The sequence below is a fragment of the Hibiscus syriacus genome, unplaced genomic scaffold (genome assembly GCF_006381635.1).
Source record: "Hibiscus syriacus cultivar Baekdansim isolate YM2019G1 unplaced genomic scaffold, ASM638163v2 tig00110057_pilon, whole genome shotgun sequence".
NCBI classification, from domain to species: domain Eukaryota; kingdom Viridiplantae; phylum Streptophyta; class Magnoliopsida; order Malvales; family Malvaceae; genus Hibiscus; species Hibiscus syriacus.
The window spans coordinates 1789370-1861458 of record NW_024062581.1 but is presented as its reverse complement, the minus strand read 5'-3'; the positions used below and the strand labels follow the sequence as shown (position 1 = coordinate 1861458).

At 34.8% G+C, this 72089-nt stretch overlaps 3 protein-coding genes across 7 annotated transcripts; 2 read left to right on the top strand and 1 right to left on the bottom strand.

The window, feature by feature from the left end:
• The first annotated feature begins 27859 nt into the window (after nucleotides 1-27859).
• LOC120214331 lies at nucleotides 27860-30349 on the top strand. The gene is made up of 2 exons (XM_039212254.1): nucleotides 27860-29515; nucleotides 29714-30349. The coding sequence occupies exons 1-2, from the start codon at nucleotides 28184-28186 to the stop codon at nucleotides 30032-30034; spliced, it is 1653 nt and encodes a 550-aa protein (XP_039068185.1). The 5' UTR covers nucleotides 27860-28183; the 3' UTR covers nucleotides 30035-30349.
• Nucleotides 29498-61695, bottom strand: LOC120214329 (mitogen-activated protein kinase kinase kinase YODA-like). Of its 5 annotated transcripts, XR_005524853.1 has the most exons (15): nucleotides 61599-61695; nucleotides 59879-60676; nucleotides 59046-59774; nucleotides 58671-58758; nucleotides 58450-58512; nucleotides 58156-58316; nucleotides 57978-58053; nucleotides 57630-57689; nucleotides 57435-57542; nucleotides 57074-57313; nucleotides 56872-56963; nucleotides 55440-56224; nucleotides 53024-53030; nucleotides 36779-36783; nucleotides 29498-29509 (listed from the first exon to the last, which is right to left on the bottom strand). XR_005524853.1 is itself a non-coding variant. In XM_039212253.1 (13 exons), exons 2-13 carry the CDS (start codon nucleotides 60421-60423, stop codon nucleotides 55687-55689), a joined length of 2562 nt encoding a protein of 853 aa, XP_039068184.1. In that variant the 5' UTR covers nucleotides 60424-60676; nucleotides 61599-61695; the 3' UTR covers nucleotides 55171-55686. The 5 variants fall into 5 exon arrangements, 3 of the variants coding, with proteins under 3 accessions (XP_039068182.1, XP_039068183.1, XP_039068184.1); XM_039212253.1 differs by lacking the exons at nucleotides 29498-29509; nucleotides 36779-36783; nucleotides 53024-53030 and having other exon boundaries at nucleotides 55171-55871; nucleotides 56010-56224; XR_005524854.1 differs by lacking the exons at nucleotides 29498-29509; nucleotides 36779-36783; nucleotides 53024-53030 and adding an exon at nucleotides 55175-55292 and having other exon boundaries at nucleotides 55497-56224.
• LOC120214333 (aquaporin PIP1-3-like) lies at nucleotides 49063-50490 on the top strand. The gene is made up of 4 exons (XM_039212255.1): nucleotides 49063-49464; nucleotides 49608-49906; nucleotides 50020-50160; nucleotides 50246-50490. Exons 1-4 carry the CDS (start codon nucleotides 49137-49139, stop codon nucleotides 50339-50341), a joined length of 864 nt encoding a protein of 287 aa, XP_039068186.1. The 5' UTR covers nucleotides 49063-49136; the 3' UTR covers nucleotides 50342-50490.
• Nucleotides 61696-72089: the final 10394 nt, after the last annotated feature.

The following is a 72089-nucleotide window of genomic DNA, read 5'->3' as shown; positions in this document are numbered from 1 at the left end:
AATGAGAAGAACTCATCTGAAGAAGAAGAAGAAGTTCATAATGAGATGAACTTGTTCAACCTTTTGCTCGACGCTATCACAGAAGGAGATAGATCAGCATCAAAATTTCCAGAAGTGTTCATAATGAGAAGAACTCATCTGAAGAGGAAGAAGAAGTTCATAATGAGAAGAACTTGTTCAACCTTTTGAATGATTCTATCACAGAAAGAGATAGATCAACATCAACATTTCCAGAAAGAGATCATAATGAGAAGAACTCATCTGAAGAGGAAGAGGAAGTTCATAATGAGAAGAACTTGTTCAACATTTCCTTAATTCATCACATATGAAGTTGAATCAACGACACTTCTTTTGAGGATCAACATTTCCAGAAGGAGTTCGTAATAAGAAGAGAAGAACTTATAGCTCAGAAGTTTGAACATTTCAAGCTAAAAATGGTGTTTAATGTCTTTGCTTCATTCCTATTTCATAACAACGAGCAAAGAGGGTCAACTGTAATCACCATTTTTACTTACCTATTCTAGCAGCTCCACGTTTCACCTTCAGCAGCTGCCAACTCCATCAACGACAACCGTCCAGCTGTTCGTCGCTCCACCACAACAGCATTCCAGCAGCTTCCAGTAAACCAGCTGTCCCTCCACGTTTTAGCAAGCAACCCAACTGTCCCTCCTACAACTCACCACCAAACAAACAACAACCATTATTTTTGTTTTAAACATGTAATATGGGTTATAAAAACCCAACAAAACAGGAGAATAACTTCTCTCCTCCTCTATCCCCGATCGAGCAGCAATAAATACAAAGGATTGGAAATAAAAACACAACCAAGGTTGATTTCATATTTTTTTTTTGTATTTTTCAGCTTTACATATTATTATATATATATATATATATTTAAATCAAACAGCATGTTAAATAAATAAATAAATAAATAATAAAAAAGAGAAAAGTTGGAAGCTTTGGGGTATTCTGCGTGTGAGATAAGGAGGAAGAATATGAGTTTTAAGTTTATAAAACTTTTGGGTAAACCATGCGTCAGGTCCCTAGGCTTTGAGAGTTTATTACTTTATTCACTTAAAATAGAGAAAATCACGAAATAATCCCTCTAATTTAGAAGCCTATTTACAGTTTAGTCACCGATTTTTTATTTATTTATTTTATTTCGATTTTTGCATGCTAATTTCTATATTATTTCATTTTAGTCATTAGTTAATTTTGTTATTATTTTATTTATGAATACGACTACATAATTTTAATTTTCTTTATTTTGGTCATTATTTAATTGCCATTTTATTTTATTATTGTCCTTTATTTTTCAATACTTTAAATATAATACTTTATTTATTTATGTTTTATTCACTAAATATTTACATGAAATACAATATAATAATTTCATATTTGATTAAATAATAATGTTTATTTATTTTTAAATATTAAGAAATGGCGGTCTTAAAATAACTAGACGTCCTATTCTAGTATTTTAAAAAATATAAATAAATATCTCATTTATATATATATATATATATATATATATATATACTTCATTTTTATTATTTTTAATAAAAATTATTATATTCTTCTTAATATTTCTTTATTTTTAATATCAAAGAAATTGGCTAACTTAAAGTAACTAGAAGTCATTTTCTGGTATTTTTAAATAAATAAATATCCTACTTTTATAAATTATATATATTTATTATTTTTATAAAAATGTTTTATTAATATTTATTTATTTTTTAATATTAAGAAAGTGGATGTCTTAAAGCAACTAGAAGTCCTTTTATGATATTTCTAAGTAAATAAATATCTTAATTATAAAAATATAAAAAATATATATTTATAAAAATTAATATATTTTCTTGGAATTATACTAATAAATTTGAAATCACAGGATTATGAATTAAATATGTTTTTGAATTCTTAAATTTTCAATAATAAAGACAATTTATAATTAATGGGTACCAATTTTGGGCGTTATAGGGGTGTTAATCCTTCCCTAAACGTAACCGACCACGAATCTTTTTTTTACTAAAAATTTTTGGTTATAGGCATATCAGTTTATCTTTTAAATTATGTTTCTTAAAATCTATTTTAAAAGATTGTTTTTAGGTATTTGACCTACCTAACCCAAAAAGGTCAATAGTGACTCCCAAAACATTTTTTAAAATCAAAATCATTTATTTATGCATTTTACTTTTCCCGCCAAGTAAAAATTTGTACCAGAGCAAAAACCGGTTACGACAGAAAGTGAATAAGATTGCAAAAAATTAGATGAAATGGATTTAAAGCAAATTTAAATTTGGAAATCAATTTGTAGAAATCAACCTTAGGCCTCTACTTTGACCCAATTTTCCATGATCATCGAATAAGATTTTTTCTTCAGGGTTTACATCAGTTACTTTGTCTAAAACGGAAAATCCTCATGACTCTACTTTGTATACCGAATACCCAAGAATAATCACTTGATTACGGCTTTAGAAGTTGATCTAAGCAACAACAATGTTGTAGACCAAAAAAGTTTTAAGTTCGTAAAAGATCGACTCATATGATGTTGTTTCATTAATAACTGATTTCGATCTTAATTCCCTCTTAGAATTTTTTTTTTGCTAAGTGTGTTCACAAGAAGTCGAATGTGCTTTCAATAAGTTGATCATTCTTTCCACATGTTTAATCGTAACAACATCCTAACCAACGTCAATCTTTGATTTAGAAATCGTTTTGACTTTTGAAATTACGAGCAAGAAATTAAGAGAGATTTCCAAAGTTATTCAAGTGCTTTTCAATTCTCACTTTGAAAATGAGTCATCACTTTAGCCATCGGCTTAAAACAAAATTAGCTAAGCATGACAAAAGTTATACATAGTAATTTTGAAATGAAAATTCTAAAGGTAAAACAAATTAAAAAAACTAGAAAGAGAATTTTATAAAAACAAAAAGAAATATCATAATGATCTAAAAGACAATGAAGAATTCGATGAATGGGGTGATGAATTAGGCTTACCCCAAGGGGGTATTTATAGCCTTCTACAACCCATAAAATAAGCTAAAAATACAAAGTATAATTGTTTGAATTTAAAATCTAAAAATAAAAAGATAAATCCTAAAAACTTGAATTTAAAAAACTTGAAATGCTCCAGACGTCCGTTCATCTTCTAGAATTGCTAATTGGATACTGCTAACTAAACCTTCTAGAAGCTACTGACAAATTGCCACGTTAGTCATTTCATGCCCAGATTTATGCCCACTGTTGCAGACTTGATTTTAGAACAAAAAATGCAATTTTCAAGCCTTTTAAGCACATTTTCTAGAAGTCGTCGTCCTTCACAAAAATCATATAAAAATGCCAAAACAAGCAATAATAATGAACAACCAAGGAGTGTTTAAGCATAAAATGTTGCACAAAATAAACACTAATCAAATTCCCCTTCACTTGTCCAATGCTTGTCCGCAGGCATTTCTCAATCATCATTACAAAATTTTAAGTTGCCATTCTCTAATTCACATCATATTCTAATTATCCCAATGAACAAAAATCAAGCAATTAATTGGAACTAGAAAATAATCAAGCAAGTGACAAAGCTAGGAAGTAAGTTAAAACAAAACAAGACATTCAAATAGCTCATTGATCACATGATACAAAACTTAATACCCTCACAACGGGTTAACTCATTTCGCTCAAAGTGTTTAAGGAGGAAAAAGGCTCAAGCCAAAACAAGTTAAATCATTACCATAATCTTGTAATGAAATCCAATCTTCTCTACTTAAAAATGAATATGATGCCAAAGTTAAGAGGTCTTTGAACATGGTTGTAACGTGGATAAGGTATGGGGTAGGAAAAAAGACCAAAAAGAAATGGTTTTACTGCCAAGACAAAGAGACCAAAAAATTCGAAACAATCCACAAATTAACATGAAGCACAGTGAATAATAGAACAAGGAAAAAGAGTAGATGAAACGCAATTGAAACAATCAATTTTTTCTTCTTCTTTTTTTCATTCGAACAAAGGGTTAGTTTTTTTCCAATCAGAATTTTCATGTAGTGATTTTTTTTGTTATTCAAACTATTGTCTTTGAGAATAATTTTTTTCTTTCTTTTTCATGGAACAAAAATGATCTCGAGTCTCAACAAGGGTATGAAAAAAAAAAGAATATGAAAGAAAAGGCTTCAGGTTTAATTCGATGAGGTGAAAATCAAAGAAAAGGGAAAATCGACTCAAATATGGTTCACTAAGGGATAGACAAAAGGGTAGGCATTTTGGGTAGCGAAATGGTTAATCTCAAGTGCCTCTATCATACTAAAAACATCAAATTCATGCGCGTAGTCTCGATAAGCATTGCACCACAAGTTTCTAGAAAGCTAAAACTATTCCCGGCACACACAAAGAAACAAAGAGCATGAATAAAAAGTGAATGATCATTAGGCTCAAAGTTCACAAGAATAGGCTCAAAGTTCACAATAATAGGCTCAATGTATCAAGTCTAGCATCAATTCAACCAATAAACCATGAAATGCCAAAATTTTCATGAAACTTTTTACTAGCTATACCAACTAACCATCATGCTTCCAATGTTCAATTCAAAGCAAAATTAAAAATTCATCGAAAAAAATAAAACAATTAATTAAACTAAAGAATATGCAACAAACATTTTAAACATATCAAAATCGAAATAACTCAAATTCAAGCATTTAATAAGAAAGCTGAAATTAAACATATTATCCTCCCCCTCACTTAATTCATTCTGTCTCAAAACGTAATTCAAATTTAAAGAAAAAGAGTGGGAAAAAAATACTCCCCGATTTAGTGACAGCTGCGACCTCGTCGAGGTGAGCCCGAGTGAAGGTAAGAAACGATCTCGGTGAGATTGGTCTCGATGGAAGTGAATTGATCTTCTACACTTTGCATCTCTTCGTGTACATATAGTTGTGCTCTTACTTTCGGTGCCAGTGGTGACTATGTTCTCTTCAAGAATGCTCGTGTGTGGTAAGACATAATGGTGTCGGGAGGTACAATGTCTGGGGTGGCGGAGTACCGGTGAGAAGTCCTATCGAATCCATAGCAAAAACTTAGGTTAAATTCACAGTTTCAAAGGTCAATGGAAATGAATGAGAAGCTAGATACGTAATATAAAGGCCAAGAATCAAGGGATGATTGGTCCGCACAACACGCTCAAAGGCGTGTGTAAACCAGTTGATGAGTGTTCTAAATTGATAATATTTGATTGTCTATTATTTAGTCTTATGGATGTATTGATGTTGATTTCATTGGGTTATGCTTATTTTCATTTAGGATCTTACTTTCCAGAATTAGTAGTAAAAAGAGCACATTCTGCATTTTATTATTATTTGGTCATGACTGGAAACATGGGCACGACTCTCGACATGACACGGTCTGATGTGCCAGTTTCTAGAAGGTCCAGTCAGCAACATTTTTCTAGAAGATCTAATCAGCACCTTCTGGAAGGTGGACGGGCAGAGATATCTTAGGATATTTTTAAAGTTTGAAAAACATTTGGAATTATCTTTAGGATTATTTTTCTTTTAATTTATATGTTTATCTCTAGGATTTTAGAGGCTATAAATACCCTCTTGGGGTAAGCCTAAACACAAATCGTATTTCATTCTTTTCTTTTCTTTTCTTTTCAAGTTTTCATTTTTATTTTATTTTAAGTTTTATTTTTAAACATGCTAAGTATGATTTTTGTCATGATTAGCTAATTTTCTCATAAGCGAGGGCTTAAGCGATGACTCAATTCCAATGTGAGAATTGAAAAGCACTTGAATAACTTTGGAATATCTCTCTCAATCTTTGCACTTTTTTTCAAAATCAAAACAGTTTTCAAAATCAAAGATTGACTTTAGTCAAGAAATTATTGCGATTAAATGTGTGGGAGGCAGGATCGACTTCTTGAAAACACATTCGACTTCCTGGGAACACACTTGGTGAGATTGCCTTGCTAAGAGGGAATTAAGATCTTGAATTAGTAGTTATTGAAACAACAATCCGAGCCGGTCTTCACGAACCTAAATGGTTATTGATCTATGATAATTGATGTTGATCAGATCAACTTCTGAAGCTGGAATCAAAGATTGTATTGGTTATTTGGTATACAAAGTAAAGTCACGATGATTACGCATGTAGACAAAGTAACCGACGTGAGTCACGAAGAAAAAATCTACTTCGATGATCCGAAGGAAATTGAGTCAAAGCGAGGTTTGAGGTTGTTTTTACCATATTTATTTTCAACTTTACATTCTTTATTTTCTTTATTTTTACTTTAAATCACTTTTTATTATTTAATTATTTTTACCAAAACCCCCTTTTTAATCTACTGCATATCACCTTATCAAGGCAATTCAAACCAAAATTTAGGAATTTTCTAAGTCCTTGTGGATCGACCCTTACTTCTCTTTACTACCTATTTACTTTATTTATTAATTGAGAAGAATGAACTTATTTTTGACATCAAAACGACAGTTGTCAAATTGGCGTCGTTGCCGGGGACTTCGCCAAAGTTATTATTTTTTGTTTGCTTTTGATTTATGACCAGGAAAAACCTGGGCGAATTAGTGGAGTACGAACCAAAAATCGAAGCTAGATCCTGGAGACTTAACGCACAGATGTTTCGGGAAAGAATGAGATAACAGTTAGACATGGAATAAAATTCAAATTCAAATTCAGGTGAAGCCATTAATACATAACCAAATATATGTTGGTTGATCCCACTATCAAAGAGTTAGTTGTGGCTCCTACTGAACAGGAGCCTTTGAGCATTGATTCTCCCCAAGGTGAAACTCCATATCAGTTATAAATTGGCCTTATTCATCTCATCCCTACCTTCCACGGATTACCAAATGAGAATCCGCATAAACATCTCACGGAATTTCATATGGTCTGCTCCAGCATGAGACCACAGTGAGTATCTGATGACCAAATCAAACTTAGAGCTTTTTTTTCCTTAGTCGATTCGGCTAAGGAGTGGTTATTTTATTTACCCTCAAATTTGATTACTACATGAGCTCAAATGACTTGCCTTTTTCTTGACAGGTTTTTCACTGTGGCGAACGCAAGTGAGTTATGAATAAAAATACTTGGAATCAAACAACTAGAGGGAGAGTCACTCCATGACTACTGGGAGAGATTTAAAAAGTTATGTGCTAGTTGGCCAAAACATGGGTTAACCGAGCAAACACTCCTTCAATATTTTTATGAAGGATTAACTCCCCTAGAAATGAAGACGATCGATGCTTCCAACGGAGGGGTTTTTGTGAACATGACTCCTACTGAGGCTAAATATTTAATTTCAATGTTGGCTGTAAATTCTTAACAGTTTTTCCCAACTAATGAACCTCATCGGAGGGTTCATGAGATAAGTTCATCTTCCTTAGAAAGTAAGATAGATAAATTAATTGAAGTAGTCAACTCTCTTTTTGCAGTAAAGATATGACCCAACAGATTATGTGGAATATGTGCATTACCTGATCATCTTATTAGACAGTTGTCCACTTATTCAAGATGACACAACAGCTCAAGTTAAAGTAGTAGGGAACTTTTCAGGACTTCCCCAGAGGGCTTATAATTCCTACAGGAATACTTAAAACCCAGGATAGAAGGGTCATCCAAATTTCAGTTACACTCAAAACTCAAGGCCAAATCAAGCTTATCAACCAATGCCACCTCCACCACCCCAACAGCCATAGAAGTGATCATTAGAATCAATCGTTGAAATATTATCTCCTTCCCAGGAAAGTTCCAGATTCGTACTGAAGCCCACTTCCAAGAGATGGACAAGCAGATAAGACAACTGGCTCAGACCGTAGGACGCTTGGAATCACAAGGTAAACTTCCGTCTCAAACTAAGGTAAATCCAAGGGAGAATGTCAGCGTCATCACTCTTTGGAGTTGTACAGTGTTCGCGCCACCTGTTCCAGAAGATGAAGTAATCCAAAAATGAAAGAAGACTGTTGACTTAGGATCCCACAAGAAGAGAGACGAAGTACAAACGGATCCAACATCATCTCCCTATGACGTGCCACCACCTTTTCCATCGAGGTTAGTAAAAAGGGATAAACAATATGAGGAAAATGAAATCATAGATGCATTTCGGAAGGTGGAAATCAATATACCTCTCCTTGAGGTTATCCGAAAGGTTCCAAGATATGCCCAAATTTTTTAAGGACATTTGCACAACAAAGAGAAAACTTACCGGGAACGAGAAGGTAAATCTAAGGGAACATGTCTAAACTATATTCCAACAAAAGTTGCCCCCAAAATTGAAAGATCATGGTATATTCGCAATACCTTGTAAAATTGGTAAAGTTGGGATAAAGCGAGTCATGTGTGATCTTGACGCCTCTATTAATATGATGCCTCTATCTGTTTACAATATGATTACTAATGAGCACTTGAAGGATACAAAAATATCAATTCAACTTGCCGACACATATGTCATATACCCAGAAGTACTCTTGCAAAATCTGTTGGTAAAGGTAAATGATTTAATATTTCTCGCTGATTTTTATGTAATTGACAAGGAGAATTATCGCACTAGTACTTCTTCTGATATTCTATAGGGGTGTCCCTTTCTAAGTACAACACACAAAAAATTGACGCAAGAAGCCGGATTTTGACCATGGAGTTTGATGGTGAGATCGTTAAATTTGATGTGTATAAGAAAATGAAACACCCACACAAAGTGGCGAGCATAAATTATATTGATATTATTGATCATTTGGAAAATGAGTTTGTAGAAACTAATGTATCTTTTGATCTATGTAGGGAGTTAAAATACTACAATGAGGAAATTAGGGAGTTGGAAATTTTATTTTTTGTTCATTCTGATTTACGTTTGATTCTTTATAAGTATAAAGTTCTACCTTTTGTTTTATAGGCACCTGAGATAGAACTAAAACAAATGCTGAAACACTTAAAGAATTCCTTTTTAGGAGAAAATGCTACTTCACAAGTTATTATTTCGAACAAGCTTTCAAAGCTAAAAAAGATTCGAATGAAAACCTATGAGAATATAAAAAACTACAAGGAGAAAATAAAATAATTATATGATCGTAGAATTTCTCATAAGGATGTTCTTAGTTGAAAAAAACGTATGAAGTGGATGAAGTATTTCACTTAGAACCTGTCGTCTGAAGTCAGGTCGTCGAGCTAAACGACATTAAATAAAAGCGTTTCATGGGAGGCAACCCATTTATAATACCATTGCATTTTTATTTTATTTTATTTCGGCTAAGCAAATTTCATTTAATTTTTATTTTTATTTTCAAGAACCAAATGTTTTCAATCAAGCTTACACGAGGAATATATTCAAAATTTTCATTCGAACAATGACAAATTCAGCCCCAGGAAAAGTAGTGCTTTGCGCAGAGTAATGGAAAATTTTGTTCTAGTGTTGTGCGCACTGTTTCATTACAAATGACACGTTAGCATTTCCCCTTTGGCATGCCAGCGCAATTTAGCCAAACCCTTAAAAACATTATGTCACCTTTTATGCAACATATTTGTCGCCACCTTTACACACCTCCTCTTCTTTCTTTCTTTGACCATAGGCCCCACCTCTATCCTTATCACTCTCCTTTTAAATTTTAAACACCGATTTCACCCAAATTAAAATACCCCACATGCCCTATTCAACACAAAAAAATACAAACTCCCAACCCCTTCATCTTCCCCAAACCATACCCATCGCCCATTCTTATACCCATCGCCAGCCTTGTCGTCACTTCCCATTACACCGTCCGAACACTCCGACGCTCTCTTATCCGGCTGCTCCTCTCCATAATGGTCCGTACACGACACCTACAGCACCTCGCCCAGACATGCAAACACAAATGATGAAGTCTATAATCACCTTAACACCATTGAGACAAACATTGTTGAAATCCTTCCATATCTTTGTCCAAGCGCCTCCCACTGCGGCCATGGCCGTGGTCGACAATAAATCCGAGGAGTTCTTTATTCCTTCTCTCGTACTTCAATTTTACGTTTTGGGACAAAACAACATAAGTGAGGGAGAGTAGAGTCTAGGTTGAATTTTCCTTTGCTTATATCCATGTTTTGATGCTAGTATGTGTTGATTGGAGGATATACGGAAAGTTCCATTTAATTTCTTTGTCTTGTTGAATGTTTTTGAATGCTATGATTGTTTGGGAACACATAATTGTTTAGGTTAGATATTCTTGATAGCGGATAGCATGAATTGTGATCAAGTTAGATTTCTTTGATATTCCATGATTAGTTGGTTTATATGTTCTTAGCTTAATACATGAAAACAATTTGGTGAGATTTAAGCCTTTACGAGCATACCGTTTTGCTCTCATTTTTTGGATTAAGTGTGTCGAATTTGATATTGGTATTCTAGAATCAGTATTTTAAATACCGTCGAGATTACACACGAACATGATACTTAAAAATGATTTAGGCACTTTAGGATTAACCACTCCATTTTACCCACTAAGTGGCCTACCCATGCATTTCCCCTAGTTAACCACTCTTGAGCCTATTCCCATTTCTTTTTTTCACCACATTTATAAACCCAAGCCTTTTTATTTTATCTCTCTTTTGTACCCTTTTCAGGACAAGTGAACAATTTATCCATGTATGCTCTATGAATAGAAGATTTTTTTGTGGTATTAGAAAGGAAGTGGTGTGCAAAAGCAAAAAAGAAAAAAAAATCTTCTTTCATTTTCGAAAAAAAAAATCAGTTCGAAAAAAGAAAAGAAAACAGAAAGAGACAAGAAAAAGTGGAAAAACAAAAACAACAACACAAGTACGGAACAATCAAATTCAATTCAAAAGGAATAGCGTTGTTTGATGGTTTGTATCTTTTTATCTTGTTTTACTTAGTTGATTGATGAAGTTGTATTTATTTGTAATTTCTTGTCTTGAATTTTAGCCATATTATTAGCCTTTTCCCTACTTTACCTAAGCCCCGATACAACCAATAAAAGACCCTTTGATTTATGCATCTTGTTCTTATTAGTAGTGGAGATTTGTTTACTTGCAGGCCTATGGTAATATCATGTCAATTATGACATTGAGTGTTTCTATACCCTAAACACATTGAGTGATTTGAGTGAATCCCAGTAAGGTGTTGAGTTATGGGCATTAAGGTTGATGAATGAATGGATGTTACAATTGTATTTAACTTGTCCCAATTGGTGATGTTCAATTGATTGGTGTCTTGACTTGGATGATTATTATGGTCTCTACCTTGCTTCCTCGAATGTGAGACTTGAAGAAAAAGGTAAATGGAATTTTTGGCTGATTTGATTATATCCTACTTGAGGACAAGCATGAGATAAGTGAGAGGGAATTTGATGAGTGTTCTAAATTAATAATATTTGCTTGTCTATTCTTTGATCTTATGGATTTATTGCTATGATTTGGTTGTGTTATGCTTATTTTCGTACATGATCTTACTTTTCAGAATTAGCAGTAAAAAAGGCACATTCTGTATTTTTATTATTATTTGGTCACGGCTGGAGACATGGGCATGGCTCTGGGCATGACATAGTCTAACGTGGCAGTTTCTAGAAGGTCGATTCAGTATCATTTTTCTAGAAGATCTAGTGAGCACCTTCTGGAAGGTGGACAGGCAGAGATATCTTAGGAGATTTTTAAAGTTTGAAAAACATTTGGAATTATCTTTAGGATTATTTTTCTTTTAATTTATATGTTTATCTCTATGATTTTAGAGGCTATAAATACCCTCTTGGGGTAAGCCTAAACACAACTCGTATTTCATTCTTCTTCTTATTTCTAGTTTTATAAAGTTATTTCTTTTCTTTTTCTTTTCAAGTTTTCATTTTTATTTTATTTTGAGTTTTATTTTTAAACATGCAAAGTATGACTTTTGTCATGCTTAGCTAATTTTCTCATAAGCCGAGGGCTTAAGCGATGACTCAATTCCAACGTGAGAATTGAAAAGCACTTGAATAACTTCGGAATATCTCTCTCAATCTCTGCGCTTATTTTCAAATCCAAAACAATTTTCAAAATCAAATATTAACTTTGGTCAAGAAGTTGTTACGATTAAATGTATGGGAGAAGGATTGGCTTATTGAAAGCACATTCGACTTCCTGGAACACACTTGGCGAGATTGCCTTGCTAAGAGGGAATTGAGATCTAAATTAGTAGTTATTGAAACAACAATTGAGTCGGTCTTCACGAACTTAAACAATTATGGATCTACGATAATTGATGTTAATCAGATCAACTTCCAAATCTGGAATCAAAGATTGTCTTGGGCATTCAGTATACAAACTAAAGTCACGAAGGTTGCCCTTGTAGACAAAGTAAGTGACGTGAATCCCGAAGGGAAAATCTAATTCGATGATCCGAAAGAAATTGAGTCAAAGTGAGGCTTGAGGCTGTTTTTACCATATTTATTTTCAACTTTACATTTTTTATTTTCTTTATTTTTACTTTAAATCGTTTTTATTATTTAATCATTTTTATCAAAACCACCTCATTTTCTAAGTCCCTGTGGATCGACCATTACTTCTCTTTACTACGTATTTCCTTTATTTATTAATTGAAAGAATAATTTATTTTGACATCAAAACGATAATTTTCACCAATATCCCAAGTTTAAATTCATACCGGTCTCCATACACCACAAGAAAACTAATTCAAGTTTACTTAGACAAGACGTAGTATCATTACGTCTAGAGTAGTTGTATGCTAGAAACCGGTGGATGCAAAGGAGAGCTAGGTCGTGGATGTGCCACGCTTTTATCATGTAAGAATCAAACTTAGCTCCTGCCAAACTAGTGAGTGTCTCCAATGCCATATCAGTGTCAAAATCCTACGTAATCTCTCGTAAAGACGTTATATAACCATGGTCGTGACATTTGTCACGAACCCCATAGAAAATTAAAATCATTTAACATCATTTGAAAATATTGTCCCATCAACCTAAAAAAATATTTGGAGTATTGACAGAAGTGACATGACGTTGCTGAAAAGTAAAAGTGGCATAAAACTCAAATACTAACTCATAATAAGTATCACGTCTAATATCACAGTATAGAGTCCACCCAACAGCATCAAAGTAGTGCATCACAACATCACGTAAATGTAACGTGTCAAGTGTGCGAGATTGAATATACTTATAAACTTGAAACTTATGATAATGAATGTTGTTGAAACGCCATGCCTCAGTACCATCAAAGTCGAGGTATCCTTGCAACACCTCCTCAACACCTCTTATCGAAAGGATCAAAACTGTCGTCACCTTGCTCATCGAGTTCATACAAATTTATGGAAAAGTGTGTTGTATGGGGCTGCCCAAAAAATGGTCGAGACGATGAATATCGCTCAAAAGCTTGTGATGATGCGGGGCTAGTTGAGGTGGTACACCAGACTTGAATGTAAATCCGCTCTGAAAGTCTTTTGAATAGACAAAAACATGGTGCCACATCATTAAAGGTTCAATATCAACCAGATTAAAATTTACCTCGGGTTACTCGGGCATGGCTGAGTGAGAAGAAAATAATGGAGTAGCATGCGATATTGACTGGAAGTGAGAACCCGAAGGTGTCGTATGGAACGTTCGAGTTTCCGATGATAAAGCATGGTTTGACTGTGGTCTTGATGGACTAGTAGAGCTTTGTGGCGACACAAGGAAATCAGCCGAGGAGTATACGGCAGTGGTACAGACGGACGGTTCATGCACTTAGATGAGTTCCGACGTGGGAAAACGCACGCACGGTGGTGGAACACGACATCCACCCGTCGAGTAGCAGGTGCAATGGTTACTTTGGTTGCTATAGTGGTGAATCTGAGTCGATCGGGACCTCTACAACGAGCGGCGTAGTGAAGCACTGGCGACCTCCACCATGAGTGACCGGTAGTCGAGTTGGGTTGCAGGTTTGATTCCTAGTTTGCACCATGATAGAAAGCAAGATATTATATAAAAGAAATATGGAAAAGACGAAGAAAACTAACTGACGTTTGGAAGGTGGAGAGAAGGCAGAGTGGTAGCGGTTCTTTGGTCTTGGGAGAGGAACGGTGCATGGCTTGGGCAAGAAGAATAAGGGTTTTCTTTTTTTATATTCACGTATAAGGGGAAAGAGTTTGAAAACAAAAGGTTTTAGTTAAATAATAATATAATGAGATGATGATTTAGTTTAAAAATTAAAAGGTGATCAGAAAAAGAAGTGGAAAGAGATTGGGTTGCTTGGGCGGTTGAAAGAAAACAAAAGTGGAGAATGTTGATAATTGGGGGGAAATGGATATAGAGTAGGAGGTAATTGAAAACAAAATTCGGGTGGGTTTGGCTAAGGTGCGTTGGCCTCATAAGAGATTGGATGTGTTCCGCTATTGTGCACCGTTAATGAAACAGTGCACTCCACCAAATTAAGGAAATTTGGCGGCTGCCACATGAGCTCTTCACACCTTGGAGTCGAGTTTTCACCATTTTCTCGCTTTTGGTTCGAACAACTCTTGATTTCATCTTAATTAAATTCAAGTTAGAATAACGGTACATACAAAATTAAAATTAAAAGCGAACAAGATATGTAATGAAATAAAATAAAAACTCAAACAATTGAAACATATAAAATTAAATATGAGTTGCCTTCCATAAAGCGCTATTTATAATGTAGTTAGCTCAACGACCTAGTTCAGGCTACAAGTTCCGTAAGAAACGCTTCCACTTCCCACGCTTCTTCAAAGTAAGAAATTCCTTATAAGGAATTCAAAAATTATCATAAAGATTTCTTTGGATCTTTCCCAATTTTAAAATATTTTCCAAAATAATGGCTGCCAATACATCTTTTTTACAAAAAATCATGTTCTTCAAATGTTTCCCCGATGGTTTCGGCTTTATTTTTGTGCTTGATTTGTTATTTTTCACTTTTGATTCCCTACATAATTCATTAGAAAAATTAGTTTCAAAAATTCATCAACTACAGGGTCAATTATATCGAAAAATTTAAACTTACGACATTATCATGATGTTGTATCACTATATAAACATCAAACTCCATCATTAATATATCGCTTCTCATGTCGATTTTTGTATTTGCGGTGCTTAGGAATGGTCAGCCCAAAAGTACTTTGGAATAAGTATTCGTCTTATCGGTTTCCATGTCGATGACATAGAAATAGACATGAAATATAAGAACATCGTCATTCACTAAGACATTTTCGAGCACTCCCTCCAAGTAGATAACAGAACAATCAGCCAACTGGATAGTCACTCTTGTTTCCTTCAAAGGCTCGTTAGTAATCATTTTATAAACAGAAAGTGGCATAACATTTATTGAACCTCTTAAATCGCACATTGTATGTTTAATTAAAAAATTTCCTATTTTACAAGGTATAACAAACATACCTTGATCCTTCATCTTTGGTGGAAGTTTTCTTGTCAAGAATGCTAACTTGTCAAATTACTTCAAGGAGAGGCATGTTAACTTGTACTTCTTGGAACACTTATATAATTTCCTTTTCTTTGGCCCTTTTGTCACCTTATCAATCTCGATGGGAAAGGTGGTGTGATTTCGTGGGAAGTAGAGAAATAAGGAGAATAATTTTTTGGGAAGAAAAATGAGGAGTAGGCGATGACGATATACCTTGAATATTAGGATGTGGTGTTTTCTTCTCTTTTTTGGAATGTGCAACATTCTCCTATGGGTATTTAGGTGCAATAACGATTCCACTTTAACATTCTCTCGCGGATTTGACTCTGTTTGAGAATGTAGTCTTCCTTACAACTCTAATCTCCCCATGGTTTGAGCCAGTTGGCTCACTTGCTTATCAAACTCTTGAAAATACGCTTCAGTTCGACTTATGAATTTTTCCTGGGAAGTAACAGTTTCTCTTGTGAAATCGTCAACTTCTCCATCATCGCCTCAATGATATCTTTTGCGCTTGTTATTGCAGAGGTGACCTCATTTGATATGTCGACTTCGAGTTATGTGCATAACTGAAATTAGGATGTATTGCCATCCCGGATTGTATGTGTTTCCATACGGGTTGTATGGTCTTTGGGGAGGTCCTAGAAAGCTTCCTACGACATTGGCTTGTGTGTTACCTACTTCTTGTAACATCGGGCAGTAGTCCGTCGGATGATCTGGCATCTTGCATATACCACAGGTTCTTGTTACTTCATATTTTTATGCAATAAGTGAATTAATCACTTCAGTTAATTTATCTAATTTTATTTTCAATGGAAAAGGTATTTATCTCGTGAACCCATCGGTTGGGTTCACTTGAAAACTGTTGAGAGTTGGATGCCATGGTCGAAATCAATTCTCTCATTATTTTTGGAATCATTTTGACTAATGCTCCTCCACTGGCAGCATCTACAATTTTCATCTCTAAAGGTAACATTTCTTTGTAAAAGTATTAAAGTAATGTTTGCTCGGTTAATCTGTGCTACAGACAACTCAATTAAAACTTCTTAAATCGCTCCTAGTAGTCATAAAGACTTTCTTCGTTCTTTTGTCGAATTGAAAGAATGCTACTTCGTAACTCGCTTGCTTTGGCCACTGGGAAGTACCTGTCAAGAAAGATTCGACTCATGTCAGCCCATGAATTAACTAAATTTGGTGGTAAATAAAATAGTCATTCCTTAGGCAAATTGGCTAAGGAAATAGGGAAAGCTCTTAGTTTTATTTGATATTCGATAACACCATGTGGTTTCATGCTAGAGCAAACCATTTGTAATTCCATCAAGTGTTTGTGCGATTTTCATTGGGAAGACTGCAGAAAATGAGAAGAAGATGAATAAGTCATGTCTTCAATTGGAACGGAGTTTCACCTTGAGGGAAGGTTATACACAACGCCGTTTGAGTGGTAATACCTGCAGCTAGCTCCCGAATCATTGCTTCTTCTTCCATCTAGATTTGATCTTCATAATTTGTCTCGGTATATGCATCAATTTTAGAATTTATCTCTAGATATTGACCTATTTTTGAACTCTGCTCTTATTCTTCTAGTCTTTTTCTTTTCTCTCGAAGCATTTGTGCGTGGATTCTTCAAGTTCGTACTTCGATCTCTGGATCAAAATCTAGTAATTCTCCCGAGTTATTCCTGGTCATAAATTAAAAATAAAATAAAAAATTAGTAACTTGTCATTAGTCCCCGACAACGAATCCAATTTGACACGCGTCGTTTTTTGTGTCAAAATAATTCATTTTTCTTAATCAAGGAAATTAAGTGTAGTAAAATAGAAGTAAGGGTTGATCCCACTGAGACTAAGGAAAACTCCCTAGTTTACTCTTGGTTTGATCTCTGAACCAGAAAGTGAGTTGAGCAGTGATTTGGGTAAATATGGGGATGTTTGTAGATAAGGAGAATAAAATAAAGAAAGTGAATAACATTGCAAAGAAAATTAGATGAAATGGATTTAAAGCAAATAAAAATTGGAAATCAATTTGTAAAAATCAACCTTAGGCTTCCGCTTTGACTCAATTTTCCCGGATAATCGAATAAGATTTTCCCTTCGGGGTTCAATTCGATTACTTTGTCTACAAGGGAAATCCTCGCGACTCTACTTTGTATACCGAATACCCAAGAGTAATCCCTTGATTCCTTTTTTGGAAGTTGATCTAAGTAACAACAATGTTGTAGACCAAAAAGCGTTTAAGTTTGTAAAAACTGACTTGAATTATGTTGTTTCAATAATAACTGATTTCGATCTCAATTTCCCCTTAGCAAACAATTTTGCTATGTGTGTTCCCAAGAATTCGAATGTGCTTTCAATAAGTTGATCCTTCCTCTCATACATTTAATCGTAATAACGTCCAGACCAATGTCAATATTTGGTTTAGAAATCATTTTGACTTTTGAAAGTAAGCTCAATAAATTGAGAGAGATTTTCGAATTTATTCAAGTGCTTTTCAATTCTTTCTTTGGAAATGAGTCATCGCTTTAGCCCTTGACTTAAAAGAAAATTACCTAGGCGTGACAAAAGTCATACTTAGCATTTTGGAAATCAAAAGTACTTTAAAGGTAAAAACAAAGTAAAAAACTAAAAAGAGAATTTTATAAAAAAATAAAAAAAAGATCGTAATGATCTAAAAGATAAAGAAGAATTTGATGAATGGAATGATGAATTAAGCTTACCCTAGGGTATTTATAGCCTTCTAAAACCCTAAAATAAGTTGAAAATACAAAGGATAATTGTTTGAATTTAAAATCTAAAAATAAAAAGATAAATCCTAAAAACTTGAATTTAAAATGCTTCAGTCGTCCATCCACCTTCTAGAATTACTAAATGGATGTTGCTGACTAATTGACACGTCAGCTATTTCATGCCCAACCCACTGTTCCAGCCTTGATCCAGAAAAAAAAATACAGTTTTCAGGCATTTTAGCACATTTTCCAGAAGTTATTGTCCTGCACATAAATCATGTAAAAATACCCAAATCATCAATAATAGTAAACAATCAAAGAATATTTAAGAATAAAATGTTGCACAAAATAAACTGATAAATCCGCAAAAAGACTCAATTTCCAGTCTTTTCACTCAAGTTATTGCTCGTCTAAACAAAGTATGCATAGCATTTTAGCTGCATTTAGTTGCATATAGGTTATATTAGCTTGTGGTGGATAAATTTTGCTTTGACAAGATTTATTTGGTTTGACTGATGCTGTTGAGGAGAAAGAGTTGTTTGGATTGTGTTTGTGCAGGAAACTTACAGAGGAAGAACATTTCAGTCGTGACAACGTAAATTTGCAAAGGCCAATGAAACAGATGAGAACATGAGGAGCAAATTTATCTCGTTGAGGCAAGGTTTATCTGAAGAAGTCTGAAGCAGGTGTGACGAAACCGCCTATGTCACAAGTCAACTGGATGACCTACTTCACGTGCAAGCAAGACTTAATTATTCTGACAGCCGCCTTTCCTTTTTAGTAGACATTTAATAACGGTCATTTAAGGAAACTCCAAAAGCATGCAAAGCCCTAGGAGATTTTCCTTATAAATAACCAGTCGTAGCCGTCAAAGAATAGGGAGGCAAGGAAGAAGAGAGAAGAGCTTTACCCAAGGCGTGAACAAGCAACTGCAGTGCTTTTTCACTGTCTACCCATCGACCTTCCTTGATGTCCTCCATAGCCAGACTTTAGTAGAGCGGTGATCAGGTCTCGAGAGAGACTTATCACCAAGGCAGGCATAGTGTTGATCAGAATCGTCGCGACAGAGCCCCCAGTTTTGGGAGTCGTTCTTCCTTTGTTCTTAACTCTTTATCTATTTAGGGTTGTAATAAACGTTGAATCTTGGATGACTTTTGATCGCATCATGACTGTCTTACTTGATGTTAAACCTTGTTTTGCCTGAACAATATTCTTAAGTTTATAAATGATGAATTATGTTTTGCGTATGTCTGTTTTGCTCATCGTTTAAATATTTTACCTTACGCTGTAAGAGCATCGAGAGATCGCCTGTGGTTTTGGTAAAACATGTCTTGGCAATGTAAGAGCATCGAGAGATAGCCTTTTGTCTAGATAGTGATTCTTAGATTCGAGAGAATTAAGATAGATCCACGTGAGCAATGGAATGAATCTGGGATGGTGAAGTTCTAACTTGTTACCTTAGAGATAAGGAGTGGGTTTCAATCGACTAAAAGGGATAGACGCTGGAGTAGGATAGACAACGCCTATAGTTTACGCTGAGAGGTATTGCTACAACAACAGTTTGACAAACCAAGGGTTGTAGTTAACGCTGAGGAGTATTGCCATAGCAACAATCTAAGAATACCTAGTAATCCTGTAGGGCAGCTTTCGTAAGTCATAATAATTCATTTTAGACTTAGGATAATTGTTGTCAAAGCAAAAGTTTAACATCAGTGCTCTATGATATGTCTGAATATGTGAGGTTGTTGCATTATATTTGAATCAACGTTTGTCTTGTTTTATTTTATTATTCTGCATACTTATTTTGCCTCGACCAAACTTTCCTGCAATCGTTAAATCACTTCTTTGTTTTATTAGTTCTTAAGCTGACAATCTAGTAGGACTTAGTTTGTGACACTAGTTCTAGTTGTGGTGAAAACATATTTCTTGACCAATCCCTATGGAGACATACTCACTTACCCTATATTACTTGAATCGATTGTGTATACTTGCATAGATTTGCTTGCCTTAACTTATACATTTACAAGCGATCATAAACACTAGTCATAAATAATACATAACACTCAAAACATGGCTAGCTTGCTATTAAAATATCGAAATGAAACTCTTTTATTCAGCTAGTATTCAATTTCTACTCCCTTCAACTTGATGGCTAGCTTACTTCATTGTTGTCTTCCTTCAATATTTCTATTGTTCATGCAAGGTTATTTTGTGATAATCATATTGCGATTCATCTGGCCACAAATTAGGTGTTCCATGAACGAACTAAACATATTGAGATTGATTATTATTTTGTGAGAGATAAAGTCAAAATTGATTTTTTGAAGTTGTTTCATGTTCGCTCTTCAGATTAGTTGGTTGATGTGTTTACAAAAACCCTTTGAACTCCATGCATCGTGCTTTCGCTGACAAGTTGAGACTTCTTAATCTCCAGTTAATTGGTTATTCAGTTACTCATGGTAGTTAATGTAGTTGCTTTATATAGCTGCTTTTGTAACCTTTTTGGTCAATCAATGAAAACCAGATTTCATTCTTGTCTTCTGGTATGTTCTTAGATTTTATAAGAATAGGTACTAATTTTTAGCTGATCAGATTTAGTGATTTGCACAATACTTAATATCTTTCTTACATTGCAGAGGAGAAAATATTTTACATGGCCAAATGCAGCTGTTCCTGCTGTAACTGCACCTGAGAAGGCCTCACATGATGCACTCTCGTCTGATTTCCCGAAATATAACCACCAGTTACGGCTGAGCTTGAGTTGAATCTGACGGTAGACCGTAGACGCCTTACTGCTTGTAAACTTGTACAGCTATATCGCCGTAGTCTTGTTTCTTTTGGCGGAACAACCCATTGCTAGCTTGACGTCTACTAAACGCGGAACTAGAACCTTCAACAATACTAAACGTGTCACCAAATGAATTGAAGGTATGGTTGGAGTCTGTTAGGCGTTGGCTGAAATGTGCTCACTTGTTGTTCTATTACTGTGAAAGCAGATATTGACCGGTAATCTCATATTTTCTTCTTCCATCACTCACTTTTACTATTTTAATTAAAACAAGTTGGATTTGATTGAGCTGGCACCTTTTTTTTGTTTATGTTCCTCATGTAGTCAGACATGTATCTGCACAGATGATTAATCTTGTTTATGTAAAAGAATCGTTAATGTGAAACTTCAGGGTGCAGAGATCTGATAAATGCATAATGTTGTCAACACATGCAAACTTATTTGAGGATTAGTTGAGTTTTAGAACCTAAATTCCTAGTTATTTCAAGCTTGGTTTATATGTTCTTTCTTAAACATAATCAGATATAAATTTCTTTCCAAACCATTAACATTCTTTGAGCTTACAATACAGACTAAAACTTGTACAGGAGCGTATCTAGGCCTAGGCCTACCTAGGCCATGGCCCCATGCCCAAAAAAGGGTAAATTATTTATTCAGATCACCAATTTATTATTTAGTTTCTGCTTTGGCCACTCAATTATTATTTATTTTAAATCATACTTAATGTTACATTTTGATTTTATTTTGTTCACTCATCTTTAAAAGATCATAAGATAATGTCATTTTATGATTAAAAAATAATTTAAAAATAACATATTAACATCATTCTTAATTTTTCGACAATAGGTGATCAAAACATAACCAAATCGTAAGGTTGACTATGATTTTGAAGAAAAACAATAATAGTTAAGTGACCAAAACATAAATTAAGTAATATATGGGGTGACCAAATAGTTAGTTTACCCTAAATAAAAAAATATGTATACATTATGTTAAAAAATTAAATTAGTCAAATTAATATACTTTTTCTAGATTTAATCCATATATATATATATATATATAATTTTTATTATATTTTTAAATTAAAAATATATGAGGATTATTTTAGATAAAATTTTTATTATATTTCTATGAGCTTGGACTATAAAATTTTTCTGGACTTTAGTTCTACAAAGGATGCTGGTACAGTAGGACCAGCCACGACTAAGCCTCAAAAACATGACAAGGCCTCTTAAGTTTTGATGTATAGTTAAGGTTCCATATCAAGGTTAGACGGTCATATAGATTTCAGCAACTATTCTTGATCCATGCCGAAACAAGTAGAATTAATTATTATTACTTCTACAACCAACTCAACATATCGGTTAGGTCCGCCAAAATGTTGGGTTTTGAAAGAAAAAACATATTTAAAAAAAGGATAAATTGAAAATTTTCCCTTAATCTAGTTTAGATTTACAAAAAGCTCATAATTAATATTTTGTCTAAAATTTAGAGGTTAAAATAAAAATTAAACTCGTTTACTAACGTACCATATCATCAAATTAACGGCACTTAACATTCCAGTGACAAAAATTTAATAAAACTACAATATAAGTGATCAAAATCATCTTTTAAAAAAAATAGTGAACAAAAGTTATAAATACAAAAATAGTTGACTATTTCGATAGTTTACCTTAGGAAACACCAAAATCACAGTCAATTTTAAGGATCATAGTTAAGACTGTAAATCGACTAATTATAGGAGTTGGTAAGAACCCAAATGACAATATGATAAATCCAGTGGTGGTGGAATCTCGTGCATCTCAATAGACAACGATGCTCTCGATCAATCTACCTAAAAAAAAGTTTAGAAATTCACTCGAAAAAAGTTTTATAATTTTCAAATAATTTTAAAAATTGTATATATTTCATTTTAAATAGACTTCATAAACACAATAAATGATTACATAATTAATTTTTTATTTTCGTGGAAAAATAATTCTAGTGGTAATAATAATAATTCTCACCAAAACCGGTCACATGCATTGAAGTGTTAACCAATTTTCTCATTCACAACTTACTCTGAAAAGTGAAACTTGGCATGGAACAATTGTAATAAAAAATGTTTTCCCTGCACGTGAATTCCATTTGTTTCCATCTAACCACTCTTTTTGAAGATGAGTAATTGTCTTAAATGATCGCAATTGGGTCTTACCTTACATTAAAATGTTTTAGCATCTAGGGAGGGACAAATCAGAAAAAAAAGTTTTAAAACATAAAATAATAATAATAATAAAAGTTAATGTTTATATCAATTAAAATTGGATTCTACGCAAAAACTAATTTATCTCAGTGGTTAAATGATTCGTTGTTGTTTTTAGAGATTACGGGTTCGAGCATCAGCGACTACAGTAGGGTGATTGAGCGTTTATTAGCATCTGGTCCTTGAAATTAAATTACCAACATATGAGAATGGGTTCCTTTAGCATCTAAAGGAAATTTTGTAGGTGAATTACCCAATTCAATTTAAGAGGCTTGAATGTCTAATCCTAACACATTAATTTGATTTTAGGTGTATTTGCATGACGACACGAAGGAAGGGCCTAATCCTTTATTCATTTCTTTTGTCGCATGCAAGTCACTTTAAGTTCATCACAACCAAAAGTGGTTCAAAAATTTATTCGACCTCCATCGCTATTTTTTTTTTCAACTTACACAATTTTGGGTTCTCCATTAAAACTCATCCAAGTTTTTAGCTGATCAATTTTTTCCCAAAACAAGGGGTAAACTACTTAAATGACCACTTTTATTTCATAAGTGTTTATTTTTGTCATTGAATTTTGAACGTCGTCATTCTCGTCGAAGACGATCATTGGACCCTAAAGTGTTTAATCCAATCCATTTAGGCATCTTGAAAGTGAATCTCATGTCCATTTTATCAACAAAAAAAATCTCGAACTCCATAAATCTAACATATTGATGTAAGGTGATCTACACGCTTTGGTGAAGAGAGTAGATAATCTTATTGTGTCCCGATCTAGGATTGACAAGTACTGATGTCCTTGAATTAATAAGTTTGGGCTGTAATAAAATAAGAAAGAAATATGATTAATGATGGGTTTAAGAAATGGATAATAATATAAGTAATGGAAATGAAAAAGAAATGAAATAAAGATAGGATAGAGATGGCTGCAGAATTGATGGTCTTGATGGATGATGTTGATGGTGTTGATGATGAAATGGAGATGGTGATGATGTTGTATCTCAAGCACGCCAAAGAGGAAACAATGCTAGGAAGCACAATCTCGTTCTTCACAAACTTGCTTGAGGGGTGGTGATAGTGGCTTCAACCTACAAGATATTAATCTAGGAATTTTGGAATCAGGGTGGAAGGAATGACACCACAAGTATAGGAATTATACTTGTTTAATCGATAAAGTTCACAAAGAACTTTGAAGAGAAATTAACTCACAAGAGTAATTTTTATATATGAGATGAGATGATTACAAATGATTGCAGCCTCTCAATTTATAGGAAAAGAGAGGGCTGGCCGAATAATTAGATGTCTATTTGTCTAAATGCATGACTATTTGAAGGTGCATGATGCTTTGGACGAATGGTAAGGTGTTGGTTCGGTCTTAAGGATGCTTTGAATGCATTTGGAAGTTATTTGGTGCCAAAATGAAGTGGTAGGAGTCTTTGGCCGAATAGGAAGCATCCATTGGTGTTTTGGCGCCTATTTGATGTCACATGGAGCGAACATGCTTGAATGATGTACATGGCAGCCTACTTGAATGCACATGGGTCTTCTTGCAATGCTTTGGTGAGGTTGCAACCATAGGATGATGTCTTGAAGTCCTTGGGCAGCCTAGAGATGAACTAGCTTCAAGGTAAGTTAGGTGAGTGTCTTGGTAGCTAACTAGGTGAGCTATATCTTGATGAACTCAAGCTAGTTAGCTTTGGTCTTCTCAGCTCCTCAGCTACTCTCCCAACTACTTCCAGCTACCTTTAGTCCACTTTTCATTAATTTGGTCCAAAGCTCTCCTCCAGCTAAGTTCAGCTACATGCTAGCTCCTCCAACTAAGTTGAAGCTTCTTAAGTGATTAAATGAGCTGCCATAACGTTCATGAGCTAGTGTGAGCTGCTATGTTTTTCCTTTTAGCTTACCAAACTACCATAATATGCCTTGCTTTGTGTTTCACCTATAGGAATCAACAAACAAATAAAGTAAGCAATGTGTGAGCTCATTTAAGGTAAAATGCATGATGTCGTGAAGTGTTTGAGTGATATAAGCTATGAATGATTGTCTAGAAGCTAAGATAACATGTATATAAACTAGATAGAAGGCATAGGACGTTCATGACCTTTAGGAAAACATATATGAGCTAGAAAATAGATGCATGCATGCAAATGAGTTAAAGAAACATGGATTTAAAGCTAGTGAGCTAATGTAAACATAACATGAGCTAGAATAACATGACATGAGTTAATGAATGAATGAATACATGTTGTCATGATATGTAAATGATATGCAAACATAATAAATGAATCTAAAACGTATGTAAACATAATATAAAGCTAAGTAAAGATGTGAAAACATATGTTATGCATGAAAATCATATAGTATGCAAGTGAATGATAACATATGATTATTCAAGCATAGTTTTAGGAGTAAAAGCATGCTTATAACATTATGTGATGCATATAGAAGATAATAAAGGATAAAGTAAGGAATAACTCCCTTAGAACCAGCTTTGAATAACATCCACGGTGTGATCAAGTCATAGAGAAAGTTGGAGCTAGACAGGATCACATCACATATACATATTAAGCCATAGATGTATGTACTCCATAACTTCTGCAATAAACTCCCGTTGAGGTATACACTTTAAGTTCGTAGGGGTCTTGATTTTCCGGTTTCCACCACCCCTTCACGTCCCTTAGGAACTATACTTTGAGCAGTAAAATTGGTAAAATTGCCTTGTGTCTAACCACTTGAACGAACTCTTATAATAATCATAAAAAAACATTAATCCTTCTAATTGGTGATTCAGTAGTAATGCAAACTATGCTATATGGTTTACTTTGGTATTTGTGCTTCATTTTCCTGATGAAAAGTGTTAAAATTGCATTGCTTTTCCTTATTTATATTCTTGACACTTTGTGATTATGCATTGAATTAGGAATTTTGTGCTTCGAATGTAAGTGGTGTAAGTTTATATGTCATTCATCTTAAAAATATGCACATATTCCTGGAGCACCTAGGCAATGGTGGTTTGGTGGTGGAACTGATTTAACTCAAGCTTACATCTCGGAGGAGGATGTCAAGCATTTCCATTCATTAAGTTGAATTTTTCTTGTTAAATCTTGTAGGTTTTGTGGCATTTTCTTTAAGTCCATCGACCGTCAATAAAGCTTGAGACCTTTGCTTTCCGCACGACTGAGGTACCGAGAACCTTAAATTAGTTAAATTAGTTCATATACTGATACTTCGACAAAATAAGTAGCAAAAACGTTATAAAGTAGGGTTTAACATTCGATCGAGTCGAGTCAAAAATTTTGAGTTATTTGAGTTGACGAGTCTTATCTTACAACTCAGACTTGCTTTGAAAATTTTTCAAGTCGATTTTTCGAGTTTCTGTTTAAATTTAATTGTAAATATTTATAATATTATAATATTATTTGATTCCAATTTAAGTGACTTTCTATAACTATATATACAATACAAATATATTTTTTCATATATGATATACATATATCACACAAAGTCCAAGGGTTCGACTTAAACTTGAAAATAAATTACTAAAAATTTCGAGTTATTCGAGTGGCATTTTACAACTCAATTTGAACTTGAAATTTTTTCGAGTCGAATCGAGTTTATGAAATTACAACTCGAAGTTAATTTGAGTCGGAAAATTCAGTTTTTCGAGTCGAGTCTTGCTCACCCCTGTTATAAACCAATAATGGTAAGTGATTAAAATATTACTTTTTAAATTTAGTAACGAAAGATGAACACTTTTAAAACTAAAGTGACCATTTCTATAGTTTATCAAAAAGGAAAGAAAAATGCTAAAGAGAAGGAAAAAAAACACATACATATGACAAGTGACGACAGAGCCAACAAGCATATGATGACTTGAAACAAGACTTGTTTTTGGCAAATCATGACCAGAAGCCGACCAACTCATTGTCAGCTCATGTTTGAAAGAAGAGAACAAATACCACCTTCCTAAACACGATCTTTGACGCAGACAAGCTATGTTTTCTCTTCGGAAAAAAAAAGTCACTTTTTTTGTCTCTTAATTTTTAGTACTGGTACAGTGTTCTTGTTGCTTTTTCCTTTGCTCTGATTTCACATTGAACTCCTCTTTTGTTGGTCCCTTTCAGAATTTTCACTACTCTCTGACTCTTCCTTAAACAAGGCTCTTTGATGTGTTTCTTCTTTGCTTTCTTGTAGATTCAGCTCAAGAGTTTGAAGGGTATGATTACATCTTTCTTACAACTTGTTTGCCTTTTCTTTTAATTCGCTTCAATTATATGAATACTGGGTAATGTATGTCCATTTTCTCTAGAAATTTCTTTTGGCTACTTTTTTTTTTCCCCTTTTGCCTTGGAATGGAAGTGAAATAAAGTCGGTGTTTTTCTTTAATAATTGTATTGTATATGCCTTTCTTCCTATCACTTTACTTTTTTTCTGAGTGTTTATAGAGATCACGAGATTCCTGGTTGGCTCAAAGGTTTCAGCTTTATTTAGATTAATTGGAAAAGATGCATAGTTTGAGTATTTGTTTTTCAAATAAGCCTTTCGTATATGAATTATGAACAGAAGTCTCTTGAAGGTCTTTCTTTGAGCTTCATTTGTGATTTTTGACTGTCTATTCATTAATTCATTTTTTTTCCTTCTTTTTGCAGACATGGTTGCTTTTCTTCAAGTATTTTAGAACAAATGGAATAGCTTGGTGTAATGGATCAATTTTATATGGCTTGCATTCTTGCAGGACTGGAAATGCATCAATGGAAAAACTTGGAGAAGAACTGCTCATCTGATCTGAGTCCCAAGTCCCAACACCGTTGTTTCATGTTGTAAAGGGAATTTGTCGGGGGGAAAGGAGGCTTTTTCGGATATCGGCTTTGTTGCTACCATGCTTCTTGTAACAACATTCCATGTTGATTCATTGGCCAGAAACTACTGCTGAGCTGAACCAAGTTTCTGTAGATCACTGGGAGGAGAAAATTCGAATGAGTGTCTAGTATTGGCACCTCTTTTTCCTTCACAATTGTTGATTCTCTTAGTAATTCAGTAGAAAGAAATCCAGTGATGTATGCCGGCTCGAACCTGAACTCATCATCCATTAGCAGACCTTATTCGGAGTCATGCTCATCAGATGACTTCATAGAAATCTATCTATGTTCAGACAAGAAAGAAAAAATGTTGGGGGAAACTCGAGGGGCAGATAACAAAATGGACATTAGTTTTCAATGTGAACCGGTTGTTAGTCCTTTAGGCTATGGTATGAACCTTGTTGAAAACGATGCAGCTCATAATCCACACAGCTCGCTGTCTGCTAAGATCAAGATGCCTCATTCACCATGTTCCTCTGAAAGTGACTCGATTTCCAGCACCAGCTCAAGGACCAGGTTCACTCCTATTAGAAAAATGTTTGATCCATTCTTGAAATCTAGTTTTATTGAAAATACGAGAAGAAATAAGACTATTCGGAAATCTTTGTTACATGACTTCTCACGTTCACCTCAAAATACTAAATTGGATTCCGACTTTGTTGAGAAAGATAGCGTTCACTCACCGGTTCACCTACATGGTTGTCTCAAGTTGGGAGCTAAACATGGGGTGCCATTTTTTGAGTTCTCAATGAATGAACCAGAAGAAGTTTTTCTGGCCAAAACATCAAAGGCCGATAATGCTTTCAATTGGGTATATACCTTCCACTCGGTCGACAATAAGAAGAAGAGCAGTAGCAGTATACCAGAACTAAGGGATCGCAGCAAAGCTGCTGCTTCAATTGTTGCGCAGATGCAAGTTTCATGCCGTTTGTGCTCAGAAATTAAGGATGGTGAAGATGTCGAAAAATCAATGGTTACAGAGTTTGTTTTGTATGATACCACTCGTTCAAGGCAACATGTCACTGTCTCCGGATCCACTGATGATCGCTCTAATGTGGTGGTGAGGCTTAAAGATCATTTAAACCTTTCATTGGACAATGATGAGGTTGAATTCCTGAATGGAACACCTGCCGATTTGCATCCGAACCTTGAGATTGCGTCCATAGTCATTCAAGTACCATTCAAGAATAGAGAGAGCTTAAGATACAGAAGAGGGTATAAATTTGATGATAAGACGCATTTAGATCAACTAAAAGTCTCTATGATTGAGGAAAGCAAAAGCAAGATACACGACAGAGGGAGCCAAGAGAAGGTGAAGGTCATCATTCCAACTGGAAACCATGGCTTTCCTTGTGCTGAAACCCGGGGTCCTTCGTCATTACTAGATAGGTGGAGGTTCGGCGGAGGCTGCGATTGCGGTGGCTGGGACATGGCCTGTCCTCTTATAGTTTTCGGAAAAACCAATCTACATTGTTTCGAGGATCAACCATTGGTGGATAGCGAGCAGCCATTTGAACTTTTTCTTCAGGTGCAGTTTCAGTTTCATTCCAAAGCAATTTTTTTCTCAAATTTTAGCCTGCATGATGAAAGTTCCACCATATTATTGGATGAGGACAACACTAATTGTAGGAAAGCATTTTGCTTCATGGTACTGCTTCCATTAATGTTAGTTTCTGTAGGCTGGATTACCTTCCCTGTTACTAATACAATTTTAATTACTTTGTAGGGTGTCAAAGATAATGCACCAGCATTGACCATGAAAGCCATTGAAGGAGGGTATGCAATTGATTTTCATGCAAAGTTATCCGCGTTACAAGCATTTTCCATTTGTGTTGCTGTACTGCATTGTACAGAAACCTCTGCTACTGCTCGGGAGACGGAAACCAAATGTTCGCCGCAATACAATTCATTAAAAATGCTTATCGACGAGGAGGTGAAATTCTTAATAAATGCAGTCACGGAGGAGAAGAAAGGCAGCAAGAATGTGGAAGCTGTCCCAGCGTCCTATGTGATTAACCCTCCTTTCTCTCCAGTTGCTCGTGTCTAGACCTGAAACTATTGCCCTGTTCACTTGAAAATTGCCTATTGGTATGTGTTTCAGAGTCTCTGTAATAAGGTATGGACAGTGTTTCCACTAAAAACGGTGAGTATTCCGCCATTTCCGAGCAAAAGGGATGTTTATGTTCAACGGCATTGATTCCCAGCTTACATTCCTGCCACGAACCGATGGTTACATCGATCGCACAAGAAATTTGTCATCATGCCATTGATTCATTCTTCACTCTGTAAATTAGAATTATAATATAAACACCATAACGTTCATAATTGTAACTTTGATAGCAAGGGGAAGATAGTCATATAGTTATTGAAACTTTTTGGAGATGGAAACCTCTTACTTGTATCATGTTGAGGCTATTGAGTTATAAGATAAAATAAATCATTTAAATTTTTATCTAGGAGTGTTTTCCTTCTAACCTTTTACTATATGTTGATGTTTTGGAGCCAAACCAATAAACATTGTTCAAAAAAATGTTGTATATCATAAATACTTTCATTATTTTTGGTTGCCCTCCCGATTCCCCAGAGCTTAGCCCTTTACTAATTCAAATTAACATGTGTCGCACCTGCACAAGGACTCAAACTCGAGTCCTGCTTAACGATATCAAGCTGCTTATCACTTGAATCAACCGTGTTGGTACTAAAAATTTCATTTTGATCACAAGTTTTTGTTATCAACAATTAAGAAGATAATGAAAAATTAAATGATGATATAGATTGATATGATAATATATTTAGCGTTTAAAATTTATACATTTTATTAATTCGAATCAAAATAATTTACTAAATTTGATTATCTATAATATAAATTTTATCAATTTAATCTCCAAACACATCATCATCATCATCCCTCATCAACTATTGCAAATTTACAAGTAAAAAAAATGAAATGTGAATTGATTAACCCACATCATAAAACGATTGCCACATTTCAAACATTTTTCCATTTTTACGAAGTTCCAGTTAGAATTTCATTGCTCTAATCCATGTTTGATTGGCCTTTGTTTCAAATGGGCGTGTTCAATACTTTCTTACAAGGTGATCTTCATAAGGAAGTTTATATGATACTTTCAGAGGATTTTCAAAATCAAGAGGAGTCTCGGTTTTGTCGGTTGCTTCAGTCCTTGTATGGACTGAAGTAAGCTTTACGTCAATGGAATGTGAAGCTTAGTGAAGCTCTCAGTCTCAATGATTATGTACAGAGTCTATATGATTACTACATGTTTACAAAAAGGGAAGGAAGCAAGATGGTGATATTATACTTGAGCTTAAGAGTATTCTTCATTAGAATTTTAAAACGAAGGATCTAGATATTTCCCTGGCATGAGGTGATTAAGACCAAAGAAGGGATTGTGTTGAATCAATGTAAATATGCCTTGGAGCTTATAGTTAATCCTTGTTTAGGGGGAGCACGTTGTGGATCGACTCCACTTGAACAAAATCAAAAGCTTACTTCAATAGAATACGATATGGCAGTGATAATCACAAACAAATGAAGCCTTAGAGGATGCTGGTGTATATCAAAGGTTACTTGGAGCATTAATCTATTTAACACACATGTCCGGATGTTACAAATGTTGGTCAACATTCATACATGCACCCAAAAAATTTCATTATGAAGAAGCATTGTGCATTGTGAGATATATACAGAAGCATCCAAGACAAGACAATGAATTCTATTTGCAGCAGACAATAAGACACATTTGAATGCTTTTTGATGCGAAGATCGATCACAAACAACTGCATTAAGCTAGGAGATTCGTTAGTATGTTACAACTCAGAAGCAAAGGACAATATCACCATCTTTAGTAGAGGCAAAGTACATGTATGGCTTCAAAAGTGGCTGAGTTGATATGCTTAAAAAGGGATGATTGAAGATTCAAAAGGTCCTTGTAAAAACACATCAGATATCTACTTTGGATCAACAAGCTGATATATTAAATAAGAGTTTAGGAACATTTGATGTCCAAGTTGAGGATGAAAGACATGGATCATCCTCCAACTTAAGGTGAGTATTGAAGATTTGTTAGTTAGTTAGAAGTTGAATCATTGATTATGTAAAACAATGCGTATATAAGCATTAATTTACCTTGTAATTTTGAAGATGCAAAATCGTTCCGAAATTTTTTTCAATATGTAATTCACTAATTCTTACTGTCACAATACACTGGGTTTTGTGGACATCGGCCACCTGTTAACAGACTAATCTTAGCATCAGCTTTGATATCATTTCTGTCACCCATGTCTGTCACTGCCGGTGATTTTTTACTGCACGACAATTTAGCTCCCAAGAAGCCCAGTTGCGAGAACCATTTCTTTCTGGTAAATCATAGCTGCCAGTGATATATTGTTGGGGGTGAAGCCTGTTTCGTCTACTTCACAACTCTACAAGATGCTTTCTGAGCCTCATGAAACTGACCTACACATACACATGCCTACTGTCATGCTTGGAGAAAATGCTGACATGTAATTGATTCAGAGAATTGTGTGGCGTCAAAAAAATCAAATTTAATTAATATTTAGAAGTTAAGTCATATATAATTGGAAGTGGAAATTTACGTAATAAAACGGTAATTTAAAAAAAGAAAGAGTCATGAATCCTAGAGGTACGAGCGTTTAAATAATATCAAGTGGGTGCGAGCTAGGCAATTTTGCCTGTTGTAGGCCATATCTTTGAACCCAGAGGCGGGGGGACACTTGAAGCTCATGGTTTAACAGGTATGGCTGGCTGGAAAACAAGACTCTTCGATCTGGATGATTCTTGTGGGCAATAATTGCTTACGATTTAAGTAACAGATGATGATAAAGAAATCAATGCAGGTCTCCAAAAACAAAAACCTTATTTCTTTGTTACGGTAGTGTGTCCAATTCAAAAAAAAAGTACTAATAATACAAGTAGTTTGCATTATGATCTGATACGAGTATTCTCAGTATGTAATCTTTTTTTTTTTTAGAAACCTACATATTCAATAGTGGAATTTGAAGAGCTTTGAACAGTTGTTTCCCAGAATCTTGCAAGGATCACGAACAGCTCAAGTTTAACAGATGAAATCACGAGAATTAGGCTTGAATTAATATCCACATGAGCTGGAGGAGAAATAAATATATATATACATGTTCAATGATTAAATATTCTCATCAAATATTGATACGGCATAAATTTTTTGCTGAAAAAAAGAAAAAAAGTTTCATGATCATCCGGGAAATGGAAAGTGGATGATAATAACCTTTTTAAGCAGGTGCCCGCTGTGGGATTGACACCCACTTGCTACCTTGTTGACAAAAGAAACACCAAAACCAAAGCAACTTATAAAAAAATTAATATAATTTTAGGTGTTTAAATTATATTTTAAATTAATTTTTGGTATATAAAGATTTTTTATTAAAAATTTATGTCTATTATTTTCTCTATATATTTTTAGGTGTCTATGACATAAAAAAACCTTAAACGACACAGGTCAAATTTTTATTTTTTAAAACCAAAATATTTTTAAAAATAATTGGACGTAATACATGTCACTTAATAATTTTTTTCTAATCAGTGAGCGTCTAAAACTGTAATAGTAAAATATTAGATATTTGAGTTTAATGAAAATTTCTTTAAACATCAAAATTAATTTGAGAATACTTCTTCGACAAATATTTTTCAAAACAAACACACGTACATAAATAATATAAAATTTTAAATAAAATAGATACAAATAAAATTTTATGATAGATATTGTTCATAAAATAAATAAATAATTAATTAAAAAAACTCAAATTTTAAAATGAATACAAAATATTTTAAATAAATATCAGGTTTTTCCTGAAAAATCACCGATGACCTGTATATATACTGATCTAACACCGGTCAGACTATATTTCTTGATCTAACACCTTTAGCAGTAAAGCGCGTCCCTGCACTGTGCTATATACTGATTTGGCGCCACGTGAGGTAAGGCGCACCCCCTGAAGCGCGCCTTATGCTAACATGGATACACGTGTGTAAAACGCAGTCCCTAGGGCGCGCCTTACACCACGTAGTGTATAGCGCGGGACAGGGGTCGCGCCTTGTAACTTTTCCTGGCTATAAATACCCTTCTCCCCGATTAAGTTCTTCATATCTCCTCACATCTCTCATCTCAACTTATAAATTAATACAACAATTCCGTCAACGAGTCAATAATTCTAACAATTTTCTCATATTTTATTCAGAAGTTTGTTCGATTTTTCGTTATAAGGTAATTTTGTGATAAATTTTTTTATAATATTTATTATTTATTATTTATTATGATTATTTGAAAAAAATATTATATTAATTGTTGTAAATTAATTTCTGTGTTTGTAAAATTAGAAAGCGGGAATATACGTCGAAATAGTTTTGCGGTACATGTAATAATATAAAATTATATTATTTAAATTATTTACGTTTATGTGTAAAAATTTATTCTGTTATATTTCCGTTCATATATTCTCATGTGATAGCAGTTTGCTCGCATACACGTCAAGATTATAATCATTTTGTGGATCTCGTATACCTACTATCTAAAGTTTTTAAGGTATACGAATTTGAGTTTCCCCCATAGGTAATGACAAAGACTCCGATGAGGTTCAAGATTGGCTTCCGCTTGTACCAAATCCGAGTTTATTGAGGGTGCGTGGTCGTCCAAAATCCAATCGAATTCATTGCGATATGGATATTCGAGAAAGATCTAGACAAGACAGAAGATGTGGGCATTGTAGAAACACAGGACACACTAGAAAAACATGTCCACTTCTGTTGACATCAAGTAACAATTGATGAGGAAATGATGTATTTGTTTATCAAATAATAATTCTTTTACTTCAATTTGCATTTACTTCAAGTTAATGTTATTCGATAATCGCTAATGAATATTAAAAACCATACAATAATACGAGATTGGACGTTTGCGTTATATGTGATTATAATAAAAAAGATAATAAGTGATAAATTTAAGAAAGTTATCGAACACAATCATTAAATTTTATCAAACTGATAACAATTTGGTATTTCAAAAATAATTTTAAATACAACAAACTTACAATAAGTATTAAATGGTAAATGATAATCAAATTACAATAACTGATATTAAATGATAATAAACAAAATTAACTAAAATACATTAAAAAAGTCAAATTTAAAAAAATAAAGTAACTATTAATGAAAAATAATAAAAAATTACAATTAAAAAGTCTAATAAACTAAATACAAATATAATAAAAACAAAATCTATCGATGCCTACGTGGCGTAAGGCGTGCCCCAGGAGCCGCGCTTTACACACGTGTATCCATATTAGCATAAATTGCGTTTCAGGAGGCGCGTCTTACCCTACGTGGCGCTAAATCAGTATATAGCGCGGTGCAAGAGGCGCGCTTTACTACTTAGGGTGTTAGATCGGGAAATATAGTCTCACCGATGTTATATCAAAAAATATTATCTAATCAATGTTAGATCGATATATATACCGATCATCGATAATTTTTTTTTAAAACAATATGAATATCATCAATAAAATAAATAATTAATTAAAAAATTAAATTTCATTATTTCAAACTATGGCTCCGTAACTGTCTATTCCACTTTACCATTCATTAACCTTCCCTCTTGGATTTCCCAAATAATTCTATTTAAAATAATATTTATTGAACGTAGCAACAGTCATTTACCTTGCTCACCACCACTGTTACTGTTACTGTTACCCCACACAGAGTCGTTGAGCGTCACCCTCACGTGGCTGTCATTTTCCCAACGGTAACACTTCATTTTCATCATCACCTTTTTTTTCTTTTCTCTTTTCCTTGTAATATAATATTCCCCATTCTCTTTCCACCTCTCATTTTCCAGCAACTCAAAAAAAGAATTCCTTTCAAATTAAATCATGAGAGCGAAGCTACACTTTTGCAGAAATCAAATCACAGCCGTCCAAATTTACACTTTTGCACTAACAAAATCTCAACCGTCCAAACGTTGTTTATTTGTAATGTTTTGGGCCCAAAACAGCTAATCAATATCAATATTAAGATAAAAATGGAAACTTTATTTTCAAATATAATAATTGATCCAACAAGAAACCTGTCCCCATCCTCCCCCTCTTTCCAGAACCATCCTCCCAAAATAATATACTCCAATCTCTTTATGAATAAAATTTAATAATGAATTTAAATTAAAAAAATTAAGATATATAATTATTTAATATTTAATAATTATGAATATTTAAATAAATACTATATTGTTTTCATCGTGAATTAATAAATAATGAGATAATATTCTAGGGAAAAAACTTTTAGTATATTACAAATTCTTAAAATAAATTTAATTGATATATTAAAGTTTGTAACTTGAATTTATTTTTGACACGGTTAATTTTTTTGTATTAATTTTAATTAAAAGTAGAAATTTGTATTGAAGAAAATTTTTATAATGTAAGATTTTTTTTCATAAGTAATCAACCTTATAAATGGCTAAACTGCCATGATAATGCAGGGGAATATTTTATTTCCCAAAATAATACTACAATGCTATTATTTCCCTAAATGGGGTGATTTTCACAGTAAAGAGGGATTTCTAGGCGTCTTTAGTAGATTTGAAAATGCAAAATGGTGCTCTAGGCGTCTTTAACACAATTTGCATTCAAACATGGAGGTCTAGGCGTCTTTAACACAACTTCCATTCGAACATGAGGCCTCGGCATCTTTAATACAATTCATGGAGGTCTCAGCGTCTTCTACTTCCCCTCCGAGCTACACTGCATGCTGTTGGGAGTTCTTCATCTGCATGTGGGCCTAGCTGGGAGTGGGAGCTCTGCATGTGGGGCTGGACGTGGGAAATCACGAGGTGAGCAGGAAATTCACGGGGTGAGCAGAGAAAGATGTATGGGGCCTGGATGTCGGGAATAGCAGCACGCATGTGATTAAGTAGAGGATTTCTCGGCGTCTTCTTCACATTGGGGGTGGAATACTCGACGTCTTCTTCAGTTGGGAGGGGATGTATCGGCGTCTTCTTCATAATAATGCATGCACGAGAGTTCGAAACATCTTTATAAGAGTGCTCGGCTCGGCGTCTTTCTTCATTGTGAGATTTCATTACACAAGCAAAGAGAGGGAGAGGGAGGATGTCGATCATCAGAAGTAAAAAGAATGAGAGGATATCCATCATCATCTTCAAAAAAAAATTGAGGTAATTAGCCCTAGATCTAATTTTCTTCTTGTTTTTAAGGTTTAGTGTTTCATATATATGGATCTCATAATTTTAGTTTCATAATTTATTAATTTTGTGATTACATGTAACATAGTTTGAAATAATGATTTATATGTTGTTACATAATTTGAAATAAGCTTTGGACCATTTTGGAACATTGTAAAGTTATAGTGACTGTTTTGCAAAGTTTGAGGAATTTAATGAATAAGATGTAAATTATTAAAAGTTGGTATACTATGTTGGAATTTTGTATTAGTATGCTTAATTGGTTAAATTTGAAAGAATTTATAAATTAAGGGATTATATTGCAAAGTTTATCTTTGAAATTTATTTTTATTTTTTTATTAAAGTAGATAACATGTTGATATTGATTATTTGAATTTTATTTTTGTCTAGATTTGTTGAAACTTGGCAGAAGAAAATGTTCTTTTGAGGCTAGATGGTCAACACATTTCGAGTCATTTGGGAGAACTGGTAATATGATCGACTTATTTTTTTATTCGAGAACGGTTAATTAATTCTAATTACATTGATTAACAAATTGCAGGACGACGAACAACGAGTCCTTCGTCCTCGACTTATCAATTGCGAGATGCCAGATCAACGTATTGTTGATAATTTGAAAATAGTTGGTTTTTATGATGTTGTTTTTGTAAGAGAATTTCAGTTGATCTCTGGTTTGATAAGTGCATTAATTGAATGGTGGAGACCATAAACTCATACTTTTCATATTCCATGTGGTGAATGTACGATCACCTTTGTGGCTTTATAACTTGGGGTTTCTACAAATCGAATGGCAGTGGTGGGAAATACGATCTTGACGTGTTTGCAATATGTGAGCGTTACCTTGGAAAGGTACCAGACAAAGATATAGCAAAAGGGTCACGGTTGAGATTATCCTGGTTGGCAAATGAGTTTAAGCTCGATCCTCATTGTAGTGAGCAAGACATTATATATGCAACTCGAGCATATATATTACGGTTGATCGGTGGAATCTTGATGCCGGATAAATCCAGTAATCTTGTCCATATACAATATCTTCCGTTTTTGGAGAACTTCTTTATGACCCGTCAGTATAGCTGGGGATCAGTAATATTGGCGTTCTTGTATCGCGAGATGTGCAAGGAGTCATTACTTGTAAATGATGTGTATACGACTGAAATCGGTGGATGCACGATGTTATTACAATCGTGGGTGTGGTACAGAATTCCATGGTTAACACCGATTAGCCGAACTGCAGTTGAGTTTCCTTTTGCCGGAAGGTAATTTTATTGATTTAAAAATTTTATCTTAAATTAAATAAAGAATATTTGCAAATGAAAAATAATTACATAATTTTATTTTGATTGGTATACAGATGGAGGTATAAAATAGAAAGAACGGGGTTGGCGTACAATAACGTGAAAGAGTTTAGGTTTAAGATTGACATCAAATGCAAAGTTGAGGTATATATAAAATTAATTAGCAAATTTACTTTTATCTATATAATTTTGTTTTATAGTTTATTTGGAGGTCGTACGATGATCGAGAAATTATGTCGTACTTATCGCAACATGTCTGGGAGGATTGCCAATATTGTGTGTTGTTACACCATTGATCCATTTCATGTTTGTGGAGTTCCAATTTGCCGATAGAGTGTTGAGGCATATCGGCTTCCACCAACCTATTCCAGTCATTCCAGAGAATCATGACGCTCTCCACAAATTAGATGGGCGGGGTAGGGTCGGTGAGGATTGGTCGTTGAGGCATGCCAACCATATCAATAATTGGAACAACAGGGGTTCATACTTGCCAACGCTCACTCCCATACAAGCGGATGACTTTGACTTCAAGAGTTCGGATTACCTGAATTATTTTGGGAACATGGAAAGTCGTTCTTGACAACGATCATAGAAAGGTGACAATTTATAGAGTATACGAAAAAATTTGGTAAACCCGAGAAACCAAGAAGGACTGGGAGTGGGAGTTCTTCTCACCGTAGAGCAAAACAAGAGGCAATGGATAATATCCCACCAGAATCTTTTCATCACACAAGATCATTTAGTTAAGTGGTTGGTGATTGTGGTGTTACGCCCTACACTCCTCAGCATGTTCCTCATCAATCACTCATGTTCTCTCCTATGTTTGGGGCAACAAATGATTTTGATCAGATGACATCTATGATGACAAGTACGAGTGTTTGTCCTCAGATGGGAGAGCATAGTGGTGGTGGGCATATATTTACAACACATGAACCTATGCCCTCGATGAATAAGCAGGTTGGTTATGATGAACAAACTCCTGAACAAGTACAACGACCACAGCGAAACCGACGTGCGCCTCGACATTATTACTCAACAATACCCCGACACCGTCAAGAGTTGTAATCCTTATTTGTATCAAATTAAAGTAATTGAATCGAATATATTTAGTATTATTATATCATTAAATACAAATCATTAAAGTCAATTAATTATTATTGAATCATTAAAGTTAAATCATTAAAGTCAAGTAATTATTATTGAATCATTAAAGTTAAATCATTAAAGTCAAGTAATTATTATTGAATCATTAAAATTAAATCATTAAAGTCAAGTAATTATTATTGAATCATTAAAGTTAAATCATTAAAGTCAAGTAATTATTATTGAATCATTAAAATTAAATCATTAAAGTTAAATAATTATTATTAAATATGTACTCAATAATTGAATATAATAATACAAATTTATAAAATAATAAGATTACTGCTGAGGCTGTATTGTGGAAGGTTTAGACAATTTCTTTTTGAATGACCTTCACCTCTATATAATCCACATCTCTTCGGTTGACCTTTTTCTCTAATATGGATATCCATACTGGTATGAATACGAATAGATTCCGGTCGACCTGTGAGACTTCTACGAAGCAGTGGATTTGGCAACCATTCATCATGATCTCGATTCTCCCAATAAGATTAATTTGAGATTGGTCTGAATTCATGGTTGTATATATTTAATATCCTCTGTAGGTGAAAGCACTCATCAACATAAGTGTATGAATTGATTCCAGTATGCATACATGCAGCGACTGCATTAGCACACGGATATCTCCACGCCTGAAAGCGACCACAATCATACCATCTTTATCATAAATCTACAGTAAATAATTCTCGATCTGCTCCTTCATTGCGACGTATGCATGCGATGACAACAAAAGTATATCCAATTCGATCGAAGTCTTGAACAAACATTGAGGTTGCCATACGCTCATTTGCTTCCATTGCTTCTACCACCATCGGAGCCCAAATTTTACCTCGATTTATCAGACACTCGATCTCTTTCCCTTTATCAGACCAAACTTTAGCCAACCTAAAGTATGTCTCTTTCACCACACTCGCTATTGGGAGATAGCGTATACCTTTTAGTACTGAATTAATGGCTTCAACAAGGTTTATAGTCATGTCCGTATCTCCGACCACCATCGTATGCTTGCGACCACTTCTCCGCTCAATTTTCGTCGCTCAGTTCCAAACACGTTCATCTATGGCCTTCAAATCCTCAAATCTCTTGTCAAAATTTGGTTGGCGTAGTTCATATCCTGTTTTAAAATAGATATTCTGTTAAAGTCAATTTATAAACAAACACATAAATGGGTACAAATGTTGAAAATAAAATTTACCCATGCTGAATATCTCCCTACGAATACGGCCGTTATGAAACTTCTCAATACATTTTTACTAATATGACGGATACAATAAGCAGGATATGCGTGCGAAGGTGTCCAACGACTACCTGGTCGTTCAATTGCTGCCAAAAGGCTGTTCCTCGATCAGATATCAAGGAAACTCCTTCTTCTCGGACGACATACTTACGTAGATTAGTTAGAAAGAAATCCCAAGCCTTTATCGTCTCTCCTTCAACGATGGTGAATGCAATTGGGAATATATTTCGTTGACCATCCTGCGCAACTGCTATCAATAATATATGTCTGTATTGACCGTATAACCATGTACCATCTACTTGGACCATACGTTTACAAAATGGAAAACCTTTTATGCATGACTTGAATACCCAAAAGGGTCTATGGAATATTTTCTTCCCTATGACAAGTTGACCTTCTCGGTTGTATACAGCATGGTCTGAGACTTCACGATGGTTCCAGTTATGAATTGTTTCATAGCTCGTAACAAATCAGGTAACTCGTTATATGATGTATCTCAATCACCATTTATCAACCTCCTTGCCTTCTCCTTCATATGTCAAACGGGTTTGTATTTTACATTATATCTGAACTGGTCTCGAATAGATGTAGCTAACACCGAGAAGGGATCCTTGGATTTTGTTCAACCAAAACCTTCACATATTGACAAATTACATCGGAGTCCAGTAGTCGGTGGTCTTGTTCGATAGAATTTTATAAACATGTGTGTGGACCATTGTACCTTGTGATGACCCAATCATCTTGCCTCTGTATTTTGGACACTTTGATCAGCCACTTACACTCAGGCCCATATTAACACACTTTGCGTACAACATTTTTTGGTTGGACTCTACAACCTTGCAATCTACATGGCCTCTTATGCAATACTCTTTAATCGCTACTGTAGCTTCTTTTTTTTCCTCTATATTGCTTCCCAACTGATAATTCACTAGAATTCTCGGACGATTCAATCATGTTGCCTGAAGTTAAATGTGGCATCTCCGGGAATTCAGGTGCCCTTATTGCTTCATAATCAATCTCCTGCATGTGAGGGGTAGGTTGATATGGTGTCGAATATTCACCAATATTGATATCAGCTTCATCACCATCGAACATGATGTCATCCTCATACAAATAAGGTTCTTTAGTTTCTTCATCTTCATTGGAATCTTAAAGTATTTCTTCCCATCGGTTTTTCGTCATACTGTGCAGCTCCAGATGTTCCACCAACTTCATTTTCACTTTCCAACATCTCCACAAAGCTGTTCATCGACCTATATGTCGGGTTATCGAAATGTCTCTCGAAACACATTTGAGATGAAGTTCCAACCATATTTCTCGATCACTCAGGCACATTAGAAATATTACACAACTCAACAAATAACTCAATAATTGGAATATTTGTTGAGTTATGTAATTCAACCATAGTTATAATATCATCTTCTTCTTCAACTGGTACTGCAGCATACCTGATCGGATTAGAACATACCATAAATTTGTACCTCAAACCATCAACTTTAGAATGGATTTTTGTTTCTATCCTCGCCTTCATCTCTACAAATGTGATGTCCCTTTTAAACATCATATTTATAGGTGCTTCAGAATGAAAAATAACCCCGACCTCATTTTCCATCATATGTCCATTGTAATGGACAATCGTGAAAAATTTGTTGTTCATTTTCTCTACACGTTAAAATAAAGCTATTCAGAATAAATTACATTAATAATTATAATGGATAATTACTAACCTGCAACCACCAACCTACCGGGATGTTAATGAATAATTAATAACCACCAACCACTAACCTACTCATTAACAAAATAAAAAATATAGTTCATTCTTTAAATTCAAAAAAAAAATATCTAATTATTTTCTATTTAAAATAAACATAATGGAACAATTATAAAAATTACATAAACTTACTAAATATTTGATTTATTTATTCATTTCTTCGAACTTTTGCCTCATTTTTTCCCCGAAAGAACTCTCGAACATGCAAACTTTTCTTCTCTTATTTTCTAACTTCTCCCCGAACTCACACTCTCCCTCCCACTATCCTCTATTTATAAATCATCTTCCGTGCATTATTACGATACCATAATTGCTTCACATGCATGCAGTGAACTACATCCCGACCCCATGCAAAATTTTCTCTACATTAGTGCCCATTATCGATGCATTATTGATTAACTTTTCTAAAATGTATTTTTGTTTTTGTTTTTGCTTTGTTTTATGCTATTTGGTGTGCTGTTTTTGATGGATAATTGCCCATTATCACATGCATTATTACCCTTTCTTTTGCTTTTGGTTTATTTTATGTTGTTTTGTGTTCTGTTTTAGATGGATTGTCCATTATCACATGCATTATTACCTTTTCTTTTACTTTTTTTTATTTTGTGCTATTTTATGGGACCGACCTACACTAAAATCATTAACACTCACGATCTTCCTCATTGTTACAATTCATTTCATCGTTTTACTCCACAATGGAAGTCGTCGAGAGATCCAATGAGAATGGAAGCTATGTTGAAGACGTCGAGCCCTCCAAGTTGGAATTTGAAGACGTTGAGACCTCCATATAAGAATGCAATTTGTTTTGAAGATGCCTAGAGATCGATTTTCATGCAAATTCTGCTAAAGACGCCGATAGATCCATGTTTTCTACTAAAGATGCCGATAGATCTATGTTTCCTGTTTAAATCGCCCCATTTTGGGAAATAATCGCATTACAACATTATATTGGGAAATAAAGTTTTCCCATGCATTAACCTAGAAGTTTTGCCCCTTATAAACATATGCTAGGGATTATAGTTATTAATTAAGCCTTAAATGTCATGGTAAGTCTCTTGTAATTTAGATATTATAGTGAATTTCTCTTTTTTACCCTTAATTTCTTTTCTTTCAGAGTTTTGTTTACGATAATAATGTTATTGAAGTATGATATTTTGTTATTGGAACATAACATTTTATTTTCATTATGATGGATAAAGAGGTGAGCAATTCTTGCACATATGAATTTGGATGATACTCTGTTAGAAATTGATCAGATGTCTTCGTCATGGACATTCGATGAGAAGATACACATAGATTAAAAATTATATCGTAAATTCATCTATATATTTCAAATCAGACACTATAGAACATTGATATTACTGTTAATTTCTTAAAAATGAGTGATCAGATGATATGATTTTGACAACCATAATTATGTAATTAAACAAAATCATAAAAATAAATAAGTGAGTAAATACATAATTTATCCTAAAATATCTATAGTTTAGATTTAGTCTTGTTTAATCTCATTCATAATATTTTTTATTTGTACTTAAAATTTGATGGCTTGAGCTTAAAATTCAATTTTTAAAATAAACGAATAATAAAAACGTGAACCTTAAAGATGACGTTATTATATTAAAAACCTTCAAAATTTTATTTTATTTAAGAAATTGCCCCCAAACTAGATTTGTTAGAAAAATACTCCCAAAGTGCATACGTAGGACTAACTCGTGTCCTACGAAAAGCGAGGAAAGTACTCGCTTTGCACATTTGAGCCTATTTGATAAGTGCTTTAATTTAGATAATTTTTGGCTTTTAAATTACTCATTAATCATTGGTTTTTGTGGCTTAATTGTTCATTTTGATTCATTTTCTGTGCAGGATGTCAGATTCTGGAAATTACACAAAAAGGATAGAATTCTGCAGTTTTTTTATTTTCGGAATCAAAGCTGGCTGGAATTCGGATTTGAATTAAACTCAATTTAGGATAATATTTTAAACATTATATTTTATCTTTGTATTTTAATTTAATTAGGTTTTAGTATTTTAATTAAGTTTTAGGATATTATTTTTATATTTTATCTTTGTTTTAGGTATTTTAGTTTAAATAGGTTTTAGTATTTTAATTAGGATTTAGAATATTATTTTAAATATCATTTTTAGGTATTTTAGTTTAAATAGTTTTAAGTGTTTTAATTAGGATTTAAGATGTTTTAGTTTGTTTTTAGGAATTTGAAGGCTATAAATATCCTCCAAGGGTAAGCCTAGAAACATATCTCTCTCATCTAAGAATAAAATCTTCTTTTTCTCTCTAGTTTTCTCTCTATTTTTTGCATACTTTTCAATTATGTTAAGTATGACTTTGGTCATGCATAGCTAATTTTCTTTTAAGCCGTGGGCTAAAGCGAAGACTCAATTCCAAGTGTGAGAATTGTAAGATACTTAAATCACTTCAGATTTTTCTCTTTGTTTTATGAGCTTACTTTTCAAATCAAAATGATTTCGACATTGGTCCGGATGTTGTTATGGTTAACGTTTGAAGAAGGATTTGCTTATTGAAGCATATTCAACTTTCTGAGAACACACTTAGTACAATTGTTTTCTAAGAGAAAATTGAGATTAAGAATGGCAACGGGTTGGGTTCGGGGCGGGTTTTGCTCGCCCCCTCCCCGAACCTGAAATGAATCCCCATCCCCAACCCCGACCCGATCCCTGACGGGTTTTTTATCGGGGCACCCCGTCGGGGATTTTTTTTCCCCGTCCCCGAACCTGACCCGAAATATTATACACAAACCCGAACCCACAAATATTTTATATATAATTAATATAAAATATATAAAATATTATATATATAATTAATATAAAATATATAAAATATTATATATATATATATAATCGGGGTGGGTCGGGGATACCTTTCCCTGAACTCGACCCGAAAAAATCCCCGAACCCGAAACCGACCCGATATCATTCAACCCGACCTCACCCGAACTTGACGGATTTCGGGTTTCCCCGTCGGGTTCGGGTTATATTGCCATCCCTAGCTGAGATCGATATCAATTATTGTTGAAACGACATAATCCAAGTTGACAGTGAAGAATTGTCCTTGTAAGCCGACGTGAATCTTTAAGTAAAAATCTATTTCGATGATCCGAGAAATTTGAGGCAAAACTGAAGTCTGCGGCTACTTTCACTATAAGTTTCTCTTTATCTCAATCTATTTAAATTATTTATTTAATAATTTTCTTTTATTTAATTCTTATCTTTTATTTTAAAAACAACTTTTAAAAATCCATTTTTATCTTTACTACTATTATTTATTATTTTATTATTTTCCTTTTTTTATTATTATTTTTTTATTATTATTTTTTAATTATAATTATTTATTTTATTTTATTATATATTTTTAACTTCATCTGGAATTCTATACTCCTCTAAATCAAAGAGTTTTACTAAATCACAAAAACCATAGTCCCTGTGGATCGACCCTGCTTCTCTATACCACATTTTCCTTTTTATTTAATTAAGAAGACGAAATTATTTTGATAGCAAAACGACGGTTATCATTCTTGTATCACATTTGAAGAGGATGAACAACTTATGGAAGCTAACAAAATACGACTAACCTCATACATACATCACCAACAGGCTCACTCAGGACCATCCAAACTTAGATGTTCACGTGCTTTGTGATGCCTTTATGCCACTGGTCAAAGCAAATCCACGTATAATAATTTCCAGTTGTAATCACATCTCAGTACAGCTACATAGTTAACTACCATAAAGCATGGTATACTAGGTATCATGCTAAAAAAAGTATATGGCCAATGGGAAGAATCGTGCAAAGAGTTTCGACCATGGCTGAAATTGATGAAGAAATATATATGGAGCACGTTTATCAAACTAATAATTATTCTGACGTACGAAAATGATCAAGTCGTACAAGGGGTGTGCCAATTTCACATGCTATTTTGGATATTTCTTTAGTGTGTTAATGTATTTCGGCACTACAAGCCGATGGTTCAAATCGATGACACTTGGTTATACAACAGATACACACAAATAATGTTGTTGGCAGTGGCACAAGACAACAATAAAAAACAATTCTCATCGCATTCGCAATAGTCGAAAATGAAGATATAGACTCTTAGGAATTCTTCTTTAAGTACTTGCATTGATATGTTATATCACATGTTTTACGTATGAGACCATCTTGAAAAGCTCCCCATATTTATCACCGGTACTGTTTATGCCATGTTGCTACAAATTATTTGCAAAAGTTCAGAACGAAGATGAACACTTAATGGTATTTCGAACGGGTATGTCTTTCATTGTTTTGGATTCAGATATACTCTCATTTATTATTTATAATTAACTATTGTATTTTTAATGGGTAGGCCACTCGTATTCTGTATATGAGGTTGACAAGCTGTTTGAAAAATTGAGACACATGAATCAAGAAGGCTAAAACTACCTTGCTAAAATCCCGAGAGAGAAATGGCTTCGGTCATTTGATGGGGGCAGATGATATAGTCACATGAAATCGAACTTGGCTGAGGTAATCAATTCATCATTGAATGGAGTACGACATTTATCTATCACTTCTGCTGTCAAAGCGACATATTATCAGTTGGCAACCCTATTTGCAACCTTAGGAAGACAGTGAGTTGACTGGATTGCAAGTGGTCACATAATCCACCCAGACATCCATATAAAATTACAAACCTTTCTGCAGTACTCAAACGCGATGAGTGTGATATACGTCTGTCGCGAACAAAATATATTTTATGTTTCAAAATATTCGAGGCCATTCAAAGGCATATAACACAACACATACGTCGTTAATATGCGTGACAAAACATGCGACTGTGGAGTATTCCAAACATCCAAATACTCGTGTCTACATGCCATTGCTACTTATTCTTCTATACGTATTGACTATAATATAATTCGTTGATCGCGTGTTCTTATTGGAAACCGTATTCAATATGTATCAGTATGAGTTTCCTCCCATTGGAAAGAAAATAGATTCAAATGCAATTGATGATGAACCTACAATACAACCAACTTTTACACTACAACGCCAATGAGGATTTACTGCGATAAGGATCTAGTCTATCATCGAGAAAGAACCGGACAACCGAAGCTATGTAGTATTTGTAGGAATCCCAGACACTCGAAGAACAAATATCCTAATCGATCACGCCCTCGTATCGATTAGTTTGTTTTAAAACGAACACATTTTTATGTTTTAAATATATAATCCAACGAATATAATGTTAAAATTTGTTTAACTTATTAATTAAGTTTTAATTATTAATTTGTTTAAGTTATCATTCAACAATATGATTTTCACCCCGCCCCGAACATGCCTGTCAAGCCATGTTAACATCTTCTTCATGTAAAAAATAAAGTTTTGAAACCATTTTGAACGCGATTTTTACCCCAATTACAATGTCTCGTATGTGCTGATATTACTTTCAATTGACAGACAATTTACAATACTACGCCTATACTTTTATAAATTATGTAATTTTTCAGATTAACTACCTGAAAAACCCTCGAATGTGCCTACCAAACCATATTAGCATTTTCTTCATGCACAAAAAAGCTTTGGAACCATTTTCAAGGTGATTTTTAACCCACTTACAATATCTCGTATGTTTCAATATTAACCTTAATTGAAAGATAAATTCCAATAATACGTGTATAATCTTATAAATTAAAAAAATAAGATTAAATACCCTAACATGCCTACAAGCACTTGTGATTTGGGCTGGAAAACAACATACCTCGCTATTTGGGAAACACGAAGTATGTTGAATACCACTCGTAATAAAATTCTCAGGCAATTCAATATCTAAAAATATAGCATTATGCGTAACGCGAAGTATTTAATATCAATATTAAATTGTACTCCAAAAAAAAATGTACCCATGTAGGACGTATCTTGTGTATTGTGCAAAGCGAGTACTTTCCTCGTGTTTTGTAGGATACAAGTTAATCCTATGCGTGTACTTTAGGGTATTTTTCTAACAAATCATATTTAAGAGTATTTCTCAGAAAAATGTTTTTTTTAGTGTTTTTAATATAATAACACCCTTAAAGACGTACTTCCTAAAACACGTCTTTTTGTTTCATCAATGAAATATGGGTATTGATAATTTGTATCATATAAGGTTGATTAGACATGTTATTATAGTGCATAAAATGAAATTATTTTAAGAATTAATCATAAAATTTATTACATTTAAAAAATAATTTTTTAAGGGAAAAATCTCCGTTGAAAAGCCAATGATTCCATTATAGTCACTACATTATCCCATCTATAAAGGCATCGTATTCTTCAGCTTATCTTATTTGCGCAACTTTGGCTTGGGATTCTTTTGAGAGAGAGAGAGAGAGAGAGAGAGAGAGAGCTTCAATCTTTGGTTATTGAGTGGTGAAAGAAGATGGAGGGGAAAGAGGAGGATGTAAAGTTAGGAGCAAACAAGTTTTCAGAGAGACAACCAATTGGGACATCAGCCCAGACAGACAAGGATTACAAGGAACCACCACCGGCACCTTTGTTTGAGCCTGGTGAACTCAAGTCATGGTCTTTCTACAGAGCTGGTATTGCGGAGTTCATGGCCACCTTCTTGTTTCTTTACATCACCATCTTGACTGTAATGGGTGTGTCCCAGTCCAAGACCAAGTGTACTACCGTCGGCATTCAAGGCATAGCTTGGGCCTTTGGGGGCATGATCTTTGCTCTTGTCTACTGCACTGCTGGCATTTCAGGTCACATTCCTTTCAATTTTTATTTTTTACTTTGCTGTTATAGATTTTAGCTTTGTTTTTCTTTGGCCAAGCACAAAATTTGAACATGTTCTCGCATGTTAAATGTGTTTAATAACCAGATCTGGGTGTTTTTTGAACTTCAGGTGGGCACATCAACCCAGCTGTGACCTTTGGGCTGTTACTGGCAAGGAAACTGTCCCTTACAAGGGCGGTGTTTTACATGGTCATGCAGTGCCTTGGTGCCGTATGTGGAGCCGGTGTAGTAAAGGGGTTCCAAGGAAACAGTCGATATCAGATGTTGGGTGGTGGAGCTAACGTTGTTGCCCATGGCTACACCAAGGGATCAGGTCTTGGTGCTGAGATCATCGGTACTTTTGTTCTTGTCTATACTGTTTTCTCTGCTACTGATGCCAAGAGAAACGCCAGAGACTCTCATGTTCCTGTATGTGTTGTTTTCTTTCCTTTTGAGTGCATGCTAATATTGGTGTTTAGTTAGATCTTCAAAGTGTAATGGAGTAACGCATTACTAATGAATTTCTTGCCACTGCACTGCAGATTTTGGCTCCCCTTCCCATAGGGTTCGCGGTATTCTTGGTACATTTAGCCACCATTCCCATCACCGGTACTGGTATCAACCCAGCCAGGAGTCTTGGAGTTGCCATAATATACAACAGAGACCACGCATGGGATGACCATGTTAGTATCGTTCTTCATTCCCCAATCTTTCATCGTAGTGTTTGCATTGTTAGAGATGGACTAAAATTTATGCGTTTGGTTGCAGTGGATCTTCTGGGTTGGCCCCTTCATTGGAGCTGCTCTTGCTGCAATTTACCACCAGATAATTATCAGGGCTATTCCTTTCAAGACCAGAGCTTGAAATGATCACTGATCGTGGATCTTCTACTTGCTTCTCTTTTCGTGTCCTACTTTGCCTTGTTTGGTTTGCATTTTGGGTTAATGTGCGTAAATTACGCTAGAGTTGTGCTGTATTTCCTTTTATTTGTCAGTGAAGGATTCTTTTTTTAATTATATATTCTCTCCCAAATCTAAGGCGTTTTTACCGAAATATAACTCTTAGACTCAATAATTAATGTCATGTACCCTTTAGCTTAATATTACCGATTTAATCTTTTCTAATACGGTGCCAATAAAACGTAAATTGTCAGTCGTGATTTTACGGAGTTCTATCCTAACTGGGGTTATGTAAGGAAAGGCACAAATGCATGATCCGCTCCTTTCCTTTAATTCCTCATCCATTCTCCTACATTGATTATCACACGTCTTTCCCCTCATCTTTTCCTATAAATACCACACTCAACATAATCTTCAAACTACACTCAAATCTTAAATTCTCTTACTTTTCCTATTATCAACCTTTTATTAAGAACATAAAATATTTTTATTATATTATAATTATTTATTAATTTATTAAATTTTATTATATGATTTTTTTATTATTTTTTGTAATTATAAAATGGAAGTTGCGTTGTTACGTTTAGATGAGAATTATATCTCGATGTATTTTTTTAATATGGTAATAATTTTAAATTGAGTTATTATTTTAATTATTGTGAATGTTATTTATTTAATTTTTTAGTATTATTTTATATTTTAATTTGTTTACTATTTATTAAATTATGAGAGAGATTGTATATTAGATTCATTCATTCGTAAAGTTAAGTTAGAGATACATACTCGTGTTTGGCCGTATTTAGACGAAGTTGAATTTCGTTACATAGAGAAAAGGTACTGTAACCTTGAACTCAACCTTATTTCTGCACTGGTTGAGAGGTGGAGACTAGAGACACACACATTTCATCTTCCGTGTGGAGAGTATACTATTACACTAGAGGATATTTCCATACATTTGAGGCTTCCGGTAGATGGGATGTGATTTATGGGATGGCGGATGTTAACTGACATTCTTTGTGCGATGAGTATCTTGGAGGTGTCCTACCTAATTTCAACGGTCGTCGAATATCGTTAAATTGGTTGGATACAACTTTTAAACATTTAAGTCACGATGCCTCTGAGGAACAAGTTAAAATGCATGCACAAGCTTGCATATTACAGCTCATAGGAGGATCATGATGCCCGAAAAATTGCGTAACCAAGTTCATTGTATGTGGTTGCATTACCTCGCAGATTTTCACGTTGTCGGCACACTTAGTTGATACTTCGTAGTTTTGGCATTTCTGTATAGGGAAATGTGTCGAGCAACTGATTGTCGAAAAAATGCTATCGGCGAATGTCTTATTCTTCTCCAGTCTTAGGCGTGGTATCGCATGCTCTTTTTTATGTCCAATAGTGAAACAACTGTTGGTCTTCTCGCTATTGTTGAGTAATTTCAATACTGAATTCGTATATAAATAATTTTGTTGAGTATATAATGAAATTTTCTTCATTGAATAGGTGGTCAAGTGCAAGAAAAGATCATCGAGATTTACCGGATGAATTGGAAGAAATTCGGCTACTCATTGATCAGAAGGCTGGTACAAAGGTATGTATTTAAATTTTATTATTATTTTAATTATCATTATATAATTAGAATATTATTTTGATAAGAATTATATATATGTATGTTTAGTTTCAATGAGCTCCTTATTCTACTGAAGAAATGAGGATTGACATCCCACATCACTTGAGAGGACCACTAGATGTATGGATGGTAGTGGTCCCTCTGATATTTATGCTATTGTTGAGTGGCATCCTACTGATCGTGTACTCCACCAATTTTCTTTTGTACAATATATTCTAGAAGCACCTAAGAATCTCGATGATATGTATATCATCGATAGACGAGACAAAAAAGAAGTTGAATGGTTGTTGAAACACATCGAGTGGGTAATGATATGAGAGGATCGACGTGGACGCATTACCCGTACGTAACCCATTTATGTGAATCATTATTCGATTGCGGATGATTATTATGAGTAGTTCAACATGAACGGGAAATTGTTTCTACTTTTCGAGGAAGCACGAGGCGAGAGCATTCATTGACGTTGACAAAGACGTCCACCGTCTCAGAGGAAAAAAAGTTTCAGAGGAAAATTTTTTAAGAATATGTATCTCCTCCTTCAACAAGGGCAAAATTTTCTTGTATTTTCCATATAAGAATGTCTCATAAAGTTAGTTATAATATGTGTCCCACTCACCGTGAAGTTTTTTAATGGCATTCTACTTTGCCTTCCATGTTTTCCTATGAGACGGTGTACCCATATTGCGACTGTATAGCTGAAATTAGCACCGCAATAACTATATGGGAGTTTGCTTTGACCATGGGCATGATGACTAGCAGATAATGCTAGAGCCCAAGTTGGGATGATCCTAGTTGATTCATCCAGCACAGCATGTGTAAGGACTATTGTATATTGTTAGTTCCCACGTATTGTTTTTCCTCTTTCTCTTCGATACATGAACCATCTAGTTGCATCTGTTATCACGTTGCACACAATGGCAGACATAGTTTTTGGTGGTGGAACGGTCGAATCTGGACTAAACAAAATCATGTATGTTGTAATTCTTAATTGTCATCATCACTTCTTCTTTGGATGGAAACTCCATTCCTTTATATAACTCACTATCACTGACTGATGAGTTAAATCTGTAGTCGCCAACATTAGGCATATCCGTAAATTTTGGCCCGTACATTGCACCACAGTCAGTTTCATACATGTGTGTTGAAGGTTCGGTGTATATCATATTTGTTGGATCTTCATCTACATCGTCATCATCGGAGTCCATGTTGAATTATGGTGATTCTGGCTGAACGACTAGTCTAGTCTCAACACCATCCGCACCTGGCTCACAAAGTGGTTCTTCTGGCGGAGATGAGGGTTCCTCTATGATGCCAACATTTAGGTTGAACAAGCTGGTAGTTGAAAGCCTTCCCTTTGAACTTTACGGCATCTTGACATTGAGGTCGAAGAAGCTCGCAGATGAATGACTCCCCCTAGAACTTGAAGGCATCGTGTCAAATGGGTACTGCACAGATTGTTGCGTTGAGGGTATTTCCATATTCAGGTCAAAAATATTGGCAGATGAATGTCTTCCCCTTGAACTGGAAGCGATGTTGCCATACGGATTGTTTGTGGAGCCACCTCGGTATAGATCGTAACAAGTTGTTGATGAATGTCTCCCCATTGAACTTGATGGGATGTCATCATGATGTGGATTTCTCATTAACAAGTTAAAATCATTCCACATTACTTGAGTTGGACTGCCAACTTGATCAGCTTGTTGAGCCAGCCCACAGTGAGAGCATAATGACATACCACAAACCATAAACACTTCAACAAATATTGCATACATCTGTGTATCAGCGTCTGAATATTGATTTTGAGAATCAACCATCATAGCAACATTGTCGTCGTTGGAGAGTTCGAACGCTGTATAAATTAACGAAAATACTACGGTTAGAAATCTATACTGAAGTGGTGACAGTCTTCTAGTACTTCCAACATGAACCTTCCTTGAAATTTTAGTGATAAGCTCCTCAAGAGTGATGTTTCTTTTGAATGATATTCTGACAGGATGATTTGATGCGAAGAGGATGCCGGTTTAATCTTCTCGAATTTCTCCATCATAGTAGACAATAGTTGAAATACGCATCATTATGAGATTTTGAAAGATTTAAAGTCTTATATCTGCAAAACAATAGCTGAAATACGCCTAATTAAATAAATAGTGTATGAATTAAAATATAAACTAATCCAATTTTTTTTTAAAAAATTCACAATAATTTAAATGACAATTTCATATTGTTACCGTATCGGCAAAATGTCTCGAGGTATGATCCCGCTTTCCAATTTTACAATCGCAAAAAATAATACAAAATAATTAGTACAATAAAATTTGTTCAAATAATTAAATATAAAATAAATATAATATAATAAAAATAATTTTACCTTGTAAAAATAATAACAAAATCTACTTAGCCTTATAGAAGGAATTGATAGAAGTGAGAACAATGAAGTAATTTTGGTGTGGTGATGTTTGTATTCAGAGGGGTTGTTATTTATAGGAGAGGGGGAGCGTTTTAAAGCCGAGTTTTCAGGCTCATGTAATAATGTAGTATTAATAATTCAACGTACATAATGGATCTGCGCCTTCCGTACGTGTCAGAGGTTCAGCGAAGTTGAGGATGGTGATCCTCTCATTTCCTTACGTGACGCCAGCTCGGACAGAACCCGGCAAAGACGCGGCTGACGATCTGTGCTTTATTGCCACCATGTTAGAAAGGATACTATATCGGTAATATTAAGGGATAGGGTACCTGACGGGTAATTATTAGGTGTAAGGGTGATATTTCAGTAAAAGCGTGCAAATCTAATATTGATGAGATAAATTTACACATTTAGGCTATGTTTGATGGATGGAAGTTGGGATGTCTTTGGTAGGAAAATTGGAAAGGATGTTCATTTTTTATTCTTTAGGTAAAAATTACGTTAATAGGGATAATATTATAATTTAAATAATGATTTACTTATAAATTATCTAAGGGTGAGAGGAAATAAGATTGAATAAAAAAAAAATCGATACCACGTTTATAACCTAAAAACATCAGACATCTGCCAAATCAAATTTTCAACATACTTCATTTCCTAATGTTAGGATGTAAATACAAGTCAAATTAACAAAATGCTGGCAGTGATATATCAATATCAGCAGTCACAACCAAGTTTTTGGCTGAGTTGCTACATAGAAAGCTAAAATTACAAAGGCCAGTCTCAGCTAATTTCCACAAGTCTTGACAAAAGCCTAGTATTGGGTTTTTGTTCCCCCACCTTCTGTACAAAAACTTTAATCCCCAACCACTGTTCATCAACCTGTAAAAAATGTAGAGGGAAAAATTGCAAATGAAAAGCTCTCTCTGTGTTCCTTGGGTGTAATAAATGTACAGTTTACACTAGCAGACGATCTTCGTTGAAACTGCTTAGGTCGATCTCTAGAGGAGAGTTTGGTTTTGAACTTACTTCGCGGTCTACTCTCAAATGACAATAGATTGCCTACTATGATGGTGAAACACGTACCAAAAGAGTCTTCGACACCATTGGCAATGTTTTGAATGCAGTTAATATCCATTCCCCAGCACCGAAAAGCATGTATTATCTCCGAGGAAATTTGAACATGTAACCAAATTTTTAGGAAATAAATCACCCCTAGCACCGAAAAGCATGTAAATTGCCTGGAGGCCCTTCCCTGACAGATTTCTGGAGCAAACTAGATTCTTCCATTACAGCCTGGCATTGATGGACCTCGATTAAGGTCCAGAGATGGTTTCAACTTCAAATGGTCCCTCAAAAGTTGCTGAGACACATGATCAGCCAGGACTGGCTGTCCATCATAGAATTCCCTATGATCCCCATGCCCAGGCCATCCATACTGTTTTCCAAAAGCTCCGGTATCTGATGAAATCATTTCTTGAGAAGCATTAGAATCTTGTAGTTGTGAAATCCCTCGAAACATGTCAGGCTTGGGTTCTTGATAAGGGTTGCTAGCATTTGTATACAAATTATTTTGGGACCTTGGGATTATTCCAATACCTTCATGCAAGTAGGTAATTGGTTGTTTTTGGTGATGAAATGGAATGGCACCACTACCACCTGTCACAGGAGTGGATGAAACAGAGAGAGCATGAGGGCTAGATATAGGAGAGGGGGACATCCTTCCCCTAAAATTTTGTGGAGACCTTGCATGTAGTAGAGGGCTGCCACTGGGAGAAACTGGGCATGACATGTTCCTTGGTGTATGAACATCACTGCAATGGAGCATAAATAATTATACGATATAAATCATGATGACACTGAAAGATAATGATCAAATATAGATCAGAGCAGATATTGTTGGCATGTCAAAATCTTGGTAGCAGCGACATTTTCTCTAAATGCAATTGTGAAAGTAGATACAATTCAATACACCAAGAATCCAGGGGAGCACGGTATTGAGACCAAAGGATTTGGCAGAAAAAAAAGGCCTTAATTACATGTCATCAATCTATAATCATTCATGAATACATAATACAGCATCTAATAACAACTTACATTATAATGATATGAAATATTGTTAGAATCAAGTTAAAAAATCTGTTCTATATATTGATTGGATGTTGAACCATCTATGACTGCTATCCTGTCACTACCATGGAAGTGATAGCTGAAAAAACGGTTTATTATGTTTAATTTTTCCCCTTATAGGCCAACAACATCATTGTTCTCATTGTTCAAGAAATTTATATCACATCTCAGTAATTTTGCTAGTTCTTTTAAAAGTTGAGCTATTTTAAGCTCAAAGCAGCATAACTACTCATATGCCCATTTTAGGCATCCATGTCTAAGTTGCACCTACAAGTACCAGCTGTTTACATGTGTGAACAAGTGCATCCATGTTAGAGAGAGAGAGAGAGACCTGGATCCTGATACTGTTTTTAAAGCTCTGCATGGAAGGCCAGCCGCACCCTCTGAATCTATGTATGGAAAATTTCTAGCATTTCCTATTCCCTAATGAGATATTGAAAAGCAGGATGCAGCAGTCAGCAGTGTCGGTAAAAACCTGAACTGATGATAATGATCAACAAAATCAAATAAACATAACTCTTAATTGTCTATACCAGTGTTTTCATTGCATTTGTAACTGCATGTGATGGATCTGATGCATCAGCACTGAAAATGGGTCTCTCCAGCGGCATCACATTTTTCACAAAAGGATGCTCTAGAAGCCAAGTTGCTGTAGGGCGATGTAATGGATTCCTTTGTAAACACTGCCTCACAAAGTCCTTTCCCTCATTCGAAAGACTATCCGGAATTGTTGGAAGTTCTTTACTGTTGCCAATTTTGAACATTGCAGCAACCTTTGAAGCAGTACAAAAAAACAGTCAAAAAGCAAAAATGCTTTGCTGTATTAATGATGACACTTTTCACAGCATCAGGAAAATTCCAAATTCATGCCTGTGTGTATCAAAATTCACCTACCCCTTCATAATGGCTCCAAGGTGGTTTTGTGGTAGCCATCTCCAACACAGTGCACCCAAGGCTCCATATATCAACAGCTAAGTTGCATCCATTTGAGTTCTTTATAACCTGGAGCAGGATATGGAAATAAAAACATTAATAAAAATCAACAAAGAAATAATGACATTGGAATAGACTCTATTAAACCATGTAGACCTCAGGTGCCATCCAATAGGGGCTTCCTTTGAACGATAGTGGACAAGACGACCCTGTAATCTGCAAATTATGCCAGATAACCAATATAAGCATCTAGAGACAAGCGATATGTGCAATCGTGCATTAAGCATCCTATCTAATAAGCAGTAAAATACAGGAATTACTTTTTCTTACAAGGATTAGGATAGTAGGATTTATTTTAATAAAATGACTCAGGAATTCAAACTACTTAAGATAATATCAGAAGCGAGGATCTATTTTGGTTGAACAAAACAGCATATGCATGACTTGTTTTTTATTTTGTAGGTAAAACCAATAATTATGAAATCATAGATAAAATGCTCTTACGTGCTTTGCCATCCCAAAATCAGCCAGTTTCACACGTCCATTGGGGTCAACCAGTATATTTGCACCTTTTATGTCTCTGAAGATATTGCACAAAATAGAAAATGATACTCCAACATGATTGACACATTGGATTTATTCCCAACGTAAAATCCCAAGAATAACCAGAAAATAAACTCACCTATGAACAGTTTTTTTAGCATGCAAGTAAGCCAATCCAGACAAAATTTGTTGAGTATAATTTCGAATGGCACTTTCACCAAAAGGGCCATACTCTTGAAGAAGTTTATAGATGGAGCCACCAGAAACGTACTCCAAGTATATGTAAAGTTTATCATCTACCTGTTCATGAAATAAAAAGGTATACTATGGAATTAGAATAAATCAACTGCTCGAATTGATCTATTTATATTGAATGCGAACTAACGATGACAAAACAGTTACAGGAATGACCCTTTCACAAAAGAAGACTCACAGTTTCATATCCATAATATTGCACAATATTTGAATGCCGTAAGTGGCTAAGCAGCATAATTTCCTGCCAAAACACTGTCCATAAGTATAAAGATCACCTAAAATTATTAACACCAAAATAAAAAAAAACTTAATGAATATTAAGGAAAATATTCCTGTTCTTAAAACCATAATTTCCAGCAAATGTCTTTTTAACAAAAAAAAAAAAAAAAAAAGGCATGCCTGTCCCAACTGCTGTACACTTTCCTTTGATTTGGCATCATCAGAAAACAAGGTAACTTCCTTCATTGCACACATCTCCCCGCTTTCACTAATGCAGAAAAAGAAGGGGAGAAAGGATGAAAAAGAGAGAAAACAATTGAAACATGAAAATAGCAATAAAAATTTGCAAGAGTTTGAGTGTGTTGTGCGTTTGTAAACCGCCGCTTGGGAAATTAAAAAGATCAATAACCTTGAACCAGGAGCGCCCGCATTCAAATTTGATGATAATGTTAACAATCATTTATCTAATCTCAGATGTTATAATTTAAAACAAAAAGCTGGGAGCAATCTCACATAAAGATAAAGTTGCCACAATCAATAACCCCTTTGACACACCTGTTAAAACCAAGATAGACATGTCCAAATGTACCCCTCCCGAGCAATCGTCCTTTCTTCCAGCGGAAGCAAGGGCTTGTTGGGTTTTCTGCCCTACCAGGACTTCGGGGTAACGATGGAGATGTTGCTGCAGAATACCCAGGAGAAAAAGGACAAGTGTTAGATATTGTTATTGGGGGTAGAGGCAACCTATGGCTTTTCTGTTTCCCATCATCGGGTCGGCTTGTAGGTGACTCAGTGGCAGCCCCTGCTGTTCGTGGATGCAAAGGGGTGACAGCACCACTGTGTATTCTAGAGCTGGGACCAGGGCTTGTCATTCTGGGACTAGGTATAGGAGAACACTCAGGGCTACACCTGCTTTGTGGCCAAAGCAACTGTCCAGACATATCTCCACCCACAGAATTATGGCCTGAACCTGGACTAGAGCAGTGTCCAGATCCCAGGAAAACTATATCAGAGAAAGGCTTTCCAATGCCATGACCAGAGTTCCAAACTTGCTCAAGACCAAATGCTCTAATTGGACTTCTTGAAGGACTTGACATTGAGCTGTCCGGAGCACTAGAGAAAGCACCACGTTGAGGAATCTGTAAATTCAGCACATGACTGTTCGCCAGTCCTCGCTTAGGTGATGGGTATAGGTACTGATTATTAAATAATACATTAGCTGGTTTCAGTATCTCCTTGGAGTCCTGCTGATTGACATCAAGCAACTGATCCATGTGCTTTGTGCTACATAAAAATTAAAATGATAATTGATCAAGGATGACATATAAGATCTGAAAGGACAGTTCACAAACACTATAAGTTTAAATGATATCAAATTAGTTACTCACCCAGATGGACTGTTCACTGCAGTCCTTTGTCCATTCTCATAATCAGAAGTCAGGGCGCTACGGGAATCAGATGGGTCATCACTATCAATAGAACTATCACTAGAAACCGAAGCAGTAGCAAAATCTCCCTCAGCATCAGCACGATCCAGTTTCTTAGGAAATTCCACAGGTTTTGGCAAGGGTAAAAACAGTAATGGCTTAGAACCTCTTTCGATTCCTGGTCTTATTGATGCACTAATTCCAGAATTGACTCGTAAAACATTAGCATGATGCCCTGCAGGAAGAGGAAGTGGTTGGGCATGAGGCCTTTCAGAAAAACTTTGACAGCGTGATACTTGCACAGAGGGTGATGGTGATCGTGACGGGACTCGAGAGAGAGATCCCCTTTCCAAAACAGCACAGCTCCTTCGAGAACCCCCTGATCTGCTAGTGGATTTTCCATCAGATGTGATCTTAAGCTTACGATTATTAGCATCAATTAAACTCTCCTTGCTTGCTTTCTTTTTCTTTTCTTTGGATGAAGACTTTCCCCACCATGGAGGCATATTGACGTAATACACAGAAAATTCAGAGTGCAAGATCCCCTTCTTAATTACAATTGTCACCAACTTAGACACCAATGATCATTTCAATTGCCGCCAACTTTGACACCAGTGATCATACTTGCTGCTGACACATTAAACTTCAACCAAGTCCATTGGCTTTTTGCTTAACATGATTGTGTTACAAGCACAAAGGCGAGACATAAATTTGGGATTGCCAATTAAAGCATGTTGCAGTCTCTAAAGATACATTATCCTGCAAGTACTCGCATACAAGCTTCATCATGAACCTCTATGGAAGGATGTACCAAAAGTTACTAAAACATAAACAAGAATTAAACTAGATATACAGCTAGGAAAATAATGATAACATAGAAGCAGTACACAGACAGCATAATTTCAGAATCATGTTGGACCGCAAAAATCATTGGACGTTTGAAAATTTCCCTCCTTAAAAAGCATCCATACAAGCTGCATTAATTTCAATTTCACATCTAAAAGTCATAACTTTGAATTTATTGCCTAACTAATCATTGGTCCACATCCCTAGATATATCATTTAGTCCAAAACTACTTCTAAAGTTCTAATTAATCAACATGGCATTCCAGCTCAACTTTACAGCTAAAGATAGTGCAGCTATTGAACTATTTGGACAAACAAACAGGGGACCTTGTCACTCAATTTATTACACTATCAAAACAGATCCAAAATTCAGATACCATTTTTGCACATAAAGTGACAAACTCAATCTCAAAAACCCAAAACACAGTCTTCCAAGCTGGATCTAAAATTAACCAATTCATATATCCAAATAAGTGGAGGAAGCAAACGAATTCAAAAGGTAAGGAACTCGAAATCTAACAATTTGTACAAAAAAAAAAACAATTGAAATCAAAATCCTTTCTCTAAATACTTCACAACCTAAAATGAAAGAAAAAAACATAGCCATGAGTTAATATAATAAAAAGTGGTTAAAACAAAGAAAAAAAGAGGCTCAAATTACAGTCTACACTCTAGAAACAGAGTAACCCTCACTTCAGCAGTTCCAAGCTTGAACAGAATAAACAAATCAAATCATCCGAAATCATCAAGACACTCCAAATGTTCAGCTCAAAACGCCCAAAAGAAGAAGCTTAAAAATAAAAACATGATAAAGGAGGAAAAAAGCATTACTTACAAGTGAAGTGTAAGTATAGCCCATCTAAGTAAAGTGTCAGTTTTCAGAGAGACGGCAAAGAAGCTCAAAAAGGCTCTAAAATGAATGACAGAAGAGAACGAGAGATCATTTTATTAAATCTAATTTCACTAAGGGTAAATTATATTTATGACCACTTAATTATTAACTTTCTTCATTTTAAATATAAATCTTTTAATTTTATCAATTAGATCATTTAGTTATTTAAATGTTATCAATAAAGCTGCCGACATTTAACAAAACATGATTGTTAAAAATTGATATTATTAAAAATTTAGTTCTTAATATTTATATATTCTATTAATTTAATATGAATTTAATTTAATTAAATAAATTTAATCTCTAATTAGGCCTAAATTAAATTAAATTTATGATTGAATTCATAGAGTATATAAATATTAAGGATTAAATATATAATGAAACCAATATTTACTAGTCATGTCACCTCCTCTCTTAAAAATTAGGTCACTTAATTGATAACATTTAAATAGTTAAATGATCTTATTGATAAAATTAAAAAATTGGTAGTCAAAATAAAAAGATACAATAATTAAGTGGTTATAGTCTTGTAGATATAGTTTATTTACATTTTTCTTAATAAACGTAGGATAAAGTACACAAATGGTCCGTTGATTATAGGGTATTGTTCTATTAAATTCTTCGACTATTAAAAGTTACAAGATAATCCTTCAAATATAGAATGTTGATTGGTTAAGTTCCTTAACTATTATAAATTACAAAATGATCATTCGACTATTCATTATTTTTCGAACCCGTCCTTCTATGAGATAAAAAAGAATCTCAAGAAATGAACTTCAGAAAACAACCCATTCATTAACCAAACTCATTACAAATATTTATACAAGAATCGTTAAGCCTTATAACAGAAGGCCATTTATAACAGAAAGCCATTGCAAGCTTCACTACTTAACAGACACAACGCCACAACTCTAACATACTTCCTATCTTTCTTCTTCTTCCTCTTCTTGATAATGAAAAACAGCAGTGTGAACTGGTTGTAATCGCAAGTCGTCTGCTGAGATAACATGAAGTTGTTCCCTAAGCCGAACGAAAAAATAAGTAGACAACGGCTAGGTAAAAACACCTGCAATCTGGTCCAGTGCAGGCACATAGTTAATCTGAAACGATCCGTCCATAACTTTCTCCCTAACAACGGCTCATATTGCGGCAGTAGCCCCGAAAGGATGATAGATATATGCACAATCTCTGACAACGGATGTCCACACGCCGCAAGATTGTCACAAATGTCTTGACCTTGAGCAAGATACTCCTTCATACTTTGGTCGCACTTACGCAAAGTTTTTAAAGAACAATGAAGATGCATAATCTTGGTGGTGGAAGAAACAGAAAAAGATTGCTGAATATTCTCCCAAATCTCCATTGCAGTTCTGCAACTTACCAAAGAAGGAAGAATTGATGAACTAATTGAAGAAAGCAACCAAGAACAAAGAGCAATGCCCTGTTGCTTATACGCCACATAATCTTCATTAAAGATCTTGACACCACCTTCGACGATATACTAAGGAGGAACCGACAAAGTCCCGTCAATATGATTGACAAGGGCCAAGCTCTCCAAAGCAAACAAAACCTGTTGCCGCCAAAGAATATAGTTTGAATCATCAAGACGAATGGAGATGGACTTGTTTCGTAAAAGGCTTCGAAACTTCTGCCATAGTTGGAAACTTCTGATACCATGTGAGATAAAGAAGAATCTCAAGAAATGAACCTCAGAAAACAACCCATTCTTTAACCAAACTCATTAAAATATTTATACTAGAATCGCTAAGCCTTATAACAGATGGCCATTTATAACATAAAGCCGTTGCAAGCTTAATTACTTAACAGACACAACGCCACAACTCTAACACCTTCTCTATTAAAAATTGTCGGTCTTTTAAGTTGAATGTTAACATGATGATTAAGATATGATAGTCCTTTGAGATTCTATGATTAAATTTTATCTTATTACAATCATCATGATAAAATTCAGCTCAAAATACCATTAATTTTTAACGGAAAATAACAACTTTAGAACATAATGAATAGTCAGATAATCATTTTGTAACTTTTAATAGTCGAACGACTCAACAAAGCAACATTATATAATCAAAAGATCATTTTATAACTTTTAATAATCGAAAGACTTAATAAAATAATACCCTATAGCCAAGAGACCTATCCGTGTATTTACCCATAAATGTCTTATTTTTTTCTTTTTAAGTGAGCAAAATAATAGAGTGCTGTCTTTGTGCGTTTAAATAAGGACCGGAAAGTTAAATTATTTAAACAAGTATGAATCTTCCTGTATAAAAGTTACATTCCAACATATATGGATGTATAATATTGATCGTTAGATTTACCTTTGTTGATAACAAGTTCATAATTTCAATCAAGCTCTCGATGTAGAAATGGGGTGTACTGTAGCTACTGTGGTAACGGATGCGTTGGAGTGATTGCCCTCAGTTTTTTTTCCATTTATTTAACCGCAGCTTACTTAAAAGTATCCCGATTATCATTTTTCACATATGCTTTACGCAATTAGGTGTCTTTTTATATTTTGTTTTTCTATTGAAGATCCCTTTGTCGTTTTGTTCAATACATATTTTAAAATCAATTCAATACATGTGCTAAAAATAAATCCAGTTTAAAGATTTAAAAACAATTAAATCAACTTTATAAATATTTTAAATTAAATTAACTAATAAAGAAAAATAAGATTGAATCGAATTTAAATAAAAAAATATATATATTTTAGATCAGGTTAAATCGAATGAAAGTTAAATATTTCACAGTCAATTCCCGTTAACTGAAAATTTGATACAAACAGCACTGTTACCATTACTGAATCAAAAAAGTAAATGACAATGATAGAATTTTTATCTTATAATAAAAAATAGGATGAAAGTATTTGTATTATAAAAATAATATTATATTATATTATGTATTTGATTTTAATTAATATATTTATTCGAAATTAAAATCGTTCAAAATTTTAATCAATATATTAAATAAATTTAAAATATAAACTCAATCCTTATAACAGAATATGTTATACAAAAATCTAAAAATAATAACTACCTTAGCAGTAGAATCGTTGTTGTTAGTAGAGGACACATGTTCGAGCACTAGCGACTATAGTATAGTGATTGAATGTTCATAGTTAAATGGTTGAGAGTATTTAGAACATATACTACTTTATAATTACCTTAGCTTAATAAAAAATAATTTATTAAATAGTTTAATATAGAAATAAGTACGTAAACTATATTTTTCTCCATTTAGATTCTTAAACTATTTTCCTGTCAATTCATGTATCCAACGTTTTCAACTTTTCACTTTTAGTTGTTTGATCCTTCATGGACGTTAAATTCTGTCGTTAAATTACCCATATCACATTTATAAATTTATAAATATTTTATTTTAAAAAGCTTAAATTTTTATTTTAAAACACATTTTTTAAAATTATAAAATCCCAAAATCTTTTAAAACCGCAATTTCAATTTCTTTGTCACTATCAATCACCACCAATGTCGTCAATGGCCGAACACCTAACAACAATGTAAATGCAAGATTTAGTTTTAAATATTCAAATCCCTAAAAAAATCCTTAAATTCATCGTGATAGTCAACCATTTGGATGGTTGTGGCAGTCGACCGTTTTTTCGTTTGGTCAACCATGGCAGTGGACCCTTTAACTCTCATTGGCCTTTGGTCATTTGAGAAAGTTGTTGGAAGAACACGTGATGAGTGAGAGGGGAGAAGGGATGATGGGGAAGTTTTTTTTTAATAATATATTTATTTAAAAAAAATTAAAAGTTTTAAAGAAATTTTGACTATGTATGAAAACTCTTCGGAACAAAAGATTAATTTTGACAGTCCATGATTTACTTCAATCCAAACACCGATAAAGAGCACGAAAGAGAAATTCTTGGCATTATTAGAGTGCATAAACAGGAAGAACCAGGATCCAATCTTTGCGGTTGGTAGAAACAAGACCAGAGTCTTTGATTTTGCCAAGGATAAGGCAAACTCGAGGATACAAAGGTGGACAAAGAACTCCCCTAATGAAGTTAGACGCCTTGAAGAGATATGACTCTGTATGAAAACTCTTTGGGACAAAAGATTATTTTTGACAAGTCCATATTTACTTCAGTCATAACACCAACAGGGAGCACATAAGAGAAATCTTTGGCATTATTAGAGTGCATGAACAGGAAGAATCGAGATCCTATCTTGGTTTGCCACTTACGGTTGGTAGAAACAAGACCGAAGTCTTCGATTTTATCAAGGATAAGGCAAACTCAAGGACACAATGGTGGACAAAGAATTTGCTCTCTTTTGGAGATGGGAAGATTTTTCTCAAATCGGTTATTCAAGCCCTCTCAACTTATGCGATGTATTGCTACCTCCTTTCGAATGTTGTCTTTAATGAGATTACCTCTAGCATACGCTTCTTTTGGTGGTAAGGGAAGCATGCAACCAGAAAATGACCATGTCTTTCTTGGGAAAATGTGTAGAGTTAAAAGGAATGGGAGAATGCATTTTCGAGACCTTTAATTATTCAATCTCGCGTTGTTGGGGAACAAAGTGTGAAAATTCATTCAAGACCCAAAGTTCCTTCTCTTTAAGGTCTTCAAAGCCAAGTATTTCCCCAATAATTCCTTTTGGATACTAAACTTGGATAAAAAGCATCTTATTCGTGGACCAACCTTCATAAGGCGAAAGAAGCATTGACTGACAGTTAATTCTAGATAATTGGTTTCAATGGTAAAGATAGAGTACATTTTGATAGACAAGGGCTCATCTCTGGTGGTTTTCTCTTCAAACTATATGGATAACGTAAATTCATCTATTCATTGAATTGACCTCATGTTGTAGGGCTTTCCTAAGTGGGACAAACAAAAGGTCACTACGATTTTGCCAGCCGATGAAGCAGAAGTTATCCTCTCTACTCTTATTGCCCCTTCTCCATACAATCGTCTCATTTGGGAGATAATAGTTCTGGTTGCTACTAGGCCAAATCCGGATACAAAATCCTTATGGAGAAAGATATATTTACCCTCCCAAAAATCAAAATTTTTGAATAGGGGTGTTGCAACGAGGCTCTACCCATGGGATCAAAGTTAGTTGCTAGTAGAATTAGCGATGAATTGTGCTCTTTATGTCTCTCGGAATATGAGTCCACTATTCATGTTCAAAAGAGTTGTCTGAAGACTCATTCCATCATCCTTCTCTTAGGTTTAACCATTTAAATTGTGGACTAGAACGACTCATTGTGCAAAGATTGAATGAAAATGACAGCTTCTTCCGTAGACCTCTCAGATTTCACTAGGTTGTTGGTTCTGCTTTGGAACATTTGAAACAAAAGGAATAAATAGGTGCATGGTGAAGAGTTTATTGAAGATCGTGCAATGTTCATTGCTGATTGGGAGTTGTTGTCTTAGTATGTCAAAGATATAAGTGATCGGGGACCTGTAGATGCTCTTCTACCTCTTGACTGAACTGAAGCTGTACTAAACCCATGGTGGGAAACATTAAGATTAATGTTGATAGCGTTTTGTAACAACCCGAAAATTTGAAAATATTATTTAAATGAAATTTGAGGTTTTAATTTTTGTAAATTGGTAAATTTTGGGACTAAATTGAAAGTTTTTAAAATTTGTAGCCTATTTTAGAGTTAAAAAAAATTCAGGGACCAAACACTGAATTTACCCCTGAAGTGTCGGCAGGCTCTGGTGTATTTAGACGTGCAATTGGTTTCTGCAGAAACCAATTGCTCAAACTTCTTCTTTTTTTCACACAACTTCCAAACCCGATTCCGACGCCATTCGACTCCGATCGTCGTTTTGAAACCATCATTGCGTTCATCATCGAGCGAGGAACAAACCACTTAAATTAATTGAAGCGAAACACTGCCAAACGCCGGGAATTTTCAGTCAAAGTCTCGACGTTTTTTTTAGCACAATCACCGAGAAAATCTTAAACTCATCGCCGATCGTTGCTCCGTTTACGACACCTCCCGCACCATCGTGTTCCTTGTGCCGTTCCGAGTCCGCCGGTGTCATCCTTGGTCTCCGTAGACGGCGGCGCGTGGGGAGGTGAAGCGGTCAAAGTTTCCGATTTGTTGAAATCGAGCTCTCCGCTGTTCAAAAATTTGAACTGAGCTTTGTAAGTATCTCGAAATCGTTTAAAATAATTTTTAGAAATTTTTCCGTGAATTATAGGACACCGTAGGATGTCACACACGCCACCACTGCGCGTGGGGAAGCTTCGGCAGCAGCTTGAAACCGGTTTGACCCGACACGACCTGACCCGTTGACCGTTGACCTCCTTTGACCGGGCATTAAACGACCTTTGATTTTGACCGAGTATACCTATCCTGACATTTTTCGACGTTCCAAATCCAAATCCGAAGTCCGTTTCACCAAATTCAAACCCGAAAGTCTCCAAATTGTTAGTCAAACCCTTTGACTTTGACTTTGACCAAGAATTTAAATATCCGGAAGGTCATACTTTATGTTTTTCGACATCCTGAATCTGATTCCGAAGTATGTTTTGCCAAATTCTGACCCGAAATTCCTGAATCGAGCATGTGAACCCAAAAAGGCTTAGTATTTTAATATTTTGATTATTTAATTGAGTTTTGGTTAAGGAATTGATTCAATAAAATATTTTATGAAGGTACTGGTGTTTCAACTGAGAGAGGATCAGTTAGGTCCGGAATTGTTCGTTCGTCAGATCAGCCCAAACCGCGTACTACGAGAATTACCCGTAGGTTTCCGTATATTATTTAAATAAATATTAAGATTATTTATATTAGGATTCCAATATGGATTTTTCCAATTCGTAGGATCTAGCGCTGCAGCAGAGCTTAATCGATAAACCCAGTAGTAGGCTTCCCTATCTGATTTCTCATACTGTTACAGGTGTGTTTCCTGATAGTGTTATATTATTGTTTTAAAGTATATAAATATCTGAATACTGTGTATCTGATTTCTGATTTACTGCATATTTCTGATATGATTTCTGGTTACGGTATTTTATACCATTTTCTAAATACTGATTACCCAACATCTGAATTACCATACATTACTGATTTGATTTTTGATTCCTGTATTTTTGTTTATGGTTTTCAAGCTTGAAACATTCTTATGTTTTTTAAAAAAATTATTCATTGTTTTACGCGAATACATTCATGTTAATTACTATCATTGGGGGGAATATTATTAGAGGAAGATTATCTGCAGGCTCCTCGGCTGTGTGCTCAGGGCCTTACTGGTTGTGCGGGGTGTATGGTTATGGGGAACCTACACAAACAGATTGTAAAAGGATGGGGGTAGTGTTCATGTTTTCAAAACATGTTGCATAAACAAATTTTATTATAATATTTTGTTAATATGTTTTTATACACTGTATGGAGCACACTGGACTTTTTAGCTCATTCTGTAGTTTTTACATTTTTCAGATAACAACAGACCGTAAGCTAGCAGATTTGGCATCAGGAGAGATCAACTACTTATTTTGTATGAACATATATCTCTATATGTTTTTCGGTTATATTTGGTGACATGTATTTGCTATTGTTTTGGATATATCTGTATTATTAGTATTTTGTTCTATTTTATATTTAATGTTCTATAAGTTGTAAAAAAAAACCTCTGAATGGGACATGTGACCAGTTAGGTTTGGGTCTAACTTATAGACCGGGTCTGGGGGGGGTTACATTTGGTGGTATCAGAGCTTTCGGTTTTAAACACTCGGACTGTATATGGGTCCTAAATTTTGGATTTTTAAGAAATAAAAAAAATGTCACTTTATTTTATGATTTAAAATTTTCTCGAGATCCCTGATGCTAATCTGACATATGTTTCAAATTCTTTCTGTAGAGCCTTATAGATCCAACGATGAGTGCTGCTAGAGATCGTAGGAAAGGACGTGGACGTGGTCTAGGGAGAGTTACTCGACCTTCTGTTACGATTGACGATTCGATGTCTCCACGTGATCCTCCTATTCCGCAAGTAGATCCGACCCTTTCTCATGATGATCAGTTTACTCCCCGTGAGAGACCCTCCCGTCACTAGAGATGAGGATATTGATGTGAATGAAGACGTCATTAATAGAGCTATATTCCGTATGTTTCAGAGAGGTGCCAGAGCCCCTAGTAATATGACTGCGGTTGAGATTTCAAATTCTTTGATCGCTGCTGGTGTAGTTCCATTCGAGGGTATTATTGGTGGACCCCTAACAGACGCTGAGTATTGGCTGGAGGACACAAAGAGGATTATGGATGAGATGGACCTCGGACCTGAGTAGAAGTTGAAGGGGGGCCTAACTATGATGAAGAAAGAGAGCTTTAGATGGTGGCAATCAATTTCTGGTAGTATTCCGAGAAATCAGTTAACATGGATCTTTTTAAGACTCGTTTCCGGAGTCGCTACATCGGAGATAGATACTTGCAGGAGCGACGTCAGGAGTTTCAGGTTCTGTAGCAGGGTAATATGTCTGTTATGGACTACGAGGTTGAGTTCATCCGATTGAGCCGTTATGCTCCTGGACTTATTGGCTCAGAGACAGATAAATGATTGAGATTCGAAAATGGACTCCGATATGTGATCAGGAGTCGAGTCGCTACCCACCGGGAGAGGAATTTTGATGCATTGGTTGAGATAGCCAAGACTGCTGAGGAAATAGAGCGATTGGGTATGGAGCACAAGAGAGATAGTGATCGAGCCCAAAATCGATTCAGGAGGCCTTCTGGTTCTGTTGATTCTTCTACATACCCTAGCAAGAGAGGCAGGGGTGAGTCATTTCAGATAGGCGGTGCGAGTGTCAGACCTGTTGCATCTGGTTCTTCAACTTTTCAGCCTTCTAGACATGGTGGATCTTCTGGGTCGCAATCCTTGCAGTCATGTAATTATTGTGGAAAACCTCATTATGGGGAATGCATGAAGAAATTGGGTACATGTTTTAGATGTGGTTCAGGTGACCATATTGTAAAGGATTGTCCAGAGTTAACTTATTCAGTTCAGACACCAGCTCGTACTCCCGCTCGTACTCAGAGTACTGTTCAGAATCCTGCGGGTGGTCGTACTCAGGAGAGATTATCCGGATCGACTAGTAAAGGTCGTGTATCTCAAAATAGGGGTCCAGTCAGATCTGAGGCCAGACAACCTACATTGGTTTACACTGCTAGACTTCGACAGGATCGCGATGGGCCTAATGTGATTTCAGGTACTGTTATTATTCATTCGGTTCCCTACTTTGCATTGTTTGATAGTGGTTCTACAAATTCCTATATATCGCATTCCGTTTCTAAGGGTCTAAATATTCTTGTTGAGAATACTAAGCATCCGGTGATAGTTCAAAGTCCCTTAGGCAATTCCATAATGTTGAATCGTATTTTTAGAGAATATCCTATAGAGATCAATGGGGAAATTTTTCTGGCCAACCTGATGGAGTTACCTTTGGAAGAGTTTGATTTGATTCTCGACGTAGATTAGTTGGATAAACATCGAGTAAATATTGATTTTGAGACCAAGAGAGCTGTTCTGAAGACCCCAGATAATCGAAAGATTGTAATGATCAGGGAACGCCGTGGATTTCTGACGAATGTTGTGCCTGCTTTGGTAGCTGAGAAGATGATCAAGAAAGGTTTCGAGGCATTTCTTGCTTATATATTGGATACTAGGAGTTCTCAGTCTGATATTGAAGGTATCCGGATTGTCAAGAAATTTCCCGATGTTTTTCCCGAGGAGTTGCCTGGATTATCGCCGGATAGAGAGGTTGAGTTTGAAATTGAAGTATATTCTGGTTCTACTCCGGTTTCAATGGCTCCTTATCGTATGGCCCCAAAGGAGCTTAAGGAACTAAAAGTTCAACTCCAGGAGTTGTTGGACAGGGGATTTATCCGACCCAGTATATCACCGTGGGGAGCCCCAATTCTCTTTGTCAAGAAGAAAGATGGAACATTGAGACTCTGTATTGATTATAGGAAGCTGAACAAGCTCACAGTTAAAAACAAATATCCTCTACCCAGGATCGATGATATATTTGACCAATTTCGAGGGGCTTCTATCTTTTCAAAAATAGACTTGAGGTCTGGTTATTATCAACTCAAAGTGAAAGACTCGGATATTCCGAAGACTGTTTTCCGTACCCGGTATGGGCATTATGAGTTTTTAGTGATGTCATTCGGGTTAACAAATGCCCCTACTGCTTTTATGGATCTGATGCATAGGGTGTTTCGACCTTATTTGGACCAGTTTGTAGTTGTGTTCATTGATGACATACTGGCATATTCTAGAAGTGAAGCAGAGCATGAGGAGCATTTAAGGATTGTTCTACAGACTCTAAGGGAGAATAAGCTATACGCTAAGTTGAGCAAGTGTGAGTTTTGGCTCAGCGAAGTGACTTTTCTTGGACATATCGTTTCTGTTGATGGTATTCGGGTAGA

Bases quoted from the DNA above. Each gene is read 5' to 3' on its own strand.
- LOC120214331 (XM_039212254.1), top strand. From the start codon at position 28,184: ATGTATGCCGGCTCGAACCTGAACTCATCATCCATTAGCAGACCTTAT. The intron at 29,516-29,713 runs GTGCAGTTTCAG...ATTACTTTGTAG, and splicing joins CATTTGAACTTTTTCTTCAG to GGTGTCAAAGATAATGCACC.
- LOC120214333 (XM_039212255.1), top strand. From the start codon at position 49,137: ATGGAGGGGAAAGAGGAGGATGTAAAGTTAGGAGCAAACAAGTTTTCA. The intron at 49,465-49,607 runs GTCACATTCCTT...TTTGAACTTCAG, and splicing joins CTGCACTGCTGGCATTTCAG to GTGGGCACATCAACCCAGCT. The intron at 50,161-50,245 runs GTTAGTATCGTT...GTTTGGTTGCAG, and splicing joins ACCACGCATGGGATGACCAT to TGGATCTTCTGGGTTGGCCC.
- LOC120214329 (XM_039212251.1), bottom strand. From the start codon at position 60,423: ATGCCTCCATGGTGGGGAAAGTCTTCATCCAAAGAAAAGAAAAAGAAA. The intron at 57,690-57,977 runs GTAAGAGCATTT...CATAATTTGCAG, and splicing joins ATTTTGGGATGGCAAAGCAC to ATTACAGGGTCGTCTTGTCC. The intron at 57,314-57,434 runs GTAGGTGAATTT...ACTGCTTCAAAG, and splicing joins CTTGGAGCCATTATGAAGGG to GTTGCTGCAATGTTCAAAAT.